The sequence below is a fragment of the Crinia signifera genome, chromosome 19 (genome assembly GCF_055691185.1).
Source record: "Crinia signifera chromosome 19, ASM5569118v1, whole genome shotgun sequence".
Classification (NCBI taxonomy): Eukaryota; Metazoa; Chordata; class Amphibia; order Anura; family Myobatrachidae; genus Crinia; species Crinia signifera.
Window position 1 is genome coordinate 85901543 of NC_139226.1, and position 72089 is coordinate 85973631.

At 43.8% G+C, this 72089-nt stretch overlaps 1 long non-coding RNA gene across 1 annotated transcript; it reads left to right on the top strand.

Annotated features, from left to right (window-relative positions):
• The first annotated feature begins 27885 nt into the window (after positions 1 to 27885).
• LOC146042471 (uncharacterized) lies at positions 27886 to 45115 on the top strand. The gene is made up of 3 exons (XR_014463883.1): positions 27886 to 27943; positions 37443 to 37528; positions 45090 to 45115. It is a non-coding gene; the product is annotated as an uncharacterized LOC146042471 (long non-coding RNA).
• Positions 45116 to 72089: the final 26974 nt, after the last annotated feature.

Genomic DNA, 72089 nt, shown 5'->3' on the forward strand with positions numbered 1-72089 from the left:
TGACGCCTATTGCAGAAATCACCTGCTGCCTACTCACTGACACCTATTGCAGAAATTACCTGTTGCCTACTCACTGATGCCTATTGCAGAAATCACCTGCTGCCTGCTCACTGACGCCTATTACAGAAATCACCTGCTGCCTGCTCACTGACGCCTATTGCAGAAATCACCTGTTGCCTACTCACTGACGCGTATTGCAGAAATCACCTATTGCCTACTCACTGACGCCTATTGCAGAAATCACCTGCTGCCTACTCACTGACACCTATTGCAGAAATCACCTGTTGCCTACTCACTGATGCCTATTGCAGAAATCACCTGTTGCCTACTCCCTAATGCCTATTGCAGAAATCACCTGCTGCCTACTCCCTGACGCCTATTGCAGAAATCACCTGCTGCCTACTCACTGACACCTATTGCAGAAATCACCTGTTGCCTACTCACTGATGCATATTGCAGAAATCACCTGCTGCCTGCTCACTGACGCCTATTACAGAAATCACCTGCTGCCTGCTCACTGACGCCTATTGCAGAAATCACCTGTTGCCTACTCACTGACGCGTATTGCAGAAATCACCTATTGCCTACTCACTGACGCCTATTGCAGAAATCACCTGTTGCCTACTCACTGACGCGTATTGCAGAAATCACCTATTGCCTACTCACTGACGCCTATTGCAGAAGTCTCCTGTTGCCTACTCACTGATGCCTATTGCAGAAATCACCTGTTGCCTACTCACTGACGCCTATTGCAGAAATCACCTATTGCCTACTCACTGACGCCTATTGCAGAAATCACCTATTGCCTACTCACTGACGCCTATTGCAGAAATCACCTATTGCCTACTCACTGACGCCTATTGCAGAAATCACCTATTGCCTACTCACTGACGCCTATTGCAGAAATCACCTGTTGCCTACTCACTGACGCCTATTGCAGAAATCACCTATTGCCTACTCACTGACGCCTATTGCAGAAATCACCTGCTGCCTGCTCACTGACGCCTATTGCAGAAATCACCTATTGCCTACTCACTGACGCCTATTGCAGAAATCACCTATTGCCTACTCACTGACGCCTATTGCAGAAATCACCTATTGCCTACTCACTGACGCCTATTGCAGAAATCACCTGTTGCCTACTCACTGACGCGTATTGCAGAAATCACCTATTGCCTACTCACTGACGCCTATTGCAGAAATCACCTATTGCCTACTCACTGACACCTATTGCAGTGAATGCATCACAATACGCAAAGCATACCCAGATCCATTAGCAAATACCGGAACTTTGAAGAGCACTTTCCATTGGGTTGGGATCATTTGGTCTACAGCATGATGGTCGACAGTCATTAGGTCGACACCATTAGGTCGACATGGGAAATGTCGAAATGGGTCTAGGTCAATATGGCCGACATGGTCCTAGGTCGAAAGGTTATTAGTTTGACAGGTCGTTAGTTCAACAGGTCATTAGTTCGGCAATGTCATTAGTTAGACAATGTCATTATATAGAAACAGTGTAACATAACAATAAAGTACAAGGTGCAAGCATTAAGATAATGGGCTGGCCAACAAAATTATTGATGAAAGTAATTGATATCGAAAGCAATTTCTCAATTAAATAATATAAATTTCCAAGATGGATAATTTAACGTAAGCTATGCAGAATGTAAAACCATTTACCAGACTGATAAAAAAAGGAACAGATAACATAGGCTGCACTCAGCGTCATGTTTTTTGTTGACGCCTATTGCAGAAATCACCTATTGCCTACTCCCTGACGCCTATTGCAGAAATCACCTGTTGCCTGCTCACTGACGCCTATTACAGAAATCACCTGTTGCCTACTCACTGACGCCTATTGCAGAAATCACCTGTTGCCTACTCACTGACACCTATTGCAGAAATCACCTGTTGCCTACTCACTGATGCCTATTGCAGAAATCACCTATTGCCTACTCCCTGATGCCTATTGCAGAAATCACCTATTGCCTACTCCCTGACGCCTATTGCAGAAATCACCTGCTGCCTACTCACTGACACCTATTGCAGAAATCACCTGCTGCCTACTCCCTGACACCTATTGCAGAAATCACCTGTTGCCTACTCACTGATGCCTAGTGCAGAAATCACCTGCTGCCTACTCACTGATGCCTATTGCAGAAATCACCTATTGCCTACTCCCTAATGCCTATTGCAGAAATCACCTGCTGCCTACTGCCTGACGCCTATTGCAGAAATCACCTGCTGCCTACTCACTGACACCTATTGCAGAAATTACCTGTTGCCTACTCACTGATGCCTATTGCAGAAATCACCTGCTGCCTGCTCACTGACGCCTATTACAGAAATCACCTGCTGCCTGCTCACTGACGCCTATTGCAGAAATCACCTGTTGCCTACTCACTGACGCGTATTGCAGAAATCACCTATTGCCTACTCACTGACGCCTATTGCAGAAATCACCTGTTGCCTACTCACTGACGCGTATTGCAGAAATCACCTATTGCCTACTCCCTGACGCCTATTGCAGAAATCACCTGCTGCCTACTCACTGACACCTATTGCAGAAATCACCTGTTGCCTACTCACTGATGCCTATTGCAGAAATCACCTGTTGCCTACTCCCTAATGCCTATTGCAGAAATCACCTGCTGCCTACTCCCTGACGCCTATTGCAGAAATCACCTGCTGCCTACTCACTGACACCTATTGCAGAAATCACCTGTTGCCTACTCACTGATGCATATTGCAGAAATCACCTGCTGCCTGCTCACTGACGCCTATTACAGAAATCACCTGCTGCCTGCTCACTGACGCCTATTGCAGAAATCACCTGTTGCCTACTCACTGACGCGTATTGCAGAAATCACCTATTGCCTACTCACTGACGCCTATTGCAGAAATCACCTGTTGCCTACTCACTGACGCGTATTGCAGAAATCACCTATTGCCTACTCACTGACGCCTATTGCAGAAATCACCTGCTGCCTGCTCACTGACGCCTATTGCAGAAATCACCTATTGCCTACTCACTGACGCCTATTGCAGAAATCACCTATTGCCTACTCACTGACGCCTATTGCAGAAATCACCTATTGCCTACTCACTGACGCCTATTGCAGAAATCACCTGTTGCCTACTCACTGACGCGTATTGCAGAAATCACCTATTGCCTACTCACTGACGCCTATTGCAGAAATCACCTATTGCCTACTCACTGACACCTATTGCAGTGAATGCATCACAATACGCAAAGCATACCCAGATCCATTAGCAAATACCGGAACTTTGAAGAGCACTTTCCATTGGGTTGGGATCATTTGGTCTACAGCATGATGGTCGACAGTCATTAGGTTGACACCATTAGGTCGACATGGGAAATGTCGAAATGGGTCTAGGTCAATATGGCCGACATGGTCCTAGGTCGAAAGGTTATTAGTTTGACAGGTCGTTAGTTCAACAGGTCATTAGTTCGGCAATGTCATTAGTTAGACAATGTCATTATATAGAAACAGTGTAACATAACAATAAAGTACAAGGTGCAAGCATTAAGATAATGGGCTGGCCAACAAAATTATTGATGAAAGTAATTGATATCGAAAGCAATTTCTCAATTAAATAATATAAATTTCCAAGATGGATAATTTAACGGAAGCTATGCAGAATGTAAAACCATTTACCAGACTGATAAAAAAAGGAACAGATAACATAGGCTGCACTCAGCGTCATGTTTTTTGTTGACGCCTATTGCAGAAATCACCTATTGCCTACTCCCTGACGCCTATTGCAGAAATCACCTGTTGCCTGCTCACTGACGCCTATTACAGAAATCACCTGTTGCCTACTCCCTGACGCATATTGCAGAAATCACCTGTTGCCTACTCACTGACGCATATTGCAGAAATCACCTGTTGCCTACTCCCTGACGCCTATTGCAGAAATCACCTATTGCCTACTCACTGACGCCTATTGCAGAAAACACCTATTGCCTACTCACTGACGCCTATTGCAGAAGTCTCCTGTTGCCTACTCGCTGACGCCTATTGCAGAAATCACCTATTGCCTACTCACTGACGCCTATTGCAGAAATCACCTGTTGCCTACTCACTTACGCATATTGCAGAAATCACCTATTGCCTACTCACTGACGCCTATTGCAGAAATCACCTATTGCCTACTCACTGACGCTTATTACAGAAATCACCTGTTGCCTGATCACTGACGCCTATTACAGAAATCACCTGTTGCCTGCTCACTGATGCCTATTGCAGAAATCACCTGTTGCCTGCTCACTGACGCCTATTACAGTAATCACCTATTGCCTACTCACTGACGCCTATTGCAGAAATCACCTGTTGCCTACTCACTGACACCTATTGCAGAAATCACCTATTTCCTACTCACTGATGCCTATTGCAGAAATCACCTGTTGCCTACTCACTGATGCATATTGCAGAAATCACCTGTTGCCTGCTCACTGACGCCTATTACAGAAATAACCTGTTGCCTACTCCCTGACTCCTATTGCAGAAATCACCTGTTGCCTACTCACTAACGCCTATTGCAGAAATCACCTATTTCCTACTCACTGATGCCTATTGCAGAAATCACCTATTGCCTACTCCCTTATGCCTATTACAGAAATCACCTGTTGCCTACTCACTGATGCATATTGCAGAAATCACCTGTTGCCTGCTCACTGACGCCTATTACAGAAATAACCTGTTGCCTACTCACTGACGCCTATTGCAGAAATCACCTGCTGCCTACTTACTGACGCCTATTGCAGAAATCACCCGCTGCCTGCTCACTGACGCCTATTGCAGAAATCACCTATTGCCTACTCCCTGATGCCTATTGCAGAAATCACCTCTTGCAGAAATCACCTATTGCCTCATTGATGCCTACTGCAGAAATCACCTATTGCCTACTCACTGACGCCTATTGCAGAAATCACCTATTGCCTACTCACTGACGCCTATTGCAGAAATCACCTATTGCCTACTCACTGACGCCTATTGCAGAAATCACCTATTGCCTACTCACTGACACCTATTGCAGAAATCACATGTGGCCTACTCCCTGATGCCTATTACAGAAATCACCTATTGCCTACTCACTGACGCCTATTGCAGAAACCGCCGGAACTTGTGTAGTTTCACGGCGCCAGCATGGCACCGTGCGTCTGAGTCCCCTTGCGGGGCTCGCTTTGCTCGCCCACGCTGCGGGCTCGGTGGCTCGCTACGCTCGCCACGCTATTTATAATCAACTCCATGCCAACTTGGATAGTGGAGGTATGAACTATCCATGTTGGCATGCAGATAAGTTACTTTTTTGGACATATTTCGTGGCGAGCGTACACCCGCCATGCTGGGGCCGTGAAACTACACAAGTACCAAATCGCCTATTGCCTACTCCCTGATGCCTATTGCAGAAATCACCTATTGCCTACTCCCTGACGCCTATTGCAGAAATCACCTATTGCTTACTCCCTAATGCCTATTGCAGAAATCACCTATTGCCTACTCCCTGACGCCTATTGCAGAAATCCCCTATTGCCTACTCACTGAAGCCTATTGCACAAATCACCTATCGCCTACTCACTGATGCTTATTGCAGAAATCACCTGCTGCCTGCTCACTGACGCCTATTGCAGAAATTGCCTATTGCCTACTCACTGACGCCTATTGCACAAATCACCTATTGCCTACTCACTGATGCTTATTGCAGAAATCACCAGAAATCTCTCTGGTCCAGTGCACTGATGGAGATTTACACACAGCAAATTTGGTAGAAGAAGCTCCTACCAATGGACGTGCCATAATTTGAGCCCCTTACCCAGACCCCCCCCCCCCACACACACACACACACACACACAAACATTTGCCTAGGATGTGCTGTGATTGCTTGTGATAAAAATAGTGTGTTTGTACCAGTTACTTTCCTGTGATACACTGCTTTAGATGGGCTGTACAATAAAAAATATATAATAAGTCTTCCATCGTAGTGAGTGGACTAACGCATCCCTGGTGACGTGCGGAAATCACCTATTGCCTACTCCCTGACGCCTATTACAGAAATCACCTATTGCCTACTCCCTGACGCCTATTGCAGAAATCACCTGTTGCCTACTCACTGATGCGTATTACAGAAATCAACTGTTGCCTGCTCTCTGATGCCTATTGCAAAAATCACCTATTTCCTACTCACTGACGCCTATTGCAGAAATCACCTGTTGCCTACTCACTGACGCCTATTGCAGAAATCACCTGTTGCCTACTCACTGACGTGTATTGCAGAAATCACCTGTTGCCTACTCACTGACGCGTGTTTCCGAAACACACACACACACACACACATTGCCTAGGATGTGCTGTGATTGCTTGTGATAAAAATAGTGTGTTTGTACCAGTTACTTTCCTGTGATACACTGTACAGGTGCTTTAGATGGGCTGTACAATGAAAAACATATAATGAGTCTTCCATCGAAATATATAATGAGTCTTCCATCGTAGTGAGTGGACTAACCCATCATTGGTGACGTGTGTAGCCAGGTGGGGTGCCCACCTAACTATCTAAGCTTTAATAAAGCCATCTAGCTTCTCGATCTTTGGAACCAACAGGCAAGCTTTTACAGAAGGTTACATATAGGACAAAACTAAGTTCAGATTTTATGATGCACCAATAAAAGGTGGACGAACGTGTATTGGTACACAAATGCGAGAGCAGATTTGATTCCCTTCCAGACCTGGGATGCCCGGGGGTAAGGAAGGAGGGCACACAGAAAGGGAGGAGGAGAACTGTCACAGGTGGTAGGGAGGAAAATCAGGTGGAAACAGAGTGTTCCTGGCTGCAAGCAGTGACAGGACTGAACACACCCTGTGCCATGTGGTAGTTCTGTCAGTCTTCCCGTTGGAGCCCATAGCCCAAAGCTCTCTTCCAGGTATCCAATTTGTTTTATCCAAAAAGCAAAATGGATTTATTATGCATGAGACTCTAGGTAAATTCTAGGTGCACATACAGGATACTGTTTGTTGCTTTATATTGAGTGTTAGCAACAGTTCACTGCAAAGGCCAAGCAGTGAGATCACCGATTTGGCTGGCAAATCCAGATTGGTTGTCAGGATAAATCTTTTAAACACATAAACACTAACAAAGGGTACATCTGACAAATAACAGAAAAGTAGCATTAAAACACAGTCACAAGTCAACTATGGAGGGGTTGTCATACGAACACACTGATAATAAATACTACAAACATTTTAGTTCAGTTTAATAGCATCTACCATGTATCAGTATAATGACTATAATGAGTCAATTTACTAAAGCTCCAAAAACTGAATGTTGTTGTGCACAGCAACCAATCAGATTGACTATCATTTTCTAGGATGCAATAGTAGTGTTCATTCTAGCACCCGCTATCTTTGAAAATCCATGCAGTTCCTCTTCCCTGCCTGGGGTGTCACTATCTGCTGTAGTGCTTCTAGCACAGTGTGGTCTGTATATCAGCACTAATATGCAAACCAGACCTGTACTAGAAACACCACAGCAGACAGCGACACCCCAGGCAGGGAAGAGGAACTGCATGGATTTTCAAAGGTAGCGGGTGCTAGAATGAACACTACAATAGCGAAATGATAGACAGAATCGGATTGGTTGCTATGGGCAATATCACCTCTTTTTCAGTAGAAGCTTTAGTAAATGTAGAGATAGCAGTAAGATTGCACATAGAACTTATTATGTACCATGCTTGTCACAGATATAATTATTCTTTCCAAGCAATGCAGTGGTGCAACTATAAACCCGGTACACCCCCGCCAAAATTTCAGGTACCTCTCTCCCCATGGTACTGGCTCATTGTTACAGAGGTTGTGCTCCATGTCAGGGGATTCCCCCTTTTACCACCTGTCAATCCTGCTCCCATTAAAAAATGTACCTCCCAAAATAGCCTCCTCCTCCACCTCTAGAATCCTTAATAAATGTCTTCTGTTAGGTGGTAGCCATTTTGGGAGGGACAATTCAATGGGGCAGGTGCGAGTGAAAGCAGACAAGTATCTGCAGGTCCTGTCGGAGGTGTCCCAATTGCCTCCGCAGACCTCTAGTGCCCACAAGCAACCCCGGCATCTCCAAGGGGGTGGGGTGGGGAAGGGGGGGATGCTATTGCTATGCCACTGGTGTTGTGATGTTTTGGTCAGATGGAGCGATGGGAGAGTAGTAATAGAAGTAACAGACATGAGTGCATGTTAAAAACATTTATAAATAAGGAACACATTGTAAATAAAATAAAACAAATAAAAAATCCTATTTGTGTTCATAAATTAAGATAATTAAACTTTAAATGATTAATACAGTATATGTTAAATATTATTATACTAACTTTAGTGTTGAAATGCCAGTAGTATGTATACAGTGAAATGTTGGCCAGAATTTCATGTTCTGGGGGTGTCAAATATTTTAAACATTTGGGACATATTTGTGGAGTTACTGGTGAGGTGCAGGCAATCACATACCCTGGATAGGTGATGCAGCTTGTAATTGGCTGTACCCATTGGTAGTACTGGTGTAAAGTAATTCTTTAAATGAATAAACAGTAATAATGATTATTAATATTGAATGTATACAGTCTCCTAAAAAGAATCACATGAGTTCTGTTGGGGAACGGATGCTTGTGCAGGTTCCTTGTAAGTCTGGCCTGTGTCCCAGTGTGATGTCTTGTTACTGTGTGCATGCATAATATAGGCAAATCTCTAATGAGAATAATGAAATAAATGTGGGAGAGATTCAGAAACAGTAGTACTGTACTTACACCAGGTGCACACTCGGGTGCATACATTTACTGTAGTTTACTTACATCCTACGCTAATGTAGCACTATGGCTTGTTTGTGGTAAATAAAAAATGGCATTACACTGCTTCCAACACAGTGGGGGTTATTCTAGTTCACTCTTTCTGACAAAATTCTTCTTAGATGGACAAAACCATGTGCACTGCAGGTGGGGCAGATGTAAGTTGTGAAGAGAGAATTCGATTTGGGTGGGGTTTTACTTTAAAGTGAGATCTATATTGCAGTGTAAAAATAAAGCAGCCAGTATTTACCCTGCACAGAAACAAAATAACCAACCCAAATCTAAATGTCTCTGCACATTTTACAGCTGCCCCCCTGCAGTGCACATGGTTTTGTCCATCTAAGAAGGATTTTGTCAGAAAGAGTGAACTAGAATAAGGCCCAGTGTAACAATGTAACGTGGTTCTTATATCATGCCTAATCATGAAATGGCTACAGCACGCAGTAAATATTACAGCAGACAATGCAGGAGCACAAAGTGGAGTTCCTATAATCCCACATCTCCTGGAAGAGTCTACACAAGATGAAGCAACACGCTTCATCTTGTGTAGATTCTTCCAGGAGATGTGGGAAGAACACAACACGGGTTGTATCTGATACTTGTGGATTTCATTATGTTGGCCAGATGTACTAAGCTTCAGAAAGTGATAAAGTGGAGTGTGATAAACTATCAGCCAATCAGCTCTTAACTTTCAAGTCATGAGCTGTGTTTGGAAAATGACCTGATTGGCTGGTAGTTTATCACTCTCAATTGTATCACTTTTTAAAGCTTAGTACATCTAACTCTATGAGCCAAATATATTAGGGTGTGAGAGATTTTGTGAAATGTTCCCTTTTTTTAAAGTGGCAATCATTTACATGGTAAAATCAACCTGTTTTATTTAGTGTAAATGATGGGCGCTTTGAAAAAAATAATAATAATAGGAAAACTCTCCCAAAATCGCTCACTTTCTGATTCTCACACCTTATTACATTTGGCCCTATGTGCTCATATTGATGAGAATTCCATCTAATTCATCTGCTGGCCTTATCTCCTATATATTTAGCCAGATCTGTCAATCACTGTGTGTATAATGCTGGGCGGAGTTACAGCTATCACACTTAACTCCACCCCCCTCCCAGCGTTATATACACAACACACACAGTCCAACAGATCTGGCCAGCACTTCCACCCCAATACAATACAATCTACAATACCATCTCATATAATATATAATAGCCCAGATCTGTCACTAGCCCTGCGATTAATGGCATCCTCCCCCAATAACTGCAGTCCCCCTGCGCGGTTCCTGCTGACAGTCTCGAGCTACACACTGATGCCATCTCCCCATCGTACACAGCTGATCCCCTACTGCTGCATCCACTCCCCCAGTATAACACTGCTGCCTGTTAACTCCAGCCATGTCCCCGACATCCAGGGCCTGAGAGGAGCTTAGAGTCCCACCCGCCAACTTATCACACTGTTGCTGGGTGTGTGCCGCAGCCGGCGCCTGTCAAACTATATGACAGGCAGTGGCACCGTCAGTGAGCTGAGCGCGCCCAAAGACAGCATAGCGGAGCCCTGAGTGTACCACACGGTGAGCCGCTGCTGTTGTCAGTGTCAGCCAGGAGGAAGCAGGTGCAGATACTTCCAGGCAGGGCCGGATAATAATGGGGGCACAAGGGGTCAGTACCCCTGGGCCCCCCTCTAGCTAGGGGCCCCCTGTGGTTGGCATGTATTTTTAAAAAATTATTATTTTTAGCTAAAGGTTTTGTGCATGGTAGTGGGGTAGTGCTGCAGCTTCACCTATCTGCCAATGTGACAATGATTAAAGGTGCTGAGCATGGGGTGCCAATGCACACTGACTGCACAAGTGTGCAGTGCATTACTGGGAGTTGACTAAGTCCCATGACACTTTGCACCAGAGGGCAGAGGCTGAGACGTTTGTGCTGAGCTCTGATTGGTGGAGCTCATTACATGCTTCTCAGGCCCATGGAGAACAGCAGCAGCAGCCTAGTCATGGGAGTGTTTTTAATCATAAGCAGCACTAGGACTGTGAGCTCTCCTACAGAGTAAGATGCAGAGGGACAAACACAGGCTTTTGATGTGGTATGTACAGTATGTATGTATGTATGTATGTATGTATGTATGTATGTGTGTGTATGTGTATATATATATATATATATATATATATATATATATAAAATATATACACTTAACATCGGCACTCACCTTTCCTAGTTTTGGGGTGCCCTATGGCTTGTGACCACATTGTTTAAACAGACATTGTAGGGGCTCTGCACACACTAAATTAACTGATAATAAATAGTGGAGATTTGGTTCATGAATTGATCAATGCATTTAAGCCTGCAGCCCCCTTCAAGGGACCCCACTTTTCTGCAGGTCCTAACACTATCGCTGAAAATGGCTACAATACAGATAGCTATCACATCAATGTTTGATTCCAGGCATGCTATCTGGTCTGAAGCTCACAGCACACTTTGCTTTTATAGGTAAGCAGCTACCAACACACCTGTCATTAATCATCTAGGGAAATGGTTAACATAAGCTATGGAATCTTAGTTAAAAACAGGGTGCATGAGAGAATGTGACCACAATAAGACTAATTAAAAAAAATAATCTAATAAACAATATATACACTTAACATCGGCACTCACCTTTCCTAGTTTTGGGGTGCCCTATGGCTTGTGACCACATTGTTTAAGCGATAGTGTTAGGACCTGCAGAAAAGTGGGGTCCCTTGAAGGGGGCTGCAGGCTTAAATGCATTGATCAATTCATGAACCAAATCTCCACTATTTATTATCAGTTAATTTAGTGTGTGCAGAGCCCCTACAATGTATGTTTAAACAATGTGGTCACAAGTCATAGGGCACCCCAAAACTATGAAAGGTGAGTGCCGATGTTAAGTGTATATATTGTTTATTAGATTAATTTTTTTAATTAGTCTTATTGTGGTCACATTCTCTTATGCACCCTGTTTTTAACTAAGATTCCATAGCTTATGTTAACCATTTCCCTAGATGATTAGTGACAGGTGTGTTGGTAGCTGCTCACCTATAAAAGCAAAGTGTGCTGTGAGCTTCAGACCAGATAGCATGCCTGGAATCAAACATTGATGTGATAGCTATGTGTATTGTAACCATTTTCAGCGATAGTGTTAGGACCTGCAGAAAAGTGGGGTCCCTTGAAGGGGGCTGCAGGCTTAAATGCATTGATCAATTCATGAACCAAATCTCCACTATTTATTATCAGTTAATTTAGTGTGTGCAGAGCCCCTACAATGTCTCTCTCTCTCTCTCTCTCTATTTATATATATATATATATATTTATATATATAGCGATACGTGGTTACCGGCACTCCAAGATACACATGACAACTGCCCGGGTGCTGCACTCAAAGAAATGGTTCTATCCTTGAAAACGGAGTAAAATCCGAAATGTTGGAGCTGATTGCGTCTGCGTAGTCATTTTGTGAAGTCCAAAGGAGTGCCACTTTCCCCACACACACACATAAATATATATACCCTGCACAGAAACAAAATAACTCACACAAATCTAAATCTCTCTGCACGTTACATCTGCCCCACCTGCTGTGCACATTTTGAGAACAAATTTGTACTGTGAGCAGGGGCGGGATGTATTAAAATACATCACCGCCTGCCTGCCGCGATGCCAGCGCATATGTACTAACATATGCGGCTGGCATTGCGGTGCGGTGACAGAGACCCCCTGCGATACCTGTACTGTGGTCTCCATCATCTCCCTGCCGCCTGCCTCTCCCCTCTCGCCATGGACAGCTAAGCAGGCTGTCCCCGCGCCTCCTCCTGCCCCCTGAAGCCGGAAGGACGTCCGGCTGCATTACTAAGGTAAGCCAGAGGGAGAGAGAGAGGGGGGTTGGCGGGTTTGCGGCGGAGGCGTCGGGCGGCGAAAAGAAGCCCATAGGCTTTGGGTGGCGATACCCTACAATGCGGTAACGTGGCGGCGGGGATTTAATACATAGGAAAATGCGGTAAAACAGGGGTTTTACCGCATTTTATCCTTAGTACATCTCGCCCCAGATCTGAATAAGGGCCCATGTGTAGATTAATCTTTAGGTGTGTTAATGCATAGCTGCCTACCCTCCTGCATTCTGCAGGAGACTCCCTGAAATAACAGCAATCTCCCTCTCTCCCTCATTAGTCTAGCAATCTCCCTCATTTCACCCAGCCCACATTACACTGTTATATTTTTTTGGGGGAAAAGGGATGAGAGACAGATACATTTACATTGAATCACCAGCACCATTTCCCAGCACTTTACCAAGTCTAGTAGCTCTTACTAACTGCTTTGGGGCTCATCTACATTTGTATATAAGTAATTTTAAATGATTCCTCTCATATGTAGCAGTACACACCCACGCTTCTAGGTGCCACGTTCACAATCTCTATTCACAATCTCTCCATATATGGAACTAGACACGCCCTTGGTCTGGAGCATGACACGCCCTCTCAGTGAGGCGCTGTGTAAAATTCTACTACCAACTATAATCTCCCTGAAACTAGTTTTCAGAGGTAGGCAAGTATGTCTTAATGTAATGTGTCTAATAATGTATCAAGCTGAATGGGTATGATAATAGGGGCGAGGTTTTTAAACTGACTACATTGGTTTATATTTAAGGGCTTCTTCCGGAGTTTCAAGGTTTTTGATTACATTCTGGTGTTCTGTTCCTCATTGTTTTTTTTCCCCTTGTCTAAAGCTGGGGACCTGACAAGGCTGTCACTAGCGATATCCTCCATTGTTAGGATGTACAAATAACGGAGGACATGATGAACGCGGGAGCACGCATCATTAGCGAGATAGGGCCTGATTCAGACCTGATCGCTGATCTGCAAACTTGCCCACTTGCAAATCCATACACAATTCCCGAACCACTGAATGATGTTTCCAGTCTGTGTACATGTGAGTAGCTCTGACCCTTCCACTAAACTACGAATGAGACAGGCTGACTGAGGCCAGCGCTAACGTCACAGACCCGCCCTTAAATCACATGGGCATGTCTGCATTTTTTCCTGACACTCCCAGAAATTGTTTGGATTCCACCGCCAAACACAGGCTTCCTATTAGTCAACCTCTGTCCGGTTTGAGCTTACGATGCGTACACATTTTCTGTAGCTTTTCTGGCTTGCGCATGCGCAATGTGTATGGTATGCATGCCAGTGGCGTGTGGTGGGACGTCCATGATGCATGCGCAATCATTCGATAACCATTCGATTTGTGAATTCTGAATCAGGCCCATAGTGCAAACAAACAAGGCAATATGCACAAAACTATCATTAACAGGGAAACGGTAATCTGTCAGATCACACTTAGGTCGACAGTCATTAGGTCGACCCCGGAAGGTCGACAGGGTTAAAGGTCGACATGGGTCAAGGTCGACATGACTGAAGGTCAACATGGTCCAAGGTCGACATGGGTTTAGGTCGACAGTCATTAGGTTGACATGAGTTTTTCACTGTTTTTTGAGCCGACATGCGGTATTTCATGCCCTACCATCCACTAGGGCGTGGTGGGAGAATAAAATAGTGTGCCGAGCGCAGCGAGCCACCGTGCCCGAAGCATCACGAGATAAGCGAGCAATGCGAGGGGCTGCGGTTCAACTCCAACTGTGTCCATGTCGACTGTGTCGACATTCGGGGTAAAAATACAGTGAAAAACTCATGTCGATCTAATAACTGTCGACCTAAACCCATGTCGACCTTAAGTCATGTCGACCTTGACCCATGTCGACCTTTAACCCTGTCGACATTTAACCCTGCCGACCTTGGGGCCAGTCGACCTTCCAGGGTCGACCTAATGACTGTAGACCTAACTCTGTTCTGACAGATGTACCGATTCCCATTAACGGTGGTAGTTATTGTGCATATCCTTGCTCTGTCTGTGATGATCACATCTTGCACTAAAAATGGACTTGTACAGTATGTTGTTTAGCCTAAAGTGGCGTGCTTAATGGCTGTTATGGAGCTTGATCCCTCTCACGCTGTTGGTGGTGGGCTACAGGGGTAGATTTATTAAGTTCGGTGAAGTGATAAAGGGGGAAATTTACTAAAGGAAATTTGTAAAAAATAGGTCTATTTGTATCCAGAAATACACTTATTTTTGACATTTACTATCCCGAAAATACGGCAATTCGTATTTGTATTGATAGCACATCAATACGACTACGAATTGCCATATTTTCGGGATAGTAAATGTCAAAAATAAGTGTATTTCTGGATACAAATACACCTATTTTTTTACCTATTATTATTATTACCTATTATTATACCTATTCTTTAGTAAATTTCCCCCAAAGTGTCTGGTTTTTATCACCGGCCAATCAGCTCCTAACTGTGAAGTTACAGGCTTGGTTTGAAAAATGACAGGTAGAAGATGATTGGCTGGTGATAAAAACCAGACAAGTTATCATTTCACCAAGCTTAATAAATCTACCCCACAGTATGTTATGCTTTTCGGTAGGGTGAAACAGGCTTTCTAAATGTTTATTAGCATTTTTGTTTCACATGTTTGTTTACATGATAGGGGTTTGTTGGAATGTGTTGCTTTTTAGCTTTTTCTGTTTCAGTTAATGACTGTGTTTCAACCTACATATGAAAATGATAATCATTCTCACCTGTTTAGTATCATTGGTTAATCATACACCTGAATATAATCCAAAATCTCTGATATTATGCATGTGGACCTAGAAGAATTGATGGTGTGAAGGCAAAGGGCGGTCACAGGAAATATTGATACAATTTAGATTTCTCCATTGTTCATTCACTTTGTAAAAATGAACTATTAACACTTCATGTGAAGAATAGGAGTTTCACACAATATTTTCTTGGATGTGTACAAGTCCGATCAGTTTGTATTATTCAGTAAGAAAATACTGAGGATACTGAGAAACTGAGGATTAAGGGACCCATTTATCAAGCAATATTTGCGGATAAATCCCCGAAAACACACGTTTTCGGGGTTTAGCCGCAAATATTAAGTATCATCTAAGTGTATTAAATGGGACCGCAGCAGGAATCTCCGATCCCTGCTGTGATCCCCCCCTGCAGCGCCGCCGGCCGCATCCCCCATAGGTTTCTATGGGGGATGCAAAGCTGCCCAATGTATCAACATCGGGCAGCCCGGCATCGCAGCCCTGGGCTATCGCCATTCTAATGTGGCGATAGCCCATTGTAGCCTATGGCTACATATCGCACTGCCCGAGCGGCAGTGCGGTCAGCGGGGTTGCGAGGTGGTCAGCGCATAACCGCTCATGCGCAGACCCCCCCCGGCTTCCGGGTCAGGGCTTCGCAGGGACGGGCTTCTTTCGGAGCCCTGTCCCTGCGCCCTGGCAGATGAAACATGGGGGCGAAATGATTGCATTTTACAATGCGATCCTGGGTGGTAATATTCCGCCCAGAACGCATTGTAAATGCGATCAATGATAAATGGGGGCCTTAGTCAGAATAAAGACAATTTATCTGATGTGTTCGGTGGGTAATTTAAGTGACAGTCGGCCTCTTACAGTATGTCCTAGATAGAAACAATTACACGGATTAATCTCCAGATAAAACACTGCTCTTCTTCTCTCACACATCCCATGTTACCAGCCAGAATCAGTTTTGGAAACTTCAACCTACTGTTTTGGTGCCTGTTGCTACAAACACATTACCAATTTGCATAGCTATGTGATATTGTTGAAGTTACTGAAAGATCTTATCTGAATCACACTAACATTACATTATCTGTAGGCATGTACATGTGTGTGTTTAGTTGTACATTCTTACTGGCTACAAGCATGGGACAGGGGGCAGCTTAGCAGATTCTTGGCTGGCTGTCCTCACTGTATATTGGAAACAGAAGTGTAAACAGGATACACAGTCAGGCAGAATCAATGGGCATTTTAGGTGAAAAGTTCATGCCAATACAGGGGCTAAAAGATTGATTTACAGTCACTGGAAGCTGAATACGCTGAATTGGAGTCACGCTGTGTGGCAGTCTGCAAAGTGCTTGATGCTTTGCCGTGTCATTCCATCTCTGCAGTGTATCTCATCAGGGTCGTTCTTATAAACATTGGCAGTTGTCTTACAGTTGTTTTATTGTTTACTAGTTAAAAGCAATATACTTTAATTTTGAGCTGTGACAGTTTTTACTTACACTTACACTTTGAGCTATGACCGTTTTTAACACACAAACTCTCCATCCACTCCAAAAGGTAGTCAGAACTGTGGAGAAGATCATCGGGACAGACCTTCCGTCTGTCCAGGACCTGTACCTGTCCAGAGCAAAAAAGCGGGCATAGGCGAGGACCAACTACATCCTGACCATGGCTTATTTAGCCTGCTGCCAACAGGCAGGGCTACAGGGCTATTCCCTCCAGGTCCAAAAGAAGCCTAAAAAGTTTCTTTCCTCAAGCGGTTCACCTGTTGACACATGAACTCATGAACTCCGCACTGTCTAGTCGCGCCATAACCCTTTGCACATAATCTAACACTGTGTCCCCTCGGAATAACTTTCTATATGACTGTACATGTTCCCCCACCTGTATATGTTGTTTATTGTTTATACTGTTTACTTGTTACCCACCTGGCTGCTGCACAGCAAACCGAAAACAAATTCCTAGTATACGCAAGTATACCTGGCCAATAAAGCTGATTCTGATAAGTCGGTCACAGGGACCCCCAGTGGTGACTTGTCTTCATACTGTATATTGACTTCTTGTTTTGTGTAATTGTCAATTGTTGGAATTTGGATAGAGAGACCTCTATTCTAGAGCATTTTGGACTTTTATTTTCGTGTGCCTGCCCAAAGACGTGGCATTGGCCCGCCCGTGTACCCAAGGGAACACCCAGTGTTTTCATTGGGACACCTGTAAAACATTGGGTGCTCTCACGGGCGATCCCAGCCCAAGCTGCCTACTGCCTACATTGGGTGCTCTCATGGGTGATCCCAGCCCAAGCTGCCTACTGCCCCGGCCCTCCCTCCCCACTGCAAATGGCCCGGCGTGAGTGTAACTAGCCACAGCATGTCGCTGTCGGGGTTTGCTCATGAGCAGGAATGTGCATGCACAAACCCAACCATTGGGGCATAATCGTCCTCTAAATCATCACTTCCAGGACTTCTTTTTCTTCTCTACGCTGAATCACATTGGGGGTTATTCAGAAATAATCGAAAATGCACAGAGCCAGGTAGGGCAGATGTAACATGTGCAGAGAGAGTTACATTTGGGTTAGTTACTTTCTGTGCAGGGTAAATACTGACTGTTTTATTTTTACACTGCAATTTAGAATTCAGTATGAACACACCCCATTGGCTGATATCCTCTGTTATCCAACATGTACAGATGGGGGAGGACATTGTTAACTTCACCATCATCGACATGGGCAAGTGTGTATGCATGCCACTGGTTCCTCAATGCCACCAATATGGTGATACTTGTTGATGAGAAGACACTGATATTTATCAGGGCATGCTCGTGTACTCCTCTGCGATTGCTACTATTTCAGCGAGTCTCCCTGACAATCACGGAGATTTGGTAAGTGTGTTCTAAAGGAAAATAGAAATTGCTCTATCAATAAGGCACCTTATTGATAGAGCAATTTCTATTTTTCTGATAACTTTTTTGGCCGTGGTGAGACCACTTTGCTCTCTCTGATTGCAGCCAAGATCAATTTTGTATCAACAAATTTACTGCACAACTCCAAGTCCCTTCTGTATCTCCAGGTCCATTTATGTCCCTGCCCCTGCTCCAGGTCTGCATACCTCATCTTCCAGACCTGCCTCCCTTCTCCTCCCGGGCCCACCTGTCTCCACCTCCCAACTCTGTATTCCTCTCCTTTTGCACAGTACCTTCCTAACTGCACCTGATCCTACACAGCACTGTATATTTGAATGATGATGATTATCATTCTTCTTTTCATCTAATAATGGTGCAAAGTTCACCCTCCCCCTCCTCCATTATCCAAGGCACATGCCCCAACTCTGGTTCACACTTTGCAAGTGCCTAGATCCTTGCCCTGTGTCTTGTCAAAGTATCCTGCAGCAGCCCTGTCTAAAAATGTTGTTTCAAGAAAGTTGTTTATAAAATGCTTTGTAAATTATATTCTAGGGTGAGCTATATAATAGCTATCTATAAAATAGAATAATCTAGAAATATAAATGAGTTCAATATATTATTTTGCATCAGTTGTATATTCCACCTCTTTAGTGCACTGCTGCTATTTTCAATATTTATAATAATATAGTTCTAAGTGTATCTGTGTGAAATTATGAAAGGTTAATGTGTTTTCTTAGTGTGAGAAATCAGCTCACTGCTCTATATGTAATGGACTGACCTCTCTAAGAACCATATCATATCTAGGCATTAGTGCTACAGTATTATAGAGCAGCCACCTTCATTCACTCTGTTGTTTATTCAACTATGACATGTTATGATGGGTGTTTGCTCCGTGCAAATGTCAGCTAAAAGCATTCAGAAAGCTCTCACATATCTCAGTAATTGGACAAAGTTTTCCTATTGCCCCCTGCTGGCCCTAACAGGGGAAAAATAATAGCATTTGTGTGTGTATATATATATATATATATATATATATATATATATATATATATATATATATATCGTGGTCATAGGGCGGCACTCCGGCGACTTAGAAGTCAAATGCCTGCTTGATTCAACGTTTCGAGATTTTTAATCTCTTCATCAGGATAAATACAAGAGATTAAAAATCTCGAAACGGTACTCCGACCTTTTCATACCCCCACTATCCACGTCGGCGTCGAGTTGATTTTATATAGTGTGGCGAGCGCAGCGAGCCACCGAGCCCGAAGTGTTGCGAGCACAGAGAGCCCCGCGCAGGGCCGCGTAATACTTGTGAAGTAATGAGCGTCACCTCGCGGGTCTCGCTGCGCTCGACAAGCTTCGGGCTCGGTGGCTCGATGCGCTCGCCACACTATATTAAGTCAATTCCACGCCGACGTGGATAGTGGGGTATGAAAAGGTTGGAGGACGCATACCGCCACCCCTCGCTGCGCTCGCCACGCATCGGGTTGGCGTTGATAGTGGGGTGGCGTTAACAATGGGGGGGGGGGGCATTTAACATTGTCATTACCCTTCAGGGTGGGGATACAATTAAAAATCGGGTCTTGGTGCGCATTTAACAAGGAAATCGCGTCGCATCGCATGCCATTATAATGGCATGCGATGCGACGCAATATTAAAATTGTACACTCATCCCGGGGAAAGGCTCAAATCGGGTCCATCGCATACCTTAATTAGTGGTATGCGATGCGACGCGATGGGCGCCGTGATAATACACAAGTACCGAAATGCGTAAGGAGTGTCCACAACCTTCTTAATACACCTTTATGGTGCAAGTAATTGGTAACTTTAAGCTCTTAGCACCGGCCCGTCTATAGAGTAATGAAAACAGGATCCACAATATCCGATGTTCACTTCTAGTGCAGATAGAAGTGTGCAAGCTGAACTGGCAGCTGGAAATCCTGGATTTCTATGGACTTTGTGAGGTGTAACGTGAAAATGGCTACCTACACGAGGTGTAACGCAAATGTGGATCACTACGTGAGTTGTAACATTAATAAGGATCACTACGCTCGGATTAACGTGAAAGTGTGAGGTGGGAATTAACAAGGTTTACTACATGTGTTGTATTATGTGAATAAGATTGTTCTACTATGTGGCATAAAGTGAACTGTTGTGTACTATTGTACGTTCACTGTAGTTATTTGAACACTGCCCTGAAAACACTTATATAAGAAAGCCACAGGTGCTGCTAATCAGCCCAACCCTGATCGCATCAGTTAGGAAACATGGACTGGATCTAATTTTCCTGCTGCTGTTGCTCTAAACCTGGTCTGGATTTTCCACATTATGCTCATGTGGAAACATACTGTATCTGCCACACAGTCTGGTGTCGACATTCTGAATGTGCACATTTTGTGCTCTCTCCCAGCACCCCTGATATCTGCTTATGTCTTCCGCAATCACAATTTCTCTGTAGACGTAATGGGTATGAGTGCATAATTCGCTTCAGCCTACCGTTTGGCATCCAGGGGATGTCCAGTCAGGATTCTGATGCTTGGATCCTAATTGATGTTGGGATTCTGGTAGTTGGAATGCCAGCATCAGTATACACCAGCATCCTGACCACTGGGATGATGACCACATCCTGACGACACACCCATTGGCTTCAGGACACCCTGAAAACAATGCATGATACTGCCTCCAGCAGCTTGTCAAGCAGCATTTGGGGCACTGTGGGGGTAGATGAATGAAGCAGTGATAAGGGAAGAGAAGTGATAAAGTGCCTGGTACTTTATCACCGGCCAATCAGCTCATGACTGTTAAGTTACAGACTGGATTTAAAAAGGACTGAATAGCTGGTGATAAAGTACCAGGCACAGTGGCAGATTCAGGGGGGGGGGCACCTGGGCACGTGCCCCCTGTCATTTTGTAGCTGAGGACCAGGGCTTTCCAACGAGTCCAGCCCCGTGTCTCTAGCCCCCCGGGAACCAGAGATATCGCCTGGCAAAGCTGTAATGTTTTTTCCCCATAGGACAATATGGGACCCGTCAATTCCGACCCCCACCCGGTTTCGACGGCTTCCAGTTCCCCCCTGGCATCACAGAAGCTTGTGGTTGATTTCATTCAATTGCAAATCGCTGGGCCTTTAATATGATACCAGGCTGGTCCAAATCGGTCAATCGGTTCCAGAGATATTGCGTGTAAACCGATTTTTTAAATTTTGAAATGTAATTTCATGGCTGTTCATGTTCTTTGAGGACAGATTTCTCTGGAACCAAACGTTCCAGTTTCACTGGACCAAAATCATTCAAAGCACACTCAAAAGTTCTTCAATATGATACTTGTCTCATGTAAATGGATCAGTTGGTTCCGAAGATATAGCCGGTTAAATAAGATAACTGGTTAAAGGGGGGAGGGGTGGTTTTCTCCCCCCCTCACACCAGAAAATGCAGGGACTAGGCTGGTGTAAAAGGGGCCAACCTGGGAATGCATTTTCTGGTGTAAAAGGGGTATTATTTGGCTGTCCCCCATTTACCGCAAGCATGTATTCCCCTTGGCAATGAGCATGTAATCCCACATGGCAATGAGCATGGAACCTCTGGCAATGAGCATGGAACCCTTGGCAATGAGCATGTAGATAAGCAGCACTTATGTAGCATAATTTCTAATGGTGTTTGACATAATACATAATGGACATAATGGCGTGTAACTTAACGTGTAATGGACATTATGGTGTAAATGTTTAATGCGCGCCTTTGGTGGACAATGTTCCTGTTTATGAAACGTATTGTGAATTTTGGCTTAAATCTGTGTGGCATTATGTGAATTCTGGCTCAATCTGTGTGGCATTATGTGAATTTTGGCTCAATCCATGTGGCATTATGTGAATTTTGTCGCAATCCGTGTGGCATTATGTGAATTTTGTCTCAATACGTGTGGCATTATGTGAATTTTGTCTCAATCCGTGTGGCATTATGTGAATTTTGGCTCAATCCGTGTGGCATTATGTGAATTTTGACACAATCCATGTGGCATTATGTTTATTTTGGCTCAATCCATTTGGCATTATGTGAATTTTGGCTCAATCCGTGTGTTATTATGTAAATTTTGGCTCAATCCGTGTGGCATTATGTGAATTTTGACACAATCCATGTGGCACTATTTAAATTTTTGCTCAATCCATGTGGCATTATGTGAATTTGGTCTCAATCCGTGTGGCTTGATGTGAATTTTGACACAATCCGTGTGGCATTATTTGAATTTTGGCTCAATCCGTGTGGCATTATGTGAATTTTGACACAATCCATGTGGCACTATTTGAATTTGGGCTCAATCCGTGTGGCTTGATGTGAATTTTGACACAATCCATGTGGCATTATTTGAATTTTGGCTCAATCCGTGTGGCATTATGTGAATTTTGGCTCATTCCATTTGGGATCATGTGTAAGGGGCAAGTATAATGGGGTCTAGTATTTTGTTGCATAATGTGTAGAAGTTGTATATAGTGTTGTACACTATACTCAAGGACACGCCCCCTGTTGAGTGGCCACACCCCATTTTCCAGAGCGCGTCTTCGGCGCGCGCCCAACTACATCCTTCACTTTTGTCACCATGGTGGGCCTGCGTACTTTAAATGCCAGGGCCTATTTTTAATCCCATTCCCACCCTCTCTCTGCCGCTCTCTTAGCATGTACACTGGCATCACTAACACCGCCCCTCCCCCACCTAAACCCTCTTTTATCATGGTGCCCCCCCTGTCATTTTATCCTGGATCCGCCCCTGACCAGGCACCTTATCATTTCTCCTCCCTTATCACTGCTTCATACATCTACCCTTGTGTTTGCCATGGCAGCCCCAGATCTGCACATGCTCAGTGTGGCTTCTGTGCATGCACAGGTCTAAAACCCTCTGGGTTACGCACATCTATAAACTAAACTCCAATCCTGTGTTTTAATTGGTGAAAAATACATTGCGGCTTCTGAATGATACTGTCAAACATTTCCCCCCACATGCTCAAAGCACAGTTTCCCATGATAAGGTGGTACAGCAGCATTAAACTTAAATAGTAATACATTAAACTTGCAATGGCAAATGATATATAGCAATTATGTCATTAGATGAAAGAGTGTTGTATGACATTCAAATGGATGTTTGCTTATCTAATTAAAAAAGAAAAATAACAGGATTGCTACACTTCTTCCAGTTTAATAGTTTGGGTGTAACTACACAGAGAGGTTAATCTCAGATCAATACAGCGAATGTGTCAGTGAAACATAAGCACATAAAACAATGCAGTATTGTCTTGCGGGGAATTACACTAATCAGACATGTCCTGGGAATGATATGTTATGTTTAAGAGGACACATAGAGGTTAATCAGCCATTTCATCATTAAACACTTAAAAATAAATAATACAGGACCTGTTTTAATGCGGATGAAGTGATATCTGTGGGTGTAGTGACAATGCAACACAGTGCACATTATTTATGATTGTGGAATCTTGCAGCTGTCTTTACTCCTATGCCCTGGACTCAGCTATTGCTTCCTTGTACATAGGAGAAGACGTGCGCAAGGTGCAGCGGACATGTGCAGCAATCTCTGCAAATCTGATGTTTTATGCACCTTGAGTTCAGGTTCATGTAGGGTGTACTAAGCAGAAAAGTAGATACTATTTACAATGTTATGCTCATTAACTCACCATCGGGTATCTCCAGGCCCACACTTTAAAACTTACCAAAATTAACCATAACTTAACCTTAACTTATCTAATAACTTCACCTAAAATAAAGACACAGACACAAGTGCTGGCGTTTCAAAATGAATGTCAAAATTTATTTTGACAATTAACTATATAACTATAAATGGTGGCGGCACCAAAGAACGGTCAATATAGGAAAGTGGGGGTTAAACATCACCATGCATACACATCGCTGGTGATCACTCTCCCTACACAACCACCTGGGCAGATGGTGTGGCCATCCCCCGTGCAGAAGCATGGCCCATGACAATCGATGTCAAGGGAGAGTGCACCCACTATCTACATACACACAGATCTATTAGAGATGACTGTTCTTTACCGCCGCCGAAGAAGAAAAATAGAAAAAGGGTGGGTGGGGCTTCTCAGGACAGAGGCACATCACTCTAGCATGTGATCACTCCTAACCATTCTAAACCATCCCCCCTGCAACGGTTCTCAAACTATGGGTCCTGACCCCAAAGTGGGTCCTGACTTCTCAGCATGACATCTCAGCATGGAGTCGTGACTCCATGTTGCTGACCATCAGGCTGATGACTTTTCTAATCTCAGTCAGTGAGGGTTGGGTGCACTCAAAGCAGGAGTCTTGTGTAAAATGTTTAGAACCAACTCATTCTGTTCCAGGCAAGCCAATACAGTATGTGTGTGTTTCAGATCTGGAGCAGATTTTGTTAGTAGATTGGAGACCAGTGATGTGCCAATAATGTGCCACTGGGGTAAATGTACCCTACAAGTGGCCACCGTCCTGGCAGGTTTACAGCACAGACACATCTACTGTAGGACTAGTTTACGTCTGTAAAAAGGAGAGCCACGGGAAAGAACCACGAATCAGAGGATAGACTAAAAGTTAGTTTCTGTCATCAGAATCCCTGATCTATATTAAAACAATTACTAAGTTACCTATTCTTTACACCCACTCCCCCAGTATTTATGTCCAGGAAGGGAAGTTAATTAAAGGGAGTTTTGTACAATAACATCATCCATTTACACTGTGCATTAATCACAGACAACAACAGAACAGATTTAGACGATTTAGGAGATTACTGATAATTTGTGTGTCACACAATCACTTTACATTTACAACTTGTTCCCCACTTATTTTATGTTCCAATATTTTGCTTTATTTCATAACATTATAAAGAAAATATTGTTTAAATTTAAACTGATCAATATATATTGGCAACCTCTAATAAATGTCATTTATGTATTACAGTATATCATGAATCCATTTTTTTAACCATTCTACTAAATGTCAGCTGCCCACCCCCGGCACCCGCGTCACAGGCGAATTACCATGGGCACACCCTGCATTTTCATGGGGATGCCCACAAACAGCTGGGTGTTCCCATGGGCGCGATTGCAGTCTGCAATCACATACCCCCCGCCCCCAAAACCTGGTCACAAGTCGCCATGTCTGCTCACACAGATGGGCTGCACATTACCAGATGTTAGTTCCAACCAGCCATATTGGACAGATAAATCTTAATATGTATACCCAGTTTTAGATTAGATGGCGCCAATTTTTTGACCAACTCTAATGTGCCCCTAAATGTGTTTGGATCTAATAACAAATAGTCAGCTTGCAGAAAACTTCCTCCTAATTATCCTAATCACTATTTATTAAAAATATATGAAAATGAAACTACTTTGGATAATTAGAACATTTACCATATCCTTCACCTAGTGACACAAAGTAGTAAATAAACTTCACGCCTTTGCTTTCCACACAGAGATACAGCTGTGAAGAAATCTGAGACAGGAGGTAAAACTAAAGTCTACAGTATATACTTATCTTGATGTTTATGCTTGGCTAATCCCATCTGAAAGACGTTCAAAACCTTATACAGATAAATAGACCCGATTTATAATATTTACTAAATCTACTGTTTCTTTGCATTGCAGCCTGTTCTAAACAGTAGCATCTAATCATTTTAAATCGGAAAAGGTCATTAATCATGGGGCAGTTGTATTGAATGCCTAACATGTTTCAGGTACTTTAAACAAAGATGCTGGTGGCAGATAAGAACCATTTGTCATGTACTTTTCAGAAGTTTACATTCTACCAGTTGTTCCACTTCAACTGTGCACACAGTAACAATTAGTAATAACATACATACACATAGTGGGGTCCATGATGTAGGCATTTAATCCCATATGCGGAGTCAGAGGTATCCCAAGATGCATTCCGGTCTGCTCCAGAGACAAATGGACCAACTTTATATTAGACACTGGGCCCAATTCAGATCTGAGCGCTGGGCTGCTAATCTTCGGAGAAACATATAAGGCAGAAGCTGATTGGCATGAATCTCTAACATTTCATCTCCCTTTGAACTTTGATAAATACCCCCTTAAATCTTCAAATGAATATCTCTAACTTTGTATGTCCCAGTGCTTTTTGAATATTTACTTCGTAGTGAACAGAAGGATAGACTCAACCCTGGGGATAAGGATGAACAATTCAGCATTGTATTGCTCAATTAGATGTCAAAGCTTTTGATGAATTAAACATTAATATGCCAGAATGGAAACAGGCGTGAAAGCACCAACTGTGTGCTTTCATTGGATTCTGGTTCCAAAATAGTTATGTTTGTAATCACTATGGAAACATGAACTATGAATCATATGACAAACCTAAACATTTGCAGTTTGGTGCTGTACCTCATGTTGTCATTTTAAAGTATTTTTACAATAAAATTAAAGAGTTTTTTCCACTTCAATTCTGTTTTAATAAATATATGGATACATGTTAGTTTTAACCGATTGCAAATTACAAATTATCTGGATATGGTGCAATTTTTGAGAGTCATGTAACAATTTAGGTATATTTAACAAAGGATCATTTGCATTCCACTGACAAGCCTGGGGACACAGAAACGAGCAGAGTTGAAGTGGGTAACGCAACAGAGACTGCAATAACATTGTATTAAAATACTGTAGTTGGTCCCCCATTTGCAGCAGTAACAACTTCTCCTCTTCTTGGAAGTGTTAAGAGAGACTGAGCATGCAGGCTAAGGTTTCACCTATAACAGCCGTGATTGTGGGGACAAATTAGGTCCGGCCCCAGACCGATGTCGGCAGGTCTTAGAATGGACCAAGGCCGCTAGAAGGAGTTTGAGACGCTGCAAGGAAGGGTGGTAGTACAGGCACACACAGCCTCGCTAAATGTGGGTACAAGTCCCTGAGGGTACAACAGCTGGAACCTGGGAATAATGCAATCCCCCAAAACCCAAATGCAACAATGCAAGAAGATATTACCAAAAGACAAAATGATAAGGAAATATAACAATACACAAGATAACACATCTAAGCAAAAGATGACAGGAATGCACCAATGCAATAAGATGGTATAGAAATAAATATATAAAGATTGCAGGGAATTACCCTGATTTATCTGAAAATACAGCAGACAACAGGCTTTGGCAAGGACACTGCAGGCTGGACAAAGCAGGTACTGAGAACTGAAGCAAACAGGGACCAGGAACACGAGTAACAGATACTGTGGACAATATAACCGGCATCAGACAGCAAGTCTGGCCAGAATTTATTCAAATACTCCTGCCCAGCTAATAAATTATTTCAGTGCCTGCCGCAGGAAGGATGGAAGCTCGGGCTGTTGCCTGGCAACATTCCTGACGCTGCACAGCAGAGAGCCGAGCAGGAAGATGACCACCGGTGGGAGGAGGAGGACGGATGCATGGGCGTTGCTTAGCAACGTTCTGATGCCTGCTAGCAAGGAGCTGGACCAGAAGAAGATGGCCACTGCTGACCTCCGACGCAAACCTCAGGTACAGTGAGTATTTCCGGTCCTCGGGGAAAGGGAGGGGAGGTGGCAGCAGCCACACGGCTGCATGACAGGAAGGCTTTCCACAAGATTTTGGAGTGTTTCTGTGGAAATCTGTACCCATTCATTCTGTAGGGCATGTATGAGGTCAGGTACTGTTGAATGAGAAGGCCTGGGGCTCACAATCTCCATTCCAGTTCATCCCAAAGGTGCTCAAATTAGATCGGGAGTGTGCAGGCCAATCACGTTCTTTCTCATTGAACTCATCCAATCATGTCTTTATAGTGCTCGCATTGGGGCACAGTCATAATGGTATAGAAAAGTGCCTTCTCCAAACTGTTGCCACAAAGTTGGAAGCATAGTGTTGTCCAGAATGTCTTGGTATGCTGAACAGAAAGATTGCCATTCCCTGGAGACAGGGCTGCCGACAGGGGGTACTTGAGTCCTGGGCCCCGCCACTCTGACAGACGGTAGGGGCCCGGGCAACTCTCCCCAGTTGCCCGCCCCTTCACCTCTGAATGAAGGGGCGGACTGTGAGTGACAGGCTGCAGGTGGGGCGGAACATGGAAGCCGGCGAAGGGAGGAGATGGGAAGTGACAGGACAGGGAGAGGTGAAAGAGCAGCACGGACTCGTACGGAGGCAGGAAGAAGCCGGCACGCTTAGGACAGTGTGTGCTGCAGCCAGAAGGACGGCATGTAGGAACAACTGCCGGGGACAGAAGCAGCGTCTATCCGAGGATGCAGCAGAAGCCGGGCAGAGAGAAGAGACGAAGCGGTGATTGACAGGTCCCATCCCGGCACCCGACACTACCCAGGTAACTGAAGGGGGGGGGCGGACTATAAATCCGTCCCGGGCCCCATATTTTCTAGTGGCAGCCCTGACTGGAGATTAGGGGCCTAGCCCAAACCCTGAAATACAGCCTCACACCATTATTGTTATGATAATCTGGGGTTGACTCGCCTGACTGGCAGGTCTGCAAGGTGTTGATTACAGCCTGAATTGTGCTTCTGTGACCGAGGTGGTGAAGCCACAGCAGCACCTGAGCCTGACCCTGACACTTACTATACCCTGAGTCCGCTGGCACCTGTGGAGGTCTTAGACTTCACCACTAATAGCCGCCCTTCCAGGGCAGACTAGATCTACCCTGTACTCAGATACAGTACTTTCGTGGTGACACAAAGCCCCAACCGAGTCAGGGTACTAGTAAGTGGATACACTGACTAGATAACACAAAGATAAACTAGGTTCTGCACAAGAACATAAACTAGCGCATGCAACCTTGCAGACAAGGACTGAACACAGGATTTGCGGACTTTACCACTATAATTCAAATCCATTTCAATAAATAAAACAAGAACTAACCAAGGTATGGAAGATAGGTCTGCAACCTAACCGCCTATGCAACACCATCACAAGGCCATACCAATGTCTCTAGCATCTGCTGTGAGACAAACAAACAAGAAAAACAAACTAGACAAGTAACATGCGATAAGGCCTATGGCTCCAGCTAGTGCTGTGAGAAAACCAATGGCAGATAGTAATGAAAAGTTGTGCACAATGTGTGGGGAAGCCGCTGGTACTCACAGAAGCTGGATACAGACAAGATCTCAAAGACTGGATGCAATGGTTCTCTGACACCGGCAGGATCTCACAGGATACATGGCAGGTATGCTTACTGGAATACTCAGACACAGGCTGGAGCAATAAAGGACACAGCTGCTGCAGAAGTTTGCTAGGAATCTCTGAGAATCTCTGTGACAGTATAAATCACCAGAACAAGGAATATCATAGGAGTATCATAAGAGTATCATAAGAGTATCATAGGTGTATCACAGGAGTATAACCGGCAAGGTTGAGTGCTTACAGCATAACTATATACCAAGTGGCTTAGAAGCAGCCACGCCCAATACAGACTAAGGCATGTATGGAAACGGCAGAGTGGATCAACCAAAACCCGGAGTGCTGATCCAGTGAGTACTAAACCCACACACCACATGAATAACAGTGACGGCTACGGTTGCAGCACATGACAATTATCCCTCCTTCACCAAACCTCACATTTGATATAATGCAGTCAGGCAGGTAACGTTCTACCGGCATCCACCAAACCCCGACTGCCCCATCTGACTGCCAAAGAGAGCAGCATGATTAATCACTCCACAGAACAGGTTTCTTATACTCAACAGTCCAGTGTCTGTTACCACTCCAACCAATGCTTGGCAATGGACTTGGTAATGTGAGGCTTGCATGTAGCTGCTCAGCCATGGAAAACCATTCCATTAAGCTCCCACCAAGCAGTATTTGTGCTTTCATTAATGGCAGTGGAATTTCTGAACTCTACCTTTATGGAATCACTGTTGTTTTTAAATGCTTCCAATTTCTAATAATATCACTTACAGTTGACCGTGGACTATACAGCAGGGATGAAATTTCATGAACCATCTTATTGCAAAGGTGGCATCCTATCACAGTACCATGAAAGGTGGTATCCTATCACAGTACCACACAAAGGTGGCATCTTATCACAGTACCATGCATAGGTGGCATCCTTTTACAGTACCACACAAAGGTGGCGTCCTATTACAGTACCGTGCAAAGGTGGCATCCTATCACAGTACCACACAAAGGTGGCATCCTATCACAGTACCACACAAAGGTGGCGTCCTATCACAGTACCACACTAGAAGTCACTGAGCTCTTCAGGATGACCCATTTTGTATCACAAATGTTTGCAAATGGAGACTGCATGGCTAGGTGCTTGCTTTTATACACCTGTAGCAATGGGTCTGATTGATACACCTGAATCCAATAATTAAAAGTGTGGCCAAATAATGTTGTCCATATAGTAACCGTACAGACTGGTTGGATACTGGACACCAGAAATACAGGAGCACTGATATAGTGATATTATAGATATTCTGAGCAAGTTCAAGTCCAGCAGCACCCATGTGTTGAATTTATGGAGAATGTTGGGCAAAGTAAAAAATGACCCCATACATTACAATGGGGTCTGCAGAAAAACAACTCTGGTATCGATTCAAAGATGGACACAAATGTCTTGCCATCTGTGATTCAGTACGCAAGCCGGGATGAGTATTGCAATGCTCATTGAAGGTGCCTGCGGTCCTGCCACTTGTGTATGAAGACGGAAATTGATAAATAGATAATTTTTTCACTTCAAGTATAAATACCTGAGCAAAATGCCAATCAGCAACATTCCAGAAATGATTGTTCTACACATTATCTACACTAGTTTCTGCTATTTTTGTGATGTCAGATGTTGCATTGTAGAAGCAAGGTAAGAAAGAGGGCAGCTGGTGAGAAAACACGGATGCAACGTTCCTAGGTAACCAACATGTAAACAATGCAACACAGAATTTAATCATTCTGGCAAACAAAGGAGTGTGAGACAATTAATCAGGACTGAGTGACAGTCTGCACAGCAATGAACCTGAGCTGGTTTCGAAGGATGTCATCCAAGTTTCAACCATACTTAATAGTTTTTGCTGAATACATTTCTGTCATCTCAGAAGCTGCTGCACAAACATATACAGTACACACACACATATATATATATATATGGTACTTATGTATTATCTGGGCTCCCATGTTAAATGCACACCATTTTTTCATACCCCTACTATCCAACTACGCATGGAGTTGATTTTATATAGTGTGGCGAGCGTAGCGAGCCACCGCGACCGAAGCGTGGCGAGCGCAGCGAGCCCCGCGAGGGGACGCGGTCTCATAAGAAAAATGGGAGCCCAGATATTACATAAGTACCATATATATATATATATATATATATATATATATATATATATATACTGTACATATATTGTGGCAAGAAATCACATACACTGGATGAGATGAAGTCTTGGTCTTTATTTTGTAGCAAGTACACAGCTTACCAGGTAATCAACATAATTGCAGCATTCAGCAAGTCACAGCATAGTACAAACTCCTCACAATGTTCCAGTGATCCTACCGTCCGTAGCCCACACCCCCGGCCTATCACCTGGGCAGCTATTCCAACATCAGGAACATTGACTTTCTGCCCTTGAAACTCTGTGCTCTAGTTATTGTTTCTGTATATTTTAAGCTGGGTACATTTGACGATATTGTCCATTTCCTTTGAACTGCCCGGAATTGCAAGATAAATGATAGTACTGCCTACACACATTGTTAACAATATCATTCAGGAGCATGCTGTCATTGACGGCATGTACAGATGACAGAGGGGGTCGTTAAGGACCTGCATCGTTAAGGATATATTGAGTACACATTAGCCGAAATGCATGAAAACATTGTCAACGATATCGTTATTATGCGTATTGCTATCAATAATTGACTAATGGGTAAAGGTGCGTACACACTGCAATATGTTTTTGATATTTCTCATTTTGGCCCTTCTCAGCGATATCATTTAAAATATATCACACATTGTATATGCTACAAATGACAGTTCCCTGTTGTCTGTACAACAGCTTAATTTAAAAAAGATATTGTTCAGTGTGTGTGCCCTATATTGTTTGTCCGGGAACACCGTCAAAATATTTAACGATATTGGCAGTGCCATTAATCGCTTAGTGTGTACTTACCTTTAGACTTCTAGCCATATTCATTCACCACCTAATTCTCATTCCTGTAGCCAAAACATATCAATGAATGCAAGTCTGTGTGTTAAAGCATATGATCCAAGTTAGTTTTGACAGGGAGGTTTCATTCCCTAACCAAGATGGCCACCTTATATAGTACATACACCACCCTCTTAGATCCAGACTGATGCTGGCTGTTATCTGCTTTCACTGCTGTTCCTGCAACCCTGCACCAATTACATGTACACACACCGGCTGCTATGACCAGTTTATCACAATGAGAATGGCTATACCTACTGTCCTCAATAAACCACATCACTGGTTAAGCCACTTGGTTGGTATGTACATACCTCTGCTATACTGCCTCATGTACATATATATATTCATCAGCGCCAACACTCCCCTGACTAGTCTCAACATACCTCACAACCACAATTTATAAATGCTCTGCTGTATCAGCCAGATTATAAAGCTTGGCAAGCGGGTTTTCATGTACCCTAGAAGGACATGTCCTTCTTTCCTTAGTGACACCACTGCCATTTTGCTCAGGTCATAGAGTGCTCTCCTGGTGAGGAATAGTGACTGGATAGTAATCAAGAGATTATTGTGACAGATATTTTTTTTATACAAATGATTATAAGAACTTCCTTATAGCTCAGATGATCTCTTAATTAGAAGATTAGTAAACATTACCATGTTGCCTCAATTTCTGTTCCTGTAATGGCTGCTGTAAATACAATGAGACACTGGAAATACACTGAAGTAATAGTTTGCAGGGCAAACTTCTTTGCTAATGTCATTTCTACATTTCTACAGGTCCCTTTTTGCAGTTGTGGACTCAATTAATGTGTGTTTCACCCATTAACTACATTGTGTGCTGTATTTTGAATGTTTAAATGTTTAACATCATTTTGAAGTAAAGTTAACACAAATGCTGGACGTCATTTTCCAGATATATATAAGTGACGCACAAAAATAAAAATTTCCTTTCAAAGTTGCACAGCCAAAATCTTTTGCCGCACACAGTCTTCGGAAAATTAGAGGGAACATTGGTCCACACGACCTATAGCTGACTATTGGAGGCCCATTGATCATTTTAGGGGTCCCAAAAAGTATTTATTCTTGACCCTGTAATTAAAAAAATATTTTTGGGGGTATAACAAAAAAGATTTTGCTGGAATAAGGTTTCTATAGCATTTGTTCTGCAATACCCATTTCAAATAAAAAAATTCTGGGTCCAACCCTGAATTTTTAAAACAGGTCTAATCTGGTTCCAACATGACTCACACCAATGACTGGACCCAGGTTATTCCCAAGTCTAGCCATTCACACTAGACTTGGGTCTTCAGTGATTTAAGCCTATCCGGCTTCACAGGGGAAGCTTGGAGATTATGATGTCAATCCAGTTGTATGCGGCATGACCGGGGTCATGGTGACCAGGGTCAGACCGCTCAAACTACCCAAATTGAATCCTTTCCACGACCTGGGTTTGGTGCTTTCACACTAAACCCAGGTCCCCCATTATACAGAGGGTGACCCGGGATTAATCCTTCTTATAACCTGGGTTGAATTGCCAGGTTGCTCGACCTGGGTTAGAAGCTGTGGTACTTTCAAACCCCACCTCTACCCAGGTCCAAATGTCACCAACCTAGCATGGTATGAACACGGGTAGAGGTGCGATGTGAAAGTGGTACGAGATTGCTTGGTTACTGGACATGGGTTATTTTTCCTGGCCCCTTTCAGACTGAGCTGAGACCTGTATTGACCTGGCAACAACCTGGGCTATTACAGTACTGGCAAACACCAAATCAAAAAATTGCACAATGCAGTGAAATGTCTGGCTTGACCTGCTGTCAGAGGTTACCAATCTGCTGGCAGGACATTTAAGGGCAGGTGGGGTAGTAGGAAGGGAGGATGTCATAGTGATAGTGAAATTAGGGAGGATTGATTCAAACACCTCTGTGCTCTCTACATCATGGAGCAATGCTAGTTGCTATGGTAGTTCACAACATTGTGGAGGGTCTGACGAGTTGTTGCTCATTGCTGACGGTAAGGACCTTAAATCAGAGTACAGTGTATCTACCAGGCTGTTTCTTATGGCTTGCCACTGTGACCTAGATTATATGTGTTTTCTTGGTATGTATTTGGAAAGATGCTTTGTTTTTTTGTATTGGAACTGATACTAAAACCAGATAATCCTCTTCTTATATAGATATTGTCTTTGTTGTTATGGATCACCTTGCATCTTACTTAACACAGGTAAAAGTGGACTTGTATTGAATACAAAGAACTACATGTGTGTTGTCCTATGATAACTTGTTTAAGAAAGTGATTTATGAATGATGATCTATTATAACGTTTGCTATAGTATGTAAACACACTATGGGGGCCCTCTTTATCTATTCTTATTTTCAGGCTCCAATAACACAGTGACAGACATGGACACATGCACTTTTATAGAGCTAAGTAAACAAAATGCACCTGCAGTGTAATCAGCCTGATATTTAAATCTAGTAACATGTAATGTTATTGTGGCTTATGAGTCATGCACAATAGCACTCAATTAAGAGACAGCTTACAGTGTTTAACCATTTAGCTACATATCAACTGATTGACATCAACATCTGAGAATATTACACAATCGTTTGACCTTCTCAGGTATCATCCTTCTATTTTGACCTTCTCAGGTATAATCCATTCTGTGAATTCAATAATTATCCTGAAAACTGTACTGGTAACCTGAAACTATATGTTTCATGTCTCTCTTATGACACCTTGATCCTGTTATTTACATTGTGTGACTTTTTCATATTTTAATTGTATGTGCTTATGTTGTTTGTTTTTATTAGTTATATTTCAGCAATTAATTCACTTTAAACTTCCATACAGATACAAGTGTTGCATATCAAGTCAATCAGTGCTCTCACGTGAAGCAGTTTTGTCATATTTGATTGTGACTAAGAAGCACATTCAAGCGAAAAAGACCCTACACACCTCACCACGGCTCACTCATGACAGTAGTCTCACACCACACCACACTCTTGCACATAAAGAGAATGAAAAGTAATGTGATGACACATCTTGAGAGTTGCATGGCACATAAATGGCATATGAAGGGGATCTATTGCACATAAAGGGCTGCAGGATGTGGCAAGGTGCTGCTGGACAGTTATTGCTGACTGTGGAAAAGAGTGGCTGGGCAGTTATTGCTGACTGTGGATAGGGGTTGGCTGGGGTGGTCACTGCAGGCTTTTGCTAGGCTTGCCTGGGGTGGTCACTGCTGGCTGTGGCTAGGAGTGGCTGAGGCGGTCACTGCTGGCTGGGGCTAAGAGAGGGTGGGGGCGATCACTGCTGTCTGTGGCTAGGGGTGTCTGGGGTGGTCACTGCTGGCTGTAGCTAGGGGTGGGTTGAGGTGATCACTGCTGGTTATGGCTAGGTGTGCCTACGGCGCACAGTGTAGGCTGTGGCTATGGGTGGCTGGGGTGGTCCCTGCAGGTTGTGGATAGGGCAGGATGGAGGTGTTGCATGCTGACTGTGGCTAGGGGTTGCTGTTGTGGTCACTCCTGACTATGGCACAGTGCTGCAGCAAGCAGCTTTCATAAATTACTCCTCATTGGTCATCGTCAGTGTGGAAGGCAAAGCTGGCCAAGTGCAGGATAAAAGGAGGCAGCATGCTGGGAAAGTGAGTGTGCCACCCTCAGGGCATCATGCCCTTGGTGACAGTAATGCATATTAATGAAAATAAAACCACAAAAGTCTCTACTTACTCTAGAACATTTTAAAAGTGAAACAAGTAATACATTGTTAGAAAAAAAAACTGAATGACTTAATAATAATAATAATAATAATAATAATAATAATAAAATAATAATAATAAATACATTGAAGGCAAATTAAAAAATGAAAACATGTTTGTGCTGGTCAATGACCAAGTGATTATGGCACTTATTCAGATCTGATCGCAGCACAAATTTATTCTCAAAATGGGCAAAACCATGTGTACTGCAGGTGTGGCAGATGTAACATGTCCAGAGAGAGTTAGATTTGGGTGGGGTGTGTTGAAACTGAAATCTAAATTGCAGTGTAAAAATAATGCATAGAAACAAAATATCTCCCCAAATCTAACTCTTTTATCTGCTATCGAATTATCTCTGCACATTTTACATCTGCCCCCCTGCAGTGCACATGGTTTTGTCCATCTAACAAGGATTTTGTCAGAAAGAGTGAACTAGAATAAGGCCCAATGTAACAACACTGTAACAACACTGTATATCCTCTCTCCACTTTTCTTAATATCCTTTGCCTAAACGTGTAACTCACTGTAGCATGAAGCCAACTGTATAAAGTCTTACACCTTATTGCTTAGTCCAGTCACTATATCTCCATCAAATAATATTAGTCAGGGAAAACGACTTCTTCTCTCCTTCTGATGAGGAACCAAATAAATGTCTGCCTGTTGTACAGTTATCATCTGAGGTAAACACAGTCTCTGTGTTAACCCTGCATTAGATTGTTAGCTTATTTAATCCCTGGGATAGTATATAATTCAATATATACTGTACATTTGGGTGAGAGAAGAGCGTATTTCAGCCTTTCTGAGGTAAAATGTCTCTTTTCTGTCTGCGGCTGTATATGCCCATAGCTTACTGTAGCCTTTCTGAGGTAAAATGTCTCTTTTCTGTCTGCGGCTGTATATGCCCATAGCTTACTGTAGCCTTTCTGAGGTAAAATGTCTCTTTTCTGTCTGTGGCTGTGTATAAATATAGCAGACTTTAGGTATCTGAGGTAAAATGTCTCTAAAATGTATACAGATGTAGGTAAATATGAGAACACCTCTTTCCTGGGCTGATACAGTATGTATTTTGTGGCTGGACTCAGCACACCTCTCCTTTTATCTTCTACAGGTCACAGCGAAAACTTGAGTACAGGTCACAGCAAAAACTTGAGAGGGATTCCCAGCAACTGATGAGCCATTTCTGCATACCCCCCAGTAAGTATAAGCATCCTCCGTGCTCCCGCTATCTGCTGCACTTTCTCCCTGGACCTCTCCTCACAGACTGCACTGCCCAACTGTTGCTCACTCTCCTTCTGACACTGGTCATGTGACATGCTACTGACTTTCTGTACAGCTGCCGAGGCTGCGGGGAATTATTCACCACTGTAAACAAATTCACTATAGCATGCTTCATCATGACACACAATACATTGTTCTGCCACCTGAATCTGCTGAGACGCTATCCTGAGGTTTACATCTGATATTCCTCAAAAATATCCGATTCCCCTTCTAATTGGGGATCTCACTCTTACTGTCTATAAGGACATTTACGGAAATTGATGCAGGCTTGCATCCTTTTACCAGGATTTTCAAAGGATCCATTTTATGAGGCATTTAACTTCATCTATAAGTGTATTCTGTATGCATTTGGAGTATTACCCCTGAGGAAGTCGTTTTAACGACGAAACGCGTTGGGTCTGTTTTCCTTGCATATATAGAACCGAATCTTTTGAATACTCCAAGATGAAAATGCATTTTATATATTGTTTTTATGAAGCATTGTAATAAAACTGTTGAACAGTGATTCAAAAAAAGCTTGCTAATTCGGTTTTCTATATTGAAAGTTGGTGGTGGAAGTTTATCTAGGGGCGCACTTTGTTCTTTACTCTTTATTTTTCCATTTCTACCTCCCCTGCTAACAGGGAGGAATAACTGAGTTGCTGCCCATCATAATATTTATACAGCGCATTGAAGGGGTATTCTTTTTCCATATATATATATATATAGCAGGCCAGTGAGGGCACTCCGGAGGATGGATACAACGTGCCGGGGTGCAAACAAGCAGAGAGGGGTAGACAGTGTAGCAAGGGCTGCGGCACTCCACGGACTAAATAAATGAGGCACAGGGACACAGCGAGTGGCCGACGTTTCGGAACTTTAATCCGTCTTCTAGGCAAATGAACAATAACATAATGGACAACACATACCTTTAAGTCATGACTGGATCCGCCTCCAAACGCAAGCCTCCCGTCGCGTGCTGGCGCCCTTCAGTACTTCCGGGTTGGGCGACTGTTCAGTGGGAGTGAATCACTCACCACTTCCGGAATCCCCACACGGAGCATCAGGTTGCCTAGCAACGGTGACGCAGAGGGAGCGCGGGCAGCCCTGTAATGACAGCACACCACATCTTAGTGACAAAACGAAAGAACAGTGAATAAAAATACGTGAATGATTTGCATTTATGTTCATTCACGTATTTTTATTCACTGTTCTTTCGTTTTGTCACTAAGATGTGGTGTGCTGTCATTACAGGGCTGCCCGCGCTCCCTCTGCGTCACCGTTGCTAGGCAACCTGACGCTCCGTGTGGGGATTCCGGAAGTGGTGAGTGATTCACTCCCACTGAACAGTCGCCCAACCCGGAAGTACTGAAGGGCGCCAGCACGCGACGGGAGGCTTGCGTTTGGAGGCGGATCCAGTCATGACTTAAAGGTATGTGTTGTCCATTATGTTATTGTTCATTTGCCTAGAAGACGGATTAAAGTTCCGAAACGTCGGCCACTCGCTGTGTCCCTGTGCCTCATTTATTTAGTCCGTGGAGTGCCGCAGCCCTTGCTACACTATATATATATATATATATATATATATATATATATATATGGATGTGGAGAGAACACAGGCGCCTGACCAGACTTATATAGTAAATACTTATATAATCAATTTACACCAATATCAGAATTTTAATAAAAAAAAAAACATTTTAAATTATAATCAAGGTATACACAATATATAAAAGTTTTATATAAAACAAACAGTATAAATATAAATATAAAAAGACAACACAATTAATGTAGATGGGTAGGGGGTGGGTGGGGGGAACAGAGGATTATAGGGTGAGTGGTTAAAAGTGGATATCTTTGAGGCGTGGAAATTCTTAGGTAAAAAGCATAAGTTAAAAACCACAGTTCTCTGCACTTAGCTCATAAGAGAGATATATAGTATTTGTCCTTTTTCGATTTCGGATCTGTGGAGCAGAGCATCAGTTCCAAAGCTGGTTAGCATGGAGGATTGGAGGGATGGTCCCCTCCAATCCTCCAATCCTCCATGCTAACCAGCTTTGGAACTGATGTTCTGCTCCACAGATCCGAAATCGAAAAAGGATTTCGACCATAAAATGTTATTTCTTCTTGTGTTATGCTTTTGAGTTATATCCTGATGGTGTATTCCCTATGAATAACGGATACTTACCACACATGAGTGTTATTAACATAACCCACTGTATTAGTTATTTTGTCTTGCTGCATGTCATCATTAATGTATTGTTCATTCAAAGATCATTTCTGTAGGTGCATTAACATCTAATTGATGTTACATTTCTTATTTGCTTAGTAGCCCTAGTATGATATGAACATGTTGATGTAGAAGCCCTGCTTATCTATGTGTATTCGTTTATTGTTTTCTGTTTATGTCCGTCTCCTTGGTGACGGTAGCACATAACTCACTCGCGCAATGACGTCAGTACCCGGGCGCCGGGATGCCGGACGGCGGGTCTGTACGCCAGTTCACAATGGTGTATAAAGGTATGTGTTTTTTGACCATCTTGTTAGCCTGATGAAAATGTCTAATTAAAGACATTGAAACGTTGCCTTTAACCGGAGTACCGTTTGTTTATGTTGCTGTGAGTGCCGCACCACCCCCCAGAAGCTATTCATTACCAGCAAGGGCACCCAGCCAAGGAACGGCTTTTGTAGTATAGCGGAGTTGCCGGTCTTTTGGAGTACAATATTGTGGACTTTCAGGTTGGTTTCCTGATTTTCCGACAGGGCACCTGCAAGTGATATGGACTTTATGCCCCATTTGTGAAAGCACATTTGTAGCGCATAACTGCATGTTGGTTTTTATACCATAGATTGCAGCTTTTCTACATCCTTAAAGTGACAGCCCAATACAAGCTCCAGTGGCGTAGGACCGCAGTGTCCACATTATAATTATGGATACAACAGCTTATTTGACAGCCAGTGGATATGCACATCCGATTTATCCTATTGGTGATACCCATACATTTTCAGAGGCAGAGGCGGAAGCCATTTTATGTGATCCATTGATGAGTGAACTTTTAGAGCCAACTTCTACAGAGATTTTATACCGTGATCTCCTCAAGCATCAAAAGAAGGAAATCAACCTATTTTATCACGGTTTATCACTCAGTGATTATTAAAAAGATCCCCCGGGGGCTCTGGGTGAAGAACGCCCCAACACTAGGTAAAAAGGACCCTAATTTCTGCAAGAAATGGGTCGCAACATTAAATAAATGTTCTTTCGACCTAATGTTATTAATAATCGAGTTCACAACAAAAGAGGCAGCAATATTGAAAGCCAAAATTTATCAATTTGAAGTGATTAATCGACCTATTCTGCTACGCAATACTGAAGTCAACTGGTATGAAAAATTTGAAGCGCAAATATTATCCTATAAACTTGAATTGACACGCTTCAAGAAGAAGAAAAAAGATAAGGTAGATGGTGATTACGAAGGGAATACCGTACACCAATGGACATCGACTACTAACCGTAACGACCGCCGACCCTTCTTTAGGCAGAATAGGTACAGGGGTTATGTTACCTCAGATAAATCATCTGATAAACAGTCAACAAATAGTGAGACCAATGCACATCCACGTCGTGGTAGAGGACGGGGAAGGAGACAGCCAACCGCCCCTTTAGCCGTGACTACCCGCCTGAGGGAAACAGGAGGCACCGCCGATACACTAGATGTGGACGCCAGTGTGAGAGGCAAGCCAGGTGGAAAGTAACCCCCCATCCAGCAGAAAGTTTAGTGGTTATTTTGTCTTCATATACTTTATCGGTCAAAGAAAACAAATTGCTTTCAAAAGGACTTTCATTCGTACCATACAATAAATTGGACACGGTAGGTTGGCAGAGTGAGAATCATGCACTCAGCAGACAACTTAGTTTGAAGGAATTCTTTTCCAAAAAAGCTCCAACTGTTAGCCCTGAGGATAACATCATTCCAGCTCAGGTACACAAATTATTGCCACGCTCATTGTTTGAACCTCAGTCGACAAATCCGTTGATCAAAACTTTTATGCGCTTTTTGAGTACTCAGGTAGATAAACATTTGGCACAATCACCAACTTTTCATTCCAACTTAACTCTCGCTGAAAGGGTCATACTTAAAAAGTTATCAAATAACCATGATTTAATTTATCGCCCAGCTGATAAAGGAGGCGCATTGGTCATCATGGACTTTTCAAAATATAAAGCCGAGCTGGACTTACAATTATCGGATGCCACCACATATCAGAAATTGTCCTGCGACCCTACCAATAATTATCGCAAACAACTCACCAGTCTGCTGCAGAAAGCCGTATCGGAGTTGACTATTGAACAGGGACCTATGGATGCTTTGGTCCCCCAGTACCCAGTCATCCCTGTCATATATAGTATCCCTAAATTTCACAAGTCGCTAATAGATCCACCGGGTAGGCCGATAATTGCGGCACAACAGCCCTTATCCCAATTGGTATCGGTCTACATTGATGCAATTTTGCAGCCATAAATAGTGAGACATCCTAGATATCTCTTAGACACCACGTCTTTGCTGCAGATCTTACATGCTTTGCCTAAATTAACTGATGAGATTTGGTTGGTGACTTTGGACGTCAAAAGCCTCTCTACCATAATCCCACATGGAGTAGGTATAGAGGCTGTTGACAGATTTTTGCATAACCAAAGTGATTATTCAGGACCCAATATTGCTTTTCTCTTGTCTTTGCTTAAATTTATTTTAACAAATAATTTTTTTTTGCATGATGGTGGATTCTGGCTCCAAACCAATGGCTGTTCAATGGGTTCTAATGCAGCACCTGCCTATGCTAACATATACATGTTTGCCTTTGAACAATTGATCTTCTTTGACCATTCTCAATTGGCTGCCAGAATTCTCCTATATCGCAGATTCATCGACGATTTGCTTATTGTGTGGTCGGGCCCCATCTGTGACCTTATTGAGTGTGTCGATAGTCACAATCAAAGTGCGAGTCCAGTGAAGTTGACTATGACATATGATAAAAACTGTATTAACTTCCTCAATGTTTCTTTACACCTTAATGACGGCACCATTTCTACGACACTGTTCCAAAAAGAAACCGTCCGGAACAACCTCTTACGTGGCACTAGCGCACATCCTAGCAGTTTAATCCAGGACCTCCCATATTCTCAAATGGTCCGCATTAAGCGGATAGTGTCAGACCCACAAGAGGCTGAAAAATCTATAGAAGTTTTGATCAATAAGTTTTTGGCCCGTGGTTACAAAAGAAGGGATTTAGAAGCAGCCAAACAAAGAGCTGCCTTAGTTACCAGACAACAATTACTTGCCCCAAAAACCATATCTTCTCCTCCTAAAATATTACCTTGGGTCACCAAATATTCTAACGCTAGTCTGGCCATTAATAAAATTTCTAAAAGGTTGTGGCCTATCGTAGAAACCGGTAATGATATCAACATCCATGGTACCAGACTTTTTTCTTGTTACCAAAGATCCTCTAATTTTCGTGACATACTGGTGAAGGCAGATATCACAACCATCATCCACCCATAAAACCTCCACCACGAAGGTGCATTAGATGCACATGTACAGTGTGCACAGCTATGATTCCAGGTAACATCTTTTATCACCCACATTGAGGAACTAAATTCACTATTTGCCATACTCTGAGCTGCGAGTCCTGTTTTGTGATTTACCAATTAATTTGCCTGTGTGATCTTTCTTACATCGGGAAGACAGAAAGAACATTTAAGGAGAAAATTACCGCCCACAAATCAACTATTAGACAAGCCTTATTAGGTGGCAAATCGGTTTTACCCATTCCTAAACATTTTGTGGCCCTTAAACATCCTTTCCCCTCCTTAAAATACAGAATGATCGATCATATGCCCCCTAATATTATGGGTGGTAATAGAGGACTCCTGCTCCTAAAATGTAAAACCAAGTGGATATACCGCCTTGATACCATTGCCCCTAAGGGGCTTAATGAGAATCTCGGCATAAGTTGCTTATCAAGAAAGTAACTTCTCTTGTTTCTAGCACTGACTTGTCGACCATAAAATGTTATTTCTTCTTGTGTTATGCTTTTGAGTTATATCCTGATGGTGTATTCCCTATGAATAACGGATACTTACCACACATGAGTGTTATTAGCGTAACCCACTGTATTAGTAATTTTGTCTTGCTGCATGTCATCATTAATGAATTGTTCATTCAAAGATCATTTCTGTAGGTGCATTAACATCAGAAGCTATTCATTACCAGCGAGGGCATCCAGCCAAGGAACGGCTATTGGAGCATAGCGGAGTTGCCGTTCTTTTGGAGTACAATATATATATATCTTCCCCAATAGTGGTAAAAAGCGCCAATCAATTGAACCAGTCCATGTACTCCAATGTTTTTCAATGAAGCATACAACAATGAACTTCCAGGTTATGGTTTTATTAAAATATTCAGAGAAATGCCAAACGTACCAACGCCTTTTGTCTAAAAAGACTTCATCAGGGGTACATTTAACCATCTATAAACATAAGCATCAGTTTCAGTATTCAGAGTAAAATGTGGACTTTTTCAGATTCTATTTCTAGTCCCCCAATATGGCGGCTGAGTGAAACACACTTGAGACGCAAGAAAAAAAGTAAGGGAGGTTCCCAGCCTGTTCCCGGCTGAGGCACAATCACTCTGGGTGGAAATCCGCAGGTATCTAAAATGGTGGCAGTTTGGAATGCATTTCTGGCTGGCATGAATTTCAAACCAAAAATAGCGGTTCCCGTTCAATGGCAGCAATTTACAGAAGATAAAGTTAGTTAACAAGAGATCGATTTCCAGGATTCTTATCCACTGCCACCAATGTCTTCTATTTAAACATTAGATGAGCTCAGGTCTAACTAAAATCCCCTGTATGCGGGTACAGTTCAGTTCCTGGTCAGAGCTAAGCATTATGGGTTATAGCAGGGAATTATGGGTATCTACACATTATGGGCAATAAGTGCCTATTAAAAGTAATATTCTAACGAGTCCATTACAGTATGGACACAATGGAAGGTCACCCACTGTACATGTAAACTTAATTAAGAGAAAGATAAGGATAATGGAATTACATATAGATGTTACAATACTCAGACCAATCAGGAACAGGGGGATATGATGTCATATGTCCAGCCCTATAAATAAGATTCAGAGACACTCCTCATTCATTCTGTCATCTATCCTTGGAAGAGATAGAGCACATAGAAGGAGGTGAGACTTTGTATATTAATCTCAACCACTGAATTGAATCATCATGTGTTCTGTTGTATTAATTATCTAAATTTAAATAAATTTTAAGTTAAATTTGAACATCTTTAAATATGCATCTTTATTATTAACATGAATAAAATTGTAATATTTTTATATTTACTCATTTTTTATTTCATTTATTATTATATATTTTTTATATTTGTATAAAAACATGAAGTTCAAAATTGTAATATGATATTTTCGATGTTTAGATTTTGTTTACTGGCATCAATTCGGGAGCTTTGACTACCATCTTAATACCATTGGTAAGTTACAACTATTCTCCACTTCGTCACCATTTTTATTATAGGTAAACCTTTATTTAAAATGTATTACATTTTTTTAATTCCATATATGGTTTAAGTCCAGTTAAAGGATCCCCGGAATAGCTACGAGGATTTACTTTCTACCTTACCCATAGGGTATGTTAATTTTTGCACTAACTCAATCAGTATAGACAATAGGGATTACAGGTTGTGGCTTAACAGGACCTCTCTTTCTCTGTAAATTCGTTTTTTACACTATATTTTAACCTTACAATAGAGCCATCAGTGATTCTACCACTATGATGCTTTAGGTATGTACCTTTAGAAATTAGTTAATGTAGCACCATAATTAATACTTTTACAAACCTTAACACTATATCAAAATTATAGGGATAACGATTACTCACCTTGGGCAGGATGTACTAAAGGGAAAATGCAGTAAAACGGGGGTTTTACCGCATTTTCCTATGTACCAATACCCGTCCGCCCCGTCTTCGCCTGGCAGGGTATACCCTATAGAAGCCTATGGGCTTCTATGGCCGCCCGCCGTCCACGTGTCCCCCCTCCCGTCCTCTTTTGATGTCCTCCTCCCCCAGCAGGTGTCACAGCCGGGAGGACATCTGGCTGCAGGGGGGAGGAGGAGACACAGGGGGACACTGGCAGCCGCCGGATGTGACGGAGACCCCCGCAGACCACATCACAGGTATTGCGGGGGTCTCCGTCACTGCAACCCGATGCTAGCCGCATATGTTAGTACATATGCGGCAGCATCGCGGTGGCTGTCAGGCGAAGGGCGGCGATGTATATTAAAACATCCCGCCCCTTATGAGGAGAAGCACTATAAATTGACGATTGGGAAGACATTTTTTCTTTCACTACAAGAGTTAAATGTTCATTTTCCTTCTCATCCCCCCTTTTTTTCCATCACCTCACCACCACATTTATTATTATTATTCTTTTCCTCAGATTTTTTTCCTTATCTTTTTGTCTTATATAATAGTCAATAGCTTATATGAATTGATTCTCAGTAAAAAAAAGTCTCTCTCTATATATATATATATATATATATATATATATATATATATATATATATGTGTGTGTGTGTATGCGTATATATGTATGTATGTATGTGTGTGTGTGTGTGTGTGTGTGTATATATATATATATATATATATATACACACACAGATATGTGTATTTTTCAGCTTTAAATCAGGTATGGGAGCATGGGGAGGGGGGCACCAACATATCTTGCCTCTGGGCAACTGGGAAGAACTTACGCCACTGGAGGGAAGATCACTGTGTGTGTGCATCCGGTGTTCTTCTGACATCATTGGTAGAAAGTTACTAGGTCAGTTCCTGGCGTCAGGTTTCCTAAATAACCTCCAATGCATTTTTTTAAGGCAACCATGTGTTTCTTAATAAAATGTATTTGTTAAAATATAATTAAAATAAATAGAACAAATAAAGAAAAAACAAACAAACAATTATATTGTAGAACTAGGAATATTTCACACGCTCTAGTTCCTGCCGGATGGCGAAACCCCGCAAGGCCAGGAAGCCATGCCGCACACAGCAGTTAATAATGGACACAAATGTGTCCTTTCACACGGGACGGCCACGGCCTGGCCACCTGGTTGCAGCCGGATCCCACCACTGGAAGGGACGGCTACCGGGCTGTGGCCATCCCCTTCATTGTAAACTACTGTGTGCGGCACGGCTTCCTGGCCGTGCGGGATTTCACTGCCCGGCAGGAGCTGGAACGTGTGAAATAGCCCTTACAATGTTGTGTGCAGATGTAAACTCTAGATTCAGGGAGCTATTGTTCATGTGTAAGATTAAATTGTTACTTGCTGCTGAGGCGATCACTGCTGGCTGAGGCTAGGAGAGGGTGGGGGCGATCACTGCTGTCTGTGGCTAGGGGTGTCTGGGGTGGTCACTGCTGGCTGTAGCTAGGGGTGAGTTGAGGTGATCACTGCTGGCTATGGCTAAGGGTACCTACGGCGCACAATGTAGGCTGTGGCTATGGGTGGTTAGGGTGGTCACTGCAGGTTGTGGAAAGGGCAGGATGGGGGTGTTGCACTCTGGCTGTGGCTAGGGGTGGCTGGTCACTCCTGACTATGGCACAGTGCTGCAGCAAGCAGCTTTCATAAATGACTGCTCATTGGTTATCATCACAGTGTGGGAGGCGAAGCTGGCCAGGTGCAGGATAAAAGGAGGCAGCATGCTGGGACAGTGAGTGTGCCACCGTCAGGGCATCATGCCCTTGGTGACAGCACTGTAATGCATATTAATGCTACTTGCATTTTAGGGCTTCTAACTCCTCCCATGTTCCTTCCTTCTCCTTCTGTCCCGTACCCTCCCATTTTTGTGATGTCAGTGTTTCTGTTTGATTGTTCAATGCCCTTTCTCTTGCAATGTTTATGTCTACGTTTGCCTTATTTATAATGGGTTTAACTTAGATTCTGTTGGAACATTTGTTTTTGTGTTTTATCTATATTATCAGAATCAGTTTTGAGATCCAGGTAATAAATACCAGTAAATCCAAACGGCTAATCTCCCCTTTATAGGTATTTTGTAGGAATCATAGAGTAAAAATACTTGTATCCAGTTTGTCTCCATAGTAAGTTCTAACACAAAGAATGCATATCTTAATTTTATTCCTCAAATGCAGCCACTTATATGGGTACCTTATTATAGTTCTTTATGACACATTCTTGGAAACCAATTGCATTATATACATTAAACATTTATTTTAATGTTTTTATTTTTTCACAAAAATGAACTTTTTTTTCCCTTTCACTTAATTGAAATGTTTTATTACCGCAGCTTGTGTTCACATGCATTAATATATGATTGGATGTTTTTCATAGGGCTTTTCAAATTTTGAGGGTGGGTAAGGGGCTGGTTTATAGATTAGGTTTTACAATCTTCCTTCTACGGTGTTTGCTTACATGCTGTAGTTAGGTTTTGCCTGACACTAAAACAAGTGTGGCAAATCGGTTCGGCTTGCCTCTCCACACATTTACACTGTGGACAAGTTCAGACATTTTGCTTTTTTATATGGAGTATGTGACTTTTTTTTTTACCATTATTTTAATTGATCAACAATACAAGGGTGAGGCCAGTAACCTAGGAGTTGAATATATGAGTCATGGTGAGGTTATATATGATGGTTTAAGTGCCAGGAAAAGTGTGGTTTACAGCATTTTGCAAGAAAAACAAACTTAATTCCTTAATTGCTGTACGTTTTTGAACTGTAGAACATTTGCTCATACCTACCTTGACCCCAGTGTAGTATTTAACTGTCATATATACAGTATTTGTATGGATAGTAAAATTTCTACAGGCCTCTTGCTAATTGAGTTATCTATCTGTAGCATTATCGGGTCATTATGTGGGAATACTTTCTAAGGAACCCAGAGTTCCCTGCATTCTCTAGATGGAATGTAGATGAGACTAGAAGTTTATGTTTTTCCTCCTTGGTGCAGTCTCTTGTTCTAATGAATAAACTCAGCTGCCAGCAGACCCCAGCCCACCTATGAGTGATTAGCTTGTATTGCCTTTATATGTTTCATCACAAACTATTTGAGGGTGGGAATACACAGGGAAACCGAGGCAACCGAGACAATGGTCAGGGCGATTTCCCTTCGTCCCACACAATGCCGGATTGCCAGTACAGATGAGTCTGATGTAATGAAGGACGGAACGAATCTCATTCCGCCTACTTATTATAATGCATTGGGTTGCATGGGATATATTCTAGTTAGACTTGCAGCAGGGCCGACTGGAGGATGTCGCATGTGACCCATGGGAGCGTGCAATAGTGAATACACCGTACTTGCCTATCCTCCCAGAATGGTCCGGAGGCTTACAAACCAGGCAAATGTCCTAGATAACCCCCCCCCCGACCCCCTTCGGTGACCACTTGCAGAGCATAAGTGGGAAGACCAAGGCAGCACAATCAGCAGAAAGGACCATGGACCGGATTCAGCTTGAGACTCAGGGCTGCAAAAATGCTGCTATCAAATGACTGCGAATGCGTATGGCCCAGCGGCCGTTTGGGGATAGAAACACAGCATTTTTAGCAAGTATAATGCAGGTGTTCCCAGGCCGCTGGAAGGGAGCTCCACTGAAGACATCTCGATTTTGCAACTTTGAATGTGTACAGGGGGCGGGGTGCGGAGGGTGTGTGGTTGGTGTGGCGGTGCTTACCTGAAAGCCCAGTGATCAGTTCTGAATCAGGACCCATGTGACAGCTCTGAGGCAGGTCCTTTATTCCCTATTTGCCTTTGCGCCTGTCCTGCCTGTAATCCATTTCTGCCTTCTTGGATTCCGGTGTAGAGGAGGCTGAACATCAGGGGGCAGAGACAAAGTCTGACATTATAAAGCCCTGCCCCCTTCAGACCAAAGAGCACAATGCGTCATTTAACCCCGCCCCAAAATGCTGAGAATTCTGGTATTTGTCACAGTGAAGGAAGAGGATGCGGAGCACATCATCTTTCCGTGGGGGGGGGTTTGGGATGCGAGGACCTTGTGATTTTCTTGAGCCTCCCGGCCACCCCAGCAAATTACCGTATTTTTCGCTCTATAAGACGCACCTGACCATAAGACGCACCTAGGTTTAGAGGAGGAAAACAGGAAAAAAAAATATCCTGAACCAAATAGTGTAATGCCCACTCCCCCCCTCCCCTGGTACAATGTAAATGACAATATGGCTAGTGGTCACTAGATTTACTAACATATAGGCATAAGACAGTGTATATAGTGAATAAAGGGGTACATTTATTGTGAAAAACAAACATAAGCAAGCATGCACTTTTAGAATAATCCTCTTAACCAAGTGGTTGGTTGGGAAAGGGTCTCTGAGCTGTGGCCCACCAGGCAATGAAGCAGAGTATGGAAGTCGAGTTACACACACGCCATTTTAGGATAGTATGGCCGCCATTTTGGTTCGCAGAGTTGCGCAAATAAAGTTTACATACCCGAGTATGTGTGACAAAGTGGACCAGAAGAGTAGCCATACTATCACACATAAATTCATAATAACATACTGACACTAAATAAAATATAGTTAAAGGTTTAGAAAGCCACACATAGCTTAGTTAGCCCTGCATACATCTGTCTGTATCATGTTTAGTACCGTTCCGTTCCGTTTCTTATGCGTAGTATTCCGGTCATTGCGAATATTTCGCAATATACACGGCTCGATAGTTATGGACATAATCCATATTCCAGGGACAGTTTCTGTTGAAAGTATGTAACAAAGGAATCTAGATGAAACCGGTTCTTATCACTGCTGACGCCGAAACCACCAAACAAAGGACTCTTAAAGTTCACTCCCCTGGACCTAGCCAAACCAGGTGTATCATCTTACCCCCCAATCACAGCTGACCTGACATATGACCAATGAGAACGGCCTTTGACCTCCCCTTTCTGACCCTATAAGATAGGCGACCCAGAGCAGCAAAAGCTCTCTTCGGCACATCTACCTTTCCCTGACTTTCTACCGGACTATAGTTCAGCCCTGAACGATAGTGAGCTCTGACCGGACTGCGCTTCGCATATTTGATGAGACGGTAAACGGTTGCATTCACGGTATTTATCCTTATTTGTATTGTTGGCTGGTTGTGTCTTGTATCTGTTTCCTTCCCCCTAGCAGAGCCTGATTATAGTATTTTATTGTTAGTCTATTGTATTACCTGTTAAACCTGTATTTTCTATTCCTGTAACCCCCTTTTGTCCATTAGGGACTTAAATACAACCTTTTTGCGGAGTTCTTATCTCCTTACTTCTATACTGTGGTTTGTGTCTATTATTCGCATTTAGCGATAAAGGTATATTACGGACACTGTCCTTAAAGGTATATTCGCAGATTAGAGACAAAGTACTGCGAAGGGATCTCTTATTAAGGTATCGGTTCTTGGTGTATAATATACAATAAAGGTACGCTACGCTGCGCTACGTTTTTGTTCGCACGTAGTTAGGTATAAAGGGTACTCAGATTGCGGACTTATTAAGTAACTTGCGCTTTTCACTTATTGTCTCTCTGGTCATATTTAATCACCATTAACAATTGAGGGCTCGTCCGTCCGCTCCACATTCCAGAACTCAGTACCAGGTGTGCGACCCGACCTATACCAGCAAAAGGGTGGAAGTATTATCCATTGCTGGATAGGCCAGGTCCGCGGCGGTGCGGGGTTTGGGAAGTGCTAGCGTTGAACCCGGAGCACAATAAGTGAAAACCACGTGTTTAAAGTATATATTAAGTGTTTAGTAAACTGTACTTCTGCCTGCCACAAGTAGTTTAACGGGGTATAGTGTCTTGAGTTGCTTGTTCATTACAGTATATGTACCACGCGCGATAAGGTTCGCACACGTGGAGTCTGTGTTTATTATAGTACATAGAGGATCCCCTCTGTGCAAAACTATAACTTTATTGTTAGTTACTGCAAAGCCAGGGACTCCGCCACGTGGCGACAAGCCCTGGGCCTTTTGCAGTAACGTAAAGCGTCTATTGTGTATTACGCAAGGTGCGCGCGCACGTGCCCACATCGGGAAAGTTTTGCATCTTTGTACGTGATTTACGGATTAAGTGCGGGATTTATTTCGCATCTTGATACGTAACTTTCGGACGGAGTTAAGGGATTTATTCCACATTTAGGCGCAATTACTGCGTATAGCGAAACCCGAGCGCAACCTTGCAAATACACTATAGAACACGTGGGTGGCCGATTCATCGGCGGCCTGTGAGCAACGCACGTACACACGTGGCTGTTCATTGGTACTGCACATGCAGCACACATAGGAACTCAAAGGTGAACAGTATTAAACCACTAGCTTTATTTAAACAGTATAGTAATATACTGCGAATGGGGCGGTGATTAATAAAAGAAAATAAGTTTTTTTTTTCTTTTTGTTCATTTTTTATTTAAACAAGCAACTCAAGCATTATTTTAATAGATTCCTATAGCGTATTATAAGGGATTTATACCTGCATAAGTATCTAGTGAAAAGCTACCGGCCTGGGAAGATTTTCTGTACAGAAATATTTCAAAAATAAGCATAAGACCAAGGTGTAACTAGCGCCCAGTGTGAAAAATAACTGAGGCGAACGGGTGTGTGACGGCACGACTCAAGCGCAGTGTAATCCAGTGTAGGACAGTCCAGTTAGGACAGGGTGTACGTGCCGACGTACACATAGGAACTGCCCCTTCAGTGGAATTGATCCGCTAGGAGGGTACAAGAAGATACATCGGAACGCAGTTGTTTCCGATTAACTACTTTAGAAAAATCCGGTTTCTGGGGGCACAGGAAAACAAGTTTGTTGTGCCTTGGAGAGATTGGCCGCGCCTTGTAGGTCAACTAGAAGTTCGCTGCTAGTTGAGAGCTTGGCGATTGAGTATCATTGCCTTGTAGCCTTCGCACCCGCTTGATTGTGGGACTGTTCTAGGTCGCTGAGAAGTGAGTGTTTGGGGAGCTCTAAGACAAGTAATAACCCACCGGTATCTATTAAGCTGTGAACGTTTATTCCTGTAATTATGGGTAATAACGGGTCACGCTGTGATAACGTGCATGTTAGGGAGGAAGCAAGCCGGCCAAAAGGATCGGCGGCTTTTATTATGTGCAGGAAGCACGGTGAACTCGCAGTTGTTTACCAAATGACACAAGGCAGCAAGTTAGAATTTCCCAGTGTTGGTAGCTTCGATCCGGAAATCTTATCGGCAGTAAAAGATGAAATATGCCTACTCTCCAGTCGTAAGGAGAGAGTGAAGCATATAGATATTCTTAAATTGTGGCAGAAGGAAGGACAGGAACAATGGGGAATCAGAGGTCTGGCAATACCAGACGCAATCAGCCACAATATAAATGCAACCGCTGCCACAATAGAATCAGCTCCCCCACCCCCATATGTGCCGAAGGGGTTAATGACTCATAAGAAAGACATAAGTAATAATGTATCCGTTGCTAACTTGTACCCTGTCTTATCCCCTTACAAGGAAACCCGAGAGGAAAACGAGCAGCTGTTGGCACTGGCCGTCTCTCATGCAATTAATATGATTGAGGGAAAAGCTCAACCCGCTGTTGAGGCCCCAGCACAGGAGGAGGAGACGGCTGATGCCAACAGCATAGTATTGGACTCAGGTAATGATGCACCACACAGCACAGACACGGACGATTACCAAGCAGGTCCCAGTAATGCGAATGTGGTACAAACATATCCTATGCGCACACTGGAGGTTCCCTATGGTAAGGCAGACAGAGAGGGTGTGATACCTACCAGAAAGATGACCATGCTAAACCCATGGACACGGCTAGAGTTGCGGTCCATCATTTCAGATTTCCCTGATCCTAGGAAAGATCTGGCTCTGAGCCGGAAATTTGTAAGGGATCTGGGAAACTCTGATGAGCCCACCAACAAGGATAGGAGAATCATGTTGAGGGCCTGTCTCCCCACTCACATAGACATCCCGAAATTCATTCAGGACAGTGGATTGAAAGTGGACAAGGAGATAAATGATAAGATCAACCAGGAAAATATACGCCTGATTAACTTACAGTTGGGAGTATATTTTCCTGCGACAGTGGAATATAGCAGGATGTTTACCATCAAACAAAAAGATGGCGAATCTGCTGCTGATTATTTTACGAAGGCCTTACTAGCGGTATCAAGATACACTGGTGTCTCCGAGCCTAAGGACGACCCCCACCTGAGGGAAATGATTGTCTCTGTGCTGGTGGAAGGGCTTAGCGAAAACCTGAGAGCCAGAGTCAAAACTTCTTTTCCAAATTGGCGTGGAATGACAGTGGATGCCCTACGGGAATCTGCTGTAGACCACGACCGTAACATCAAGAAACGCAGAGAACTGCAAACTGACAAACTGATGATGGTTAGCATCCAAGCCCTTTCAAATGCCCCAAACAAAGCTGCATACCAACGAAACACCAGAGACACAGGCAGAAAGCCCATTATTTGCTACAACTGCAATACGGAGGGACACATTGCAGCACAATGTAGGTCAGGAAACCCCAGGAGTTACAAAACACATAGGTGAGAATGGGAATCTCACCAAGGTGAGACACGGAGATACCCAGCCCCTAGACAATGGGAGGAGACAGACAGGTCACGCAACATGCCTCCTCCCCATCTGATGGCTGACACTGTGCTAAGGGCAACCCAGGTCCGACAATAGGAAACAGGTCATACCTGTATCCTACAGCCAGTTAGACTAACACAACACCTTAGAGAGGAATATCAGGTGAAAGTTGATATAGCTGGAGTAAGACAAACCTTTTTGGTTGATACAGGGGCGGCCAGATCTGTTCTCAACACTCCTCTTCACTTGGGTTTCACTAACAAATCAGTAGCAGCAATTGGGGTAACAGGAAAAATACAACATTACCCACTGACGAAACCAGCGGAGGTTACAATCGGGCCTCTGCATACCAAACACTCTTTCCTGTTGGCTGCAGCGGCCCCGACTAACCTCCTGGGTAGAGATTTACTATGTAAAATGGGATGTGTCATCTATTGCACTCCCGATGGGGTATTCCTAGACACTCCTAAAAATCTTACACAAGAAGTGCAAGATATGCTGGACAGTCCTCAGAGGCTAATGTTGTATTCCACTGTTGTAGAATCAAATCCATCTAGGGTAGCTGAAATTACAGCACAAATACCGGGTTCCCTTTGGACTAAAGATGGACAGGATGCTGGGCTGATGGCAAATGTAGCTCCAGTAGAGATCCGCTTAAAAGAAGGCAGGATAGCCCCAAAAATACCGCAATACCCTTTAAAACCTGAAGTTGAGCTAGGAATATTCCCAGTGATCCAACGATTGCTCCAACAGGAAATCCTAGTTAGAACTTCCAGCACGGCCAATAGTCCCATCTTTCCTGTGAAAAAGAGCGGGGGGAGGGGCTACAGACTAGTGCAGGATTTAAGAGGGGTAAACAAAGTAGTTGAGAGGCAATTCCCTGTAGTGCCAAACCCAGCTGTCATCCTAATGCAAATCCCACCTCACTGTACTCATTTTACAGTCATTGATTTGTGTTCAGCGTTCTTCTCCGTCCCTTTGCACCCTGACAGCCAGTATCTGTTCGCCTTTACCTACAGAGGAGTACAGTATACCTGGACACGACTTCCCCAGGGGTTCATAGACAGCCCCAGCATCTTCTCCCAGGCCTTGAATGATTGTTTACAATCCTTTCAACCCATGAGTGGTTCGATACTGATACAATATGTCGATGACTTATTGTTATGTTCTGGGTCACTGGAGTCATCAGTGGATGACACTAGACAACTACTGATGCATCTCTCAGAGACAGGACATAAAGTATCAAAGGATAAGCTGCAATTATGCCAGACCAGGGTTAAGTATCTGGGCCACTGCCTTACCCAAGGGCTGAGACACCTCACCGACGACAGAATCCAAGCTATTCAGAACATGGTACTGCCACAGACCCAGCATCAGATCCGTACGTTCCTAGGCATGTGTGGATACTGTCGCAATTGGATCCCAGGATTCTCTATTCTGGCATTACCACTACAAGAGATGGTTTCCTCAACTAAGCCAGATCGGGTCTCTCATACTGAGGAATCTGAGCTGGCTTTCGAGGAACTAAAGGTGAGCCTAACAAAGGCCCCAGCACTGGGAATGCCAGATTATGGGAAACCCTTCGAACTGTACGGAACTGAATCAGGTGGGTGTGCGGCAGGAGTACTTGTACAAAAACATGGTGATGCCAACCGACCAATAGTGTACTACAGTGGCCAGCTGGACACAGTAGCACGCTCACTCCCAACTTGCTTACGAAGTGTGGCTGCAATAGCACAACTAGTAAGTAAGAGTGAGGACGTAGTGTTGGGACACGATTTAACTGTTCATGCTCCCCATGCTGTCTCTGCCCTCCTAAATTCTGCCCAAACACGTCATGTGTCCTCAGCACGGTTCACTAAGTGGGAACTGGCGCTGATGGCCCCAGTAAATATTACCATCAAAAGATGCAACACACTAAACCCAGCCACATTCCTTCCTCATGTGCCCTCCAAGGCACAAAGGGTGGAGGGTGATGGGAATGTTGCTGAATATGGTAAAGCAGAGTTTAGTGAGGGTGAGGACAAACATGATTGCATGTCCTACCTGAATCAGACCTTCACAGCACGTCCTGACATAAGCGACAGCCCATTAAGTGAGGTAGACATAACCTTATTCACAGATGGTAGCTGTCATAGACAGACGGACACGGGAGAGCTGTGCACAGGCTACGCAGTAGTAGATGGAGAAGGTATTGTGGAAGCTGAACCCTTGGGACCACCTCACTCAGCACAAGTAGCGGAACTGGTGGCACTGACCAGAGCATGTGAACTGGCCCAAGGAAAATCAGTCAACATATATACCGACTCCAGATATGCTTTCGGAGTAGTCCATGATTTTGGAGCCCTATGGCGCCTCCGAAATTTCATGACGGCGGCTGGCACACCAGTGGCGCATGCGACATATATTAGGAGACTTCTGGGAGCTATTCAGCTTCCAGACAGAGTGGCTGTTATCAAGTGCAAAGCTCACACATCAGAGAAGGACCCGGTGTCACTTGGTAACTGCCGCGCTGATGAGGCAGCGAAAAGGGCCGCATGCCCTGTAAATATTTTCACCCATCCTACCAACCTTTGTACACTGAACATGGTATCCACATCCAAACTGATAGACATGCAGAATTTGTGTTCCCCACAGGAAAGAGCGGTATGGAAGTCGAAGGGATGTGGCCAAGAGTCCACCGGACTTTGGAGAGATGGACACGGGAAACCAGTGGCCCCCAAGGCATACCTTCCTAGTCTAGCCGAGGCGGCCATGGGCTGACACATCTTGGGAAGGAAGGTATGTGCAAGCTGGTAAAGGCCTACTGGTGTGCACCAGGGTTCGCTTCTCAAGCAGGTAGAGTGGCAATGTCATGCCTCACCTGTTTAAGGAAGAACGTTGGAAAAGCCATCCCAACAGAGCCATCCCACATCCCTCCTACAGAAGGCCCTTTCCAGGTAATACAAATCGACTTCATACAGTTACCACCCTGTAGAAATTTGAAATATGTATTGGTTTGTGTTGACATGTTTTCCAGCTGGGTGGAGGCTTTCCCCGCTGCCTCCAACACTGCTACCTTTACTGCAAAGAAAATATGTCAGGAGTTTGTCTGTAGATATGGTATCCCAAAGGTCATTGAGAGTGACAGAGGCACTCATTTCACAGGAGAGGTCTTCCAAATCATGTGTAAACTCCTGGAGATTAATAGTAAACTTCATAATCCATATCGTCCCCAGGCGAGCGCCAAAGTTGAGAGAATGAATGGTACTATTAAGAACAAATTGGGTAAAGTTATGGCTGAAACAGGGTTGTTATGGCCAGAGGCACTGCCTATTGTGTTGTATAGCATTAGGACCACTCCCAGGACTCCGCTCAACTTGTCCCCCTTCGAGATATTGTTTGGTCGGCAGCCACACATCATGATAGACCCACAGGATGATCTCAAATGTAACAATGAGCTAACTGTACAGTATATCCTAAAGCTAAACAAACAGCTAAGGAAACAACAAAAACAGCTGAATTTACTGAACCCTGATATGCCTACCGAGAATTGTCATAATCTTAAACCAGGAGACTTTGTTATGATCCGAAATTTTTTACGCTCAGGTTGTTTGATAGACCATTGGGAAGGACCGTACCAAGTTTTGTTGACCAGCACTACATCGATTAAAGTCGCAGAGAGAGAGACTTGGATACATTCGTCCCACTGCAAGAAAGCCAGTAACCCAGAGTCCCAGTGTGCAGAGAGCGAAAGAGAAGAAACGTCGCTAGAAGCATTGTTTCGGGAACACTGAGAAGCAGCCAAGGTCGAGCAACCTGAGCGAACAAAGGTCTAAGAGCAGAGCAAAATAAAAGTCCCCTGGTAGAGATGATGGAAGGACTCCAAGCAACAGGTTCACAGTTATGCATATATGTCTTTGTTTTCTTTCTGTGTTCATTTCTTCATCCAAAGATACTCGGTGGCTGCCACATTCTAGAGCGATCGGAGCGGAGTTCTGACAGTGTAATAATGGACCCAGATATGGGTGAGGTAGAATCCCTAAACCAGCTTGACACTTTGCCCATGACAGGAGAAGGTAAAAGGTATGAGGAAAACGTAGTTCAAGGGCTATGTGATGAGTTATTGTCTGGTGAGTACTGTGTCTGTAGATATTGTCAACCTAAAATGGAAGAAGAATGCATCCAGCGATGTCAGTCGACAAGTAAGGCAACTACCGGCCGACATCCCTTGAGTGATTACCACTCACTAGTGGGTAAGGTTTTAAACCAAACAGAATGCTGGGTGTGTTCACAAGTGCTACACAAAAGGAGTAATGTAGGCCTAGTCCCATATCCGCTTAATATTTCAGAGATAAGCGTACTAAATAAGGGGAGGCCATTGGATAAGAGATACCTGTATACCAGGTCCCCTAGTCTTAGATTACACCCATACCAAGTGGATAAATCCCTGGTATGTATGAACTTCTCGAGTTCCAGAGCGATTGGTACTTGGGAAGTGACATGGCATAACCAGACAATAACTTACTCCCAACGTCCAGATGGAGAGCCTATTAATAAAGAATTGTTGTTAAAAATCCGAACCAGTGGGAGACACTATAAATATGTCTACACGGTGAAGAAAAGTAAAATGATGGCCGGCAGAGTATCAGCCGGCTACTGTAATGTAACCCTACAGCCAGAGATCTGTGAGGAACAAGTCAGGGAACAGGGGACGGGGATGTTCTTATGGATAATGTGTGACAAGATCATGAAATACTCTGTCCCTTATTTTCTCCCTGACGATGTTTATTATATTTGTGGTAGGAGGGCGTACAAATGGCTCTCCATGAACTACGTTGGTATTTGTTATTTAGGCAGAGTGTTACCTGAAGTGATGACCCTCACACATGATGAGATGATGAACATACACAGAAGTATTTCTCCTCCTTACACCCATACCCATTATGACCAAATCCATAAAAGGGATTTAACAATCAAGAAAGAACCCCTAGCCTCTGAAATGATACACGAGTCGTTCGGTATCCAACTCCTCATTGCTTTAGATATCACCCATACCGCCAGAGGAGTCATAAATTTTAAATATATACAAGCATTAGCCAGCTTGGTAGATAACATCACTGAGATTTATGATGACACCTTTAGATACACTGGGAAGGAGTTGCAAGCATATAAAAGAGAGCTAGTCCAGCATCGGATGGTGCTGAACTATCTGACAGCTATGACAGGAGGATATTGTGTCACCCTCTCTACACAGTTTGGGGTGAAATGTTGTACATATATCACCAACAATACTGAAGACCCAGAAGAAATCATCGATCATCGGATGGATGAGATTCTTCAACTTAAATGGGAATTTAGAAGGGAACATAATATCAGCCTGGCAGAAATAGGTAACAAAGTTAGTGAATGGACCTCCTGGTTGAATCCAATGCACTGGTTCTCTGGTTTAGGAGAATGGGCGCAAGGGATCATAGCTAGCATAGGAAAACTCCTTCTCTGTATCGGTGGTGCCATCATAGTCTTTGTGCTATTGTTCAAATGTTTAAAGGTGGTAACCCGGGGAAAGGCAAAACGTACCGAAATCTTGAGTGTAAGAACGAGAGATACAGAGGAAGACCAGGGTTTGGTATATGACCCTAGAATCGAAACCACCTCCCTTTAAAGAAACCATATTTTGTGAACGTGTATATGTTGTAACCACCCCTGTTTTTATTTTTATCCCAAAATTGTACATTATCCTTCGTGACCCTGAGTAGATTGTTCGATAAATGCGGCCCATCGTTTATCCATGATCCTGGATCGGCCGAGAGCAGATGGTTTACTCCCCTTATATGTTTAATTCATGTATCCCAATTTCTTTGTTAGGATTATGAATTTCTGTATTATCGTGTAAAATGTTTTGTATTGTAACAGTTTTATATTTACTGTTAAAGGGTGGACTATGGAAGTCGAGTTACACACACGCCATTTTAGGATAGTATGGCCGCCATTTTGGTTCGCAGAGTTGCGCAAATAAAGTTTACATACCCGAGTATGTGTGACAAAGTGGACCAGAAGAGTATACTATCACACATAAATTCATAATAACATACTGACACTAAATAAAATATAGTTAAAGGTTTAGAAAGCCACACATAGCTTAGTTAGCCCTGCATACATCTGTCTGTATCATGTTTAGTACCGTTCTGTTCCGTTTCTTATGCGTAGTATTCCGGTCATTGCGAATATTTCGCAATATACACGGCTCGATAGTTATGGACATAATCCATATTCCAGGGACAGTTTCTGTTGAAAGTATGTAACAAAGGAATCTAGATGAAACCGGTTCTTATCACTGCTGACGCCGAAACCACCAAACAAAGGACTCTTAAAGTTCACTCCCCTGGACCTAGCCAAACCAGGTGTATCATCTTACCCCCCAATCACAGCTGACCTGACATACGACCTCTGACCAATGAGAACGGCCTTTGACCTCCCCTTTCTGACCCTATAAGATAGGCGACCCAGAGCAGCAAAAGCTCTCTTCGGCACATCTACCTTTCCCTGACTTTCTACCGGACTATAGTTCAGCCCTGAACGATAGTGAGCTCTGACCGGACTGCGCTTTGCATATTTGATGAGACGGTAAACGGTTGCATTCACGGTATTTATCCTTATTTGTATTGTTGGCTGGTTGTGTCTTGTATCTGTTTCCTTCCACCTAGCAGAGCCTGATTATAGTGTTTTATTGTTAGTCTATTGTATTACCTGTTAAACCTGTATTTTCTATTCCTGTAACCCCCTTTTGTCCATTAGGGACTTAAATACAACCTTTTTGCGGAGTTCTTATCTCCTTACTTCTATACTGTGGTTTGTGTCTATTATTCGCATTTAGCGATAAAGGTATATTACGGACACTGTCCTTAAAGGTATATTCCAGGTTAGAGACAAAGAACTGCGAAGGGATCTCTTATTAAGGTATCGGTTCTTGGTGTATAATATACAATAAAGGTACGCTACGCTGCGCTACGTTTTTGTTCGCACGTAGTTAGGTATAAAGGGTACTCAGATTGCGGACTTATTACGTAACTTGCGCTTTTCACTTATTGTCTCTCTGGTCATATTTAATCACCATTAACAAGAGTAACAATGAACAGGGCACAGAACCCCTGGTGATACCTCAGCAAGCAGACAAGTTCAGCGGACAGGCTCCTAGCACGGTCCCACGCTGTGCAGTCGATCCCTCTGTGCCGCTTCCCACCGTTAACGATTTGCCGGGGTATCTCTGTGTCCTCCCACCGAAATCTATTACACTACGTCGGGCGACCTCCCGGTGTGCGCCGGTTGATGATGTCACCGGGCGCCGCCCACGCTGTGAAGCTCCGTGTGGTACAGTCAGTACCGGTGCTGAGGCTTCGTTTGTGTGAGTGGGCTACGGGGGATCAGTATTGACAATATCCTCCATCTTTTAAGCAGCTCACAGAGGTCCGGGCAGCGGGGATCATTAAGTGTGCTGTGGAGTTCGTTCGGTGAATGGGATATCAGCGGCGAGGTCCCTGCTAGTTCCATCTCCCACAGGGACCCCGCTGATGATATCCCATTCACCAAATGGACCCCACAGCACACTTAATGACCCCCGCTGCCCAGACCTCTGTGAGCTGCTTACAATTACCAGCGGAGGGGGTATCGGGCTCTGCTGCAGCTACTGAGATGCTGATGCAGCAGCAGCAGCATCCAGGAGTTCGCTTTATTTGTAGTATTCGCTCCATAAGACTTTTCCTCCCACTTTTTTGGGGAGAAAAAGTGCGTCTTATAGTGCGAAAAATACGGTAGATCAGTATGCCACATTTTTAATTTGAACTTGGACTTGTCATTTTGTCTGACCACAGCTTCACCTCCTTGCTGCTGTCTCTGCACACAAGAAGCACATCTTCATGTGGTGATTCTTTGTCAGAGCTCAGTGTTTCTTGCCATATTGTTGTCTCGGCAATTAAAGTCTAATTTTAAAACTTAAGGGTTATATTACACTCATATAATTGAGACACAGGCAAACATTACATAATAGGTGAAGCAACAAGCAATTAAATAAAAGAAGAAAGAAGCAATTATTCCTGGTTACATATTCTATGTATTTTTATATTCTGGTTCATTAATTTTATCAACTGTATGTCCCCTTTTTATATGTTTATTGGGTACTTGTTTAGTTTCACAGCGGCGTGGCGAGCGCAGCGAGCCCGCGAGGGGCGGCGGTAAGCGTTCTCCGACCTTTTCATACCCCCACTATCCACGTCGGCGTGGAGTTGAGAATAGAAAGTGACGAAGTGTGGCGAGCGTAGCGAGTCCCGCGAGGGGACGTGGATAACTGTGAAGCCCGCGAGGGGACGCGGATACCTGTGAAGGTATCCGCGTCCCCTCACGGGGCTCGCTGCGCTCGCCATGCTTCGGGTTCGGTGGCTCGCTGCGCTCGCCACACTTTCTATTCTCAACTCCGTCTGTGGGCCATTTAACATTGTTCCCTATGTAAAATCGGGTTAATTGGGCCATTTAACATTGTTCCCTATGTAAAATCGCGGTAATCGCGTCGGTCGCATCGCATGCGATTTTTTGGCGGCATGCGATGCCCAAGATCAAAATCGTGGGCGCCGTTCTAGGTAAAGAGTATCGGAGGCATTTGCCAGTATGTAACATGCAGCACTGGCAAATGCCTCCTTCATTGTGAATTAGATGCACTTGCATCCGCACCCCCACATTGGAAAGGAGACGCACATGCTGCAGAACCCCTAACCCGGTTCGCAGGGCTAATGTACCCTGCCGCAATAGCTAATGAGACGCAGGAGCATCTCAGTGCAGGCACATCTGAGATGCTCCTTCGTCTGAAAAAGATGGAGCGCCTCTCCGCCGGCACAAGCATGATCCCCTCTCCGCCAAAGAGAGGGGATCATGCTGGCGCCGGCGGTGTGAGAGAGGAGCTGACTAGGCTTGCCAGGGACGCCGGGGACAGAGATGAAGTTCCCGGCAACACTTGTGTAGTTTCATGGCGGCAGCCTAGGCTGATAACGTAGCTTAGCCTGGGGCTAAACTACACAAGTAAGGCAGCCGTTGGGCTACACTATTAGCGTAGCTTCAAACGTAGCGTAAGATGCCGCCGTGAAACTAAATAAGTACCGTTTATTGCTTGCATACTATAACTATTGTGACTTAGCATTACATAAAATTCTGTCTCTCTCGCATTTTTAATTTTATCTATGCAAATTATGAAAATATACATATATTCTATCAATTCATTTCAGATATATTTATTTCTTACAAAAAACTTTGTTAAAAATATTATACAACATAAATTTATGAGAAATAGTCATCTTATCATTGTGAATATTTTTAGTAGTGCTATATACTTTTTTTTTGTTTTGTGAACCACAAGTCCCAGCCTGCGGGGCATTAAAGGGCCCGCTGGGTCTTGTAGTTCCACAGTAAAAAAAATAGTTCAATAAATACACACTGACACCTGAAAAATAAAAGTTTAATACATACATTACACACACACTGATACTTACCTATCTTGATACCGTAGGTAGGTCCCAGAGTCTTGAGCCGGTGCCTTGTCCTGGTTCCGGATCATGTCGTCATTCTTCACCATGTCGATCTTCATGTCGGCGTCAGGTCCGGGTCCGAAGAAATCCATGGTGGACCTGTGGAAGAAAATCCAACTCACCCAGGTCCTCCATGGCGATGGAGGTACACAGTCAATCAGTGGTGCTGTTATTATTAGAGGCGGCGCCGGGAAAGAGGGCTGGCACCACATCACACAGCAGAAGGCCAGGAGGCGACGCTTTAGTCCACACCTCTCATTAACAGGAGCCCCCAGCCTCTGTTCCTGAGTGACAGCTCCAATGGTCGTCACTGAGTCCACCCACCCTGTCTCTTAGCTGCGGACCAGCGAATGTTCCTGACTGGAGCCGTGCACTCCGTAACAAGACCGCACGCTCATCTGGGGTAAGCGGCAGCCGGAGCCCTGAATCCGGAGCCCTGAGAAACCAGCAGCACTGGCTGTCCATGACGCCCATACAAGTTAAGTGCACAGATAACTAACACCTTTTCAAACTGCCTCTCAGCTAGCCTCACTGACGGCACCAATCAGCACTCACCAAATCCATCCCCCGCACTGCAACCAATACCAGAGAATGGTATTAAACTACATTCATGAAACCTAAGCTCTGGAACAACAATTTACATAAATACCCAATTCTGTTATTCTCTCCCCAGTTAGATGTCTTCTGCACAAGTCTGACAGCTTATTCAATATTATTAGGTGTGTTATTATTATTCCTTTCACTGTTGATGACACGCCCATTTTACACATGGCCACTCCCTTTTGCCAGTGGCCACGCCCCTGTGTACTGCTTGGAGGGTATGTATTAAATATACATATAAATACTGGGTACTTGTGGATTATCACGGCTCATCGCATGCCATATATAGTGGCATGCGATGGCATGCGATGGCACGCGATTTTTGCCGTTTTTTACAAAATCACATGCAATCGCATTGCAATTTTTAACAGAAAAGCATCCAAATGCATTGAAATTAGTATGAAACACGTTCAATGGCCCCCAAATGGCATTTTTGAGGCTGTACCACCCCCACTATCAACGTGAACCCGAAGCGTGGCGAGCGCAGTGAGCCCGCGCGGGGCGGCGGTACGCGTCCTACGACCTTTTCATACCCCCACTATCCACGTCGGCGTGGAGTTGAGAATAGAAAGTGTGGCAAGCGCAGCGAGCCACCGAGCCCGAAGCGCGGCGAGCGCAGCGAGCCCCGCGAGGGGACGCGGACACCTGTGAAGCCCGCGAGGGGACGCGGATACCTGTGAAGGTATCCGCGTCCCTTCGCAGGGCTCGCTGCGCTCGCCACGCTTCGGGCTCGGTGGCTCGCTGCGCTCGCCACACTTTCTAGTCTCAACTCCACGCCAACGTGGATAGTGGGGGTATGAAAAGGTCGTAGGACACGTACCGCCGCCCCTCGTGGGCTCGCTGCGCTCGCCACGCTTCGGGTGTGCGTTGATAGTGGGGGTGGTACAGCCTCAAAAATGCCATTTGGGGGCCATTGAACATGTTTCATACTAATTTCAATGCATTTGGATGCTTTTCTGTTAAAAATCGCATGCGATCGCATGCGATGCGATGCGATTTTCATGTGCGATTGCCATCGTGGGAGCCGTGATACTCCACAAGTACCAAATACTGTATACGGTACATCAAAAACCGGAACGTGCACATTTAAACTATTTTCATGTGACATCAGGGATTGAACCATGCACATACTACAAAAACATGGACCACATCTCCAGACCCACAAAGGTGATCATTATGTTTCACAGAGCCCTTGAAGAAGTTTGTCAGAGAGGACAAAGACAACGTATAGAAATGTTGACATTTCCTTTGGATGAAAGTCTGTCTCTATTGAGTGTTCCAATATTCAGGTGCAACACAAGAAGGTGCATTAATTATCCTTATAAAATATGTATTACGCAATATATAGAAATTATTGGGCGAGATGTACTAAAGGGAAAATGCGGTAAAACCCCCGTTTTACCGCATTTTCCTATGTACTAAAACCCGTTCGCAGCGATATCGCAGGGCAGGGTATCGCCACCTTTGGGTGGTGATACCCTATAGAAGCCTACTGAAGTCACATTATAGTTACAGTATACTAAAGCTTCCAACACTGAAAAGTGAGGATGTTGCCCATAGCAACCAATCACATTCTGTCTATTATTTTTTAGGATGCAATAGAGAACTAATAGACAAAATCTGATTGGTTGCTATGTGCAACATCACCTATTTTAGTTAGTAAATTTACCCCTTAGGGCCAGATGCACTAAGCTTCAAAAGTGATAAAATGGAGAGCGATAAACCACCAGCCAATCAGCTCCTACCTGTCATGTCACTGGCTGTGTTTGAAAAATTACAGGCATGAGCTGATTGGTTGGTTATCACTCTCCATTTTATCACTTTTGAAGCTTATTGCATCTGGCCCTTAGACTTTAGTTTAACTGCCGCGATTTATGTTAGTATTTGGGGTAATTAATAAGAAGCCATTTCTATAGGTATTGGAGATAATGGGCCAGATGTATCAAGCTCCAAAACATGATAAAATGGAGAGTGATAAACCACCAACCAATTAGCTCCTTAATGTCATTTTTCAAACCAAGCCTGTAACTGGCAGTTAGGAGCTGATTGGCTGGCTGTTTATCATTCTCAAAACAGCTCATAGTACTCATGCGTGAGGCCTACCTGCAATGAAATCGGGCTACTTCTTTTATCACTGGCCTTACACAAGTTGATTGACAGGAAGCCAGCGTTTGTAAGTGGTTGCGAATGGATTGCACTGGCTGTCCATGACGCCCATACAAGTTAAGTGCACAGATAACTAACACCTTTTCAAACTGCCTCTCAGCTAGCCTCACTGACGGCACCAATCAGCACTCACCAAATCCATCCCCCGCACTGCAACCAATACCAGAGAATGGTATTAAACTACATTCATGAAACCTAAGCTCTGGAACAACAATTTACATAAATACCCAATTCTGTTATTCTCTCCCCAGTTAGATGTCTTCTGCACAAGTCTGACAGCTTATTCAATATTATTAGGTGTGTTATTATTATTCCTTTCACTGTTGATGACACGCCCATTTTACACATGGCCACTCCCTTTTGCCAGTGGCCACACCCCTGTGTACTGCTTGGAGGGTATGTATTAAATATACATATAAATACTGGGTACTTGTGGATTATCACGGCTCATCGCATGCCATATATAGTGGCATGCGATGGCATGCGATGGCACGCGATTTTTGCCGTTTTTTACAAAATCACATGCAATCGCATTGCAATTTTTAACAGAAAAGCATCCAAATGCATTGAAATTAGTATGAAACACGTTCAATGGCCCCCAAATGGCATTTTTGAGGCTGTACCACCCCCACTATCAACGTGAACCCGAAGCGTGGCGAGCGCAGTGAGCCCGCGCGGGGCGGCGGTACGCGTCCTACGACCTTTTCATACCCCCACTATCCACGTCGGCGTGGAGTTGAGAATAGAAAGTGTGGCAAGCGCAGCGAGCCACCGAGCCCGAAGCGCGGCGAGCGCAGCGAGCCCCGCGAGGGGACGCGGACACCTGTGAAGCCCGCGAGGGGACGCGGATACCTGTGAAGGTATCCGCGTCCCTTCGCAGGGCTCGCTGCGCTCGCCACGCTTCGGGCTCGGTGGCTCGCTGCGCTCGCCACACTTTCTAGTCTCAACTCCACGCCAACGTGGATAGTGGGGGTATGAAAAGGTCGTAGGACACGTACCGCCGCCCCTCGTGGGCTCGCTGCGCTCGCCACGCTTCGGGTGTGCGTTGATAGTGGGGGTGGTACAGCCTCAAAAATGCCATTTGGGGGCCATTGAACATGTTTCATACTAATTTCAATGCATTTGGATGCTTTTCTGTTAAAAATCGCATGCGATCGCATGCGATGCGATGCGATTTTCATGTGCGATTGCCATCGTGGGAGCCGTGATACTCCACAAGTACCAAATACTGTATACGGTACATCAAAAACCGGAACGTGCACATTTAAACTATTTTCATGTGACATCAGGGATTGAACCATGCACATACTACAAAAACATGGACCACATCTCCTGACCCACAAAGGTGATCATTATGTTTCACAGAGCCCTTGAAGAAGTTTGTCAGAGAGGACAAAGACAACGTATAGAAATGTTGACATTTCCTTTGGATGAAAGTCTGTCTCTATTGAGTGTTCCAATATTCAGGTGCAACACAAGAAGGTGCATTAATTATCCTTATAAAATATGTATTACGCAATATATAGAAATTATTGGGCGAGATGTACTAAAGGGAAAATGCGGTAAAACCCCCGTTTTACCGCATTTTCCTATGTACTAAAACCCGTTCGCAGCGATATCGCAGGGCAGGGTATCGCCACCTTTGGGTGGTGATACCCTATAGAAGCCTACTGAAGTCACATTATAGTTACAGTATACTAAAGCTTCCAACACTGAAAAGTGAGGATGTTGCCCATAGCAACCAATCACATTCTGTCTATTATTTTTTAGGATGCAATAGAGAACTAATAGACAAAATCTGATTGGTTGCTATGTGCAACATCACCTATTTTAGTTAGTAAATTTACCCCTTAGGGCCAGATGCACTAAGCTTCAAAAGTGATAAAATGGAGAGCGATAAACCACCAGCCAATCAGCTCCTACCTGTCATGTCACTGGCTGTGTTTGAAAAATTACAGGCATGAGCTGATTGGTTGGTTATCACTCTCCATTTTATCACTTTTGAAGCTTATTGCATCTGGCCCTTAGACTTTAGTTTAACTGCCGCGATTTATGTTAGTATTTGGGGTAATTAATAAGAAGCCATTTCTATAGGTATTGGAGATAATGGGCCAGATGTATCAAGCTCCAAAACATGATAAAATGGAGAGTGATAAACCACCAACCAATTAGCTCCTTAATGTCATTTTTCAAACCAAGCCTGTAACTGGCAGTTAGGAGCTGATTGGCTGGCTGTTTATCATTCTCAAAACAGCTCATAGTACTCATGCGTGAGGCCTACCTGCAATGAAATCGGGCTACTTCTTTTATCACTGGCCTTACACAAGTTGATTGACAGGAAGCCAGCGTTTGTAAGTGGTTGCGAATGGATTTGTAGCTAATCGCAGGCCTGCAATATTTTCCCAAGCCTTTCGCAGCCTTGCACAGGGCGGGATTTCACTCAGGGCAGGTCAGCGATAACCTGATCGCAGGGTTCTGCAAATTAGCAAGCGATAAGGTCCGAGCAATCCCTGAAGTTGGGACCAAACCCTTCGTTACACATTTTAGCCTTCAAAAGGATGAGATTTTTTTGGAGCCTGTATCTGGTTGTAAGATCAACAATGTCTACGTTGACAAACAAAATGTCAACACCACATGATCGCCATGCATTAGGTTGACAGTGACAAAAGGTCGACAGATGAATGGTCATCAATGCCTAAGGTTTAGAGGTACAAACGGTCAACGTAGAAACGGTAGAAACGCAAATGATTGACACATTTTCGGGTAAGGCACTAAGGGGAGGTTAGGGTTGGGTTGCTGGAGGGGATGCTTAGGGTCAGGCTACGTGAGGGGATGGGTCAATGTTAGGCATCAGGTTGGTGGTTAGGGTAATGCTGGGTACACAATACACGATGTGCGTGTACACTGCGATCTCGTTAGCGATGAGTTCCACCCATTAGAGCCCATGGGCCTTATTATAGTTCACTCTTTGTGACAAAAGCCTTCTTAGATGGACAAAACCATGTGCACTGCAGGTGGGGCAGATGTAACTTGTGCAGAGATAATTCGATTTGGGTGGGGTTTTACTTCAAAGTGAGATCTATATTGCAGTGTAAAAATAAAGCAGCCAGTATTTACCCTGCACAGAAACAAAATAACTCACCCAAATCTAATTTTCTCTGCACAAGTTACATCTGCCCCCCTGCAGTGCACATGGTTTTGTCCATCTAAGAAGGATTTTGTCAGAAAGAGTGAACTAGAATAAGGCCCCATGTCCTAACCTCTGCCTCAGAATTAAAAGCGTTGGACAAAAGAGTATTGTGATATGTTCAGGACCATCACACAATTAACCATTAATAGGCCTCTACATGTGCTATATTATTTTCTAATATACATTAAGTGTATCATCCTCAAGCAAAATACATCTGGAAACCTCAAGACGAGCTTTACACAGTCACATACTTGGCACAAAGCCACTAACTTTATATTTACAGCGCACTTCACTTTCTGCCAATCTTACTTCATCAGAAGGAGCCATTTATGTTGATTTTTATCAGTCTTAAGGCTGTGAATCAAAAGGGTGCCTTAAGGACAGTTCCACCATGTTATTAATACTTATTATTTTCGCTTTTCAGCTGTTTTATAATTCTTTCTGTTTCACTGCGCATTCAGGACTAAATGTATCAAGCTTCAAAAGGTGATACAATGGAGCCAGCCAATCAGCTCCTACCTGCCATGTTACAGGCTGGGTTTGAAAAATGACAGGTAGGAACTGATTGGCCGGTGGTTTATCACTCTCCACGTTATCACATTTTGAAGCTTGATACATCTGGCCCTTTGTCCTCTATCCCCCAATTAGCTGATACACACGTACTAGATACCATTGTGGAAAGACAGACCTTAGCATTTGCTGGTTTGCTGGTCATCAAACATTGGGCTTCGTACTGTGAAGGAGGTCTAGCTGTCTAGTAGAGGTGGTCCCCTCACAGGAATTAGGTAACTGAGGGTGCGTAATGTATAACTACCTATTAATTAATATAACATATTTGTAATAATTATAAAACGATGTGGGTGCTCTCTTAACTATAGAGAAGACAAACAGTACCCTTTCTGATGGGACACACCTGCTTCCAGGTAGAGTACTGTCTTAACTTTAAGTGAGTGCAGTCAAGGTGATAGGGCTCCATAATTTAGAGCTCCATGTTTTTTTGTGAATTAGTTGAGTTGGCAAAATGTTTTAATGTGTTGGACACGGGGTGTACCTTTTTTGGTTTAATTGCCAAAGAGGATTAGCTTACAGTAACTGCCTCGTTTCCTTGAAAAGTTGTACGTGCTCTGAATAATATGGATACAGCACATTGCTATGTTTTAAAGGTTTACTGGCAGTATGTTTGTGGGAAGTGTTTATCTGAGCACCTTGGGGTGTTGGCGAATGTTTTTTTTTCTTTATTTTTCTATTACTGCTAACTTGCATTTATGTGTGAGATAAACCCTAAACCGTAAAGAAAGCTGTGTTAAGTGACATGGTTCAGGTGATTCTAAAAGAGTTAGTAAGAAGCATTGTATTTGGGACAGCAAGGATATATTTTGACTTTTCAGGGGGGTGTACTCAAAAGGAAGTGGCGTGGTCATCCAATAGTAACCCTATTTAAAATTATGCAGCACACTAGCACAATCTCATTTACATTATGTTGCACGCCGTCCGGGTGTCCCTGCACCCGGACGGACGGCGAGTGCAGCGTCATCTGACGCGGCGTGGGACGTTGCCGGGCAGCGTCCCAAGCCTCCCTCTGAGGCTAAGCGTCGGGGCGTTGCTAGGCAACGTCCCCGAGCTTCCGCCCGGCGGCCAGGTACGCGCGCGCCTGACGTCAGTCAGGCGGCGCGAGATTTGAATAAATAGCCGGCGTCTGCTGGGCACAGACGCCGGTTAGCTTTATTGCTTCTGAAAGCATATTGCTGCGTTCCCCGGTCCCCTGGTTCCTTGGCCCAGTATACCTGCCTGTGGATCTTCTCTACTGCCTGCCTGGTCTCCCAGCCTGTCAGCTGGTGTCAGCCTGTGGATCTTTTCTGCAGCCTTCCCGGCTTCCCTGCCTGTCAGCTTGTGTCAGCCAGTGGATCCTGTTGTTCCTGCATCTCCCTGGACTCCTCTGCTGAATTCCATCCTCAGCCTGTGAGCCTGCAGTGGACCCACTGTCTCCATCTTCCGTGGGTCACGTAAGTGCTCCAGTGGAGCCCTGGTCTTTTCCCTCTTTGGTTCCCTGGCCCTCCGTGGCTAAGCCCCTCCGTGGGATCATCCTTGGTAATCCTCTTTTGCCTCCTTGTCCCCGTCTTTCGGTATTTGTTCCCTTGCCCCGTCTGCCATTAGTGTTCGGTTTAGGCAGGAGTGTCGTCTTCCCTTCCAGATCCCTGCTTTGGGAGTCATGGTCCCTCTGGTGTGTTTTTGGGACTCCCTTCTAGCTGCTGGTGTCTGCGACTTGGTCGCACCCCCCGTCTTGGCCTGGTGCCGGCAGTTAGGGGCCTTTTACCAGCTAGGTCCATTAGTCAGCTTATCCT